The 72,089-nt window shown below is 38.9% G+C and overlaps 3 protein-coding genes across 3 annotated transcripts; all 3 read right to left on the reverse strand.

Annotated features, from left to right (window-relative positions):
- Positions 1 to 20,737: 20,737 nt before the first annotated feature.
- Tas2r104 (taste receptor, type 2, member 104) lies at positions 20,738 to 21,646 on the reverse strand. The gene has a single exon (NM_001166681.1). The coding sequence runs from the start codon at positions 21,644 to 21,646 to the stop codon at positions 20,738 to 20,740; it is 909 nt and encodes a 302-aa protein (NP_001160153.1).
- Positions 21,647 to 39,462: 17,816 nt separating this feature from the next.
- On the reverse strand, positions 39,463 to 40,392 carry Tas2r105 (taste receptor, type 2, member 105). Its single transcript, NM_023999.1, is given in 1 exon segment — positions 39,463 to 40,392. A coding segment is annotated over 1 exon segment (930 nt).
- Positions 40,393 to 42,971: 2,579 nt separating this feature from the next.
- On the reverse strand, positions 42,972 to 43,901 carry Tas2r114 (taste receptor, type 2, member 114). The gene is given in 1 exon segment (NM_023996.1): positions 42,972 to 43,901. A coding segment is annotated over 1 exon segment (930 nt).
- Positions 43,902 to 72,089: the final 28,188 nt, after the last annotated feature.

Consider the following 72,089-nt stretch of genomic DNA (forward strand, 5'->3'; position numbering starts at 1 on the left):
CTTCAGACACACTAGAAGAGGGCATCGGATCTCATTGGAGATGGTTGTGAGGTTCCATGTATTTGTTGGGATTTGAACTCAGGACATCTGGAAGAACAGTCAATGCTCTTAACCACTGAACCATCTCTCTAGCCCCCTCTATTAACCTTTTACTTAGGTTTCACAGATGGCACTTAATTTAGATTAATAGATTGAAACTTTACAAATACTTAGCAAGATAGGCATAGTAATAATTATTGCTTTTACTTAGGTTTCACAGATGGCACTTAATTTAGATTAATAGATTGAAACTTTACAAATACTTAGCAAGATAGGCATAGTAATAATTATTGCATTGCATTTAATAGGAAAAAGACCAGTCTCACAAAGACTGGTGTTTGATCTATATCCTCATCACCCTGAATGTACAGAGTACTATCTATTATTGGAAGGTAATCAGAGTTAGTGATGGCAAGTACTGTATGAGAGTAACAGTAATTTAAAGAGTAAATGACATGTAAGAACTGGAGGACTTTAGGGCTTAAGAATCTCATCTAACATTTACATATATGTTCAACATACCTACATGCATTCTGTACATGCAAATATATTTATACATATGCCTAAGCTCAAAACTACATGATGGGATATAAAGGAGTGTATAGCAGAACACACATATCCATCTGTACTGATTCAGTCATTAGCAAATTACTTTCATGCTCACCTAGTATATAAGATAATACAGGCACATGTTTGCATGACATATGTTCCTTAGCCAGGTTACTGTCCCTTTCTTTGTCCCAGTTTTCCTGACTGTTAAGTAGGACAGGCAAAAATAGTAACACTGAAATGGAATCAATGCGAAGGGTTTAACAGACAGAATAGTGCTTAGTAAGGGGCCTATACATGCTATACAATGAGCTGCTATCATATTATGCAGGTAGAATTTTCAGTTTTAATTTCCATCTATCTCTCTACTTGTCTCCCAGGAAGAAAGTCACACTGTAACCCTGAGTTTTTGATCTGGTTGGAAATATCAGATATGGATTCCATCATGTTGAGGAGTTCAAATCAGAAAACCATTGGCTATTCTCATAACATGCTTTTGACTGTTATACCAGTACATATAACTCACTTTGCAAGAATACATAGTTGAATAAAATGGTTGATAAGAACTCCTCTGTATTAGCATTATAGCACCTTGATTTTGTCCACCTTAATTTTGACAAAGGATACAAAACATACACTGGTCAGACGTTTACTCATGCTACAAATTCAGTCAAAACCAGACATCTGCCTGCAGAAGAATGAAATTAGATTTATATCTTTCACCTTGTACAAAATTCATTTGAAACAAACTAGAGACTCCAATTTAAAACCCCAAACATGGAAACTTCTAGACAAAAACACATTCTTCAAGACATCGGATGGAATTGTCTGACTGGAGCACTAACAGCATGTGGTCTATTGCCAAGTGTCAAAAGATGGGACTACATTAAATCCATGGAAAATTTAAGATACCTGGTGGCTAAATGTGCTGAAAAAAACTTCTAGATATTTATTGACAATTTGAATTTATTTTTTTGAGAACTATCTCTTTATTTCCTTAGCCTGTTTCTTGATTGGATTGTTTGTTTTTCACATTTAAAAATTTTACCTATTATAGATATTAATTCTCTTATTCTGTCTCTGCTTCTCTCTCTCTCTCTCTCTCTCTCTCTCTCTCTCGTGTGTGTGTATGTGTGTGTGTATGTGTGTGTGTGTATGTGTGTGTGTGTGTGAAAGAGAGAGAGAGAGAGAGAGAGAGAGAGAGAGAGAGAGAGAGAGAGAGAGAGAGAGAGAAACTGGATTTCTCCCATTCTTTTGGCCATTTCTTCTCTCAACTCACTCTCTGTGCAGCTTTTTAATTTCATGTAATCTTAATTGCCATTTTTAATTCTTGTGCATTATAGTACCGACCTGGTCAGAGAGTCCCTGCCTGCACCTATATTTTGAAATATTTTTCCCATTTTCCTCTATCAGATCTGGAGTTTTACATTTTACATTAATTTGAATTGATTTTCATGAACACTGAGAAGTATGAATCTACTTTCATTCTTTCAAATGTGGATATATTTTCCTAATGCCATTTGTTAGGGAGGCTGCTCCTCCACGCCCAGTGTATGTTTTGATAACACTGTCAGAAAGATTAAGTGACTGCAGCTGTGTGGCTTTATTTCCGTATTGTATATTCTATTTCATTGGTCTCACAGTATGACTTTTGAAGATCCATGTTGTTTTTGTTACAGTATTAGTATAATTATATGAATTAGTATAATTTATGATTAGGCAATGTGATTTATATGGTATTGATCTTTTGATTAGGATTTGTTTGGATATTGTATTTCCAGATAATTTTAGTATTTTAATCCAGTTCTGTGATGAAAGTCATTGTAATTCTTATGATTTTTTTCATTGAACCTACACATTATTTTCAGCAATAGAAACAGTTCCATCTATGTTAATTTATCAACACAAGAACTTATTTTATGATCTAGTGTCCTCTTTGATTTTTTAAAAAAATGTTTTGAATTCTTCATTGTAGATTCTTGGTCATTATTATCCCTTGGTAGTTTTGTAAGCATTGTCAATGAGATATTTTCCTCCACTGCTGTTTTATTTCTGAGTATGATTTTTATTGGTAATAAAGCAACTGGATTTGTCTGTTGATTTTATATCCTGCCATTTTCCTAGAAGTATTTATCAATTCTAATGTTTGTTTGCTTTTTCTTGATTCTAGGATGATGTCATCTCTAAAACATGATTTGACTTTTGTAGTTGTATTATTTACTTCTCTTATCTTGTTCTAGGCAGGACTTTACACACTGAACTAAATGTGGGGAAAATGAATCCTTTTTGTCTCATTCTTGAATGTAGAAATGATTCCAGATTTTTCTCCCTTTGTATAGTATTGGCGTGATTTTTCACATGTAATCTTAATTATGTTAAGGTATATTTCTTTTATTATTTCTTAAGGACTTTTATCATGAAAGCATGTTGTACTTTGTAAAAAGTCATTTGTACATATACTGCTATAACCATGTAATTTCTCTGTTGTATTAGTTAAATTACTTTTGCTGTGATAAAATATTATTTCCAAATAAACTTAAAGAAGAATGAATCTACTTGCGTTTTCAGTTTTTTCAGGGTAAGAGTCCATTTTGGCATAGCAGAATGTGCCAGGCATAGTGACAGGAGAAGGAAGATGAGAGATAACATTTTAATTCCAAACATGAAGAAGAGAAAGCAAATGGAAAGTAGGGTGAGTGTATATACTCTCAAAGCCATTACCTGTGATGGACTTATACCAGTAAGGATGCATCACCTATTCCCTGAGCCCTCAAGCAGAGTCACTATCTAGGGACCAAGTGTTCAAACACCTAAGCCCATATAGGACATTTATCATTCAATGGACCATGTGTGCTTTATTCTATGTGCTGTATTACTTAAACTCTTCTTCATGTGTTGATTCATCTTTCTATCCTTGGATAAAAACTGCATTTGTTTTATTGGATAGATTTCTTTATTTACATTTCAAATGTTTTTCCCTTTTCTGGTTTCCTGTCCTTAAGTTCCCTATCCCCTCCCCCTCCACCATAAGGGTGTTTCTCCTCCCCATCAATCCCCCCTTACTACCCCACCCCCCGGACATTCCCCAGCACTGGGGGTCCAATCTTGGCAGGACCAAGGGCTTCCCCTTCCACTGGTGCCCAACAAGGCTATCCTCTGCTAAATATGCAGTTGGAGTCCTGTGTCAGTCCATGTATAGTCTTTGGGTAGTGGTTTAGTCCCTGGAAGCTCTGGTTGGTTGGCATTGTTGTTCTAATGGGGTCTCAAGCCCCTTCAAGCTCTTTCAGACCTTTCTCTAATTCCTCCAATGGGTGGTTTGCTGCTAGTGTTGGCCTCTATATTTGACATGCTCTGGTTGTGTCTCTCAGGAGAGATCTACATCCCGTTCCTGTCAGCATGCACTTCTTAGCTTCATCAATCTTATCTAATTTTGGTGACTGTATATATTTGGGCCACATGTGGGGCAGGCTCTGAATTGTTGTTCTTCAGTCTCTGCTCTAAACTTTGCCTTCATATCCCCTCCTATGCTCCAACATACAACAAAGACACATATTTCACTATGTTCATAGTACCCTTATTTATAATAGCCACTTGGTAAGAACTCAGATGCCCTTCAACAGAAGAATGGATTCAGCAAATGTGGTACATCTACACAATGGAGTACTATTCAGCGATCAAAAAATGACTTCATGAAATTCATAGGCAAATGGATTGAACTAGAAAATATCATCCTGAGTGAGGTAGCTCAATCACAGAAAAACACACATGGTATGAACACATCTTTAATGTAGAGAATGAACTTTTAAAATATTCTACTGAATTTAGATTATAAATATTTTCTTGAGAATTTTAACATTCATGCTTATCAGAGGTATCAACTTTCAATTCTCTGTTGTTTTCTTGTGTTCTTGTTCTGTTTTGGCACTTGTGCAAAACTGGCTGTGTGAAATGTGGTTATTTCAATTTTTTTCTTTTATTGAAATTTTTCTTTATTTACATTTCAAATGGTATCCCCTTTTCTTGTTTCCCCTCTGGCAGGCTCTTATCCTCCACCCTCTAATTCTATGAGGGTGCTCCCCCACCAACAAGCTACTCCCTCCCTCCTATTAATTTATATTATGGAGAAGTTTAATGAGTCTTATAATTTATTTAAATGCTTTATAGACTTCTCCAGTGAAACTCTGTAGACTAGGTCTTTTGGGAGTTTTCTTCTTACTGTTGTAATCTCATTGCTTGTCAAATGCCTGTTTAAATATTTTATATTACTTTAGTCTAATATTTTGTAAGGTCATGTATTTCTAGAGACATCCATTTATTTTGGATTTTCTAGTTTATTATAGTATAGGAATTTTTTAAAGCATGTGCTATAACACTATTGATTTCATTGTTTTTTTATTGTAATGTCTTCACTTTTACCTTCTGTTGATTTGTGTCTTCTCTCTCTAATTTTGTAAGTTTGTCTTTGAAATGTTCATTTCATTAATCTTAAGTCAGTCTTTATTATTTCATTGCATTTACTGAATTGGCCTTATTTTCTTCTAATTTCAATAACACTTTGAGGTGCATCATCAAGATTTTATTTAAAATACTCGTGCTTTTAAGGTGAGACATTGTGCTTACCATAGATACATTTCCATAAGATAGTTTATTGCAGTAATTATCAGTTATTAAATATCAAGCATTTATAAGATTTTAAGAATGACAGACCCATAGAACATGCTTGGGAGCTGCAATTGTGTCTTTTAAAAATAATGAGGAATTAAAATCAAGCAACTAAGTGAGGAATTTGCTTTAACAAAAATTAAATCCAAACTAAAGTCTATCTTAAAACCTTTCACCCAGGTGATATAATGTCAATATAATGTCAATGTCAATAATGTCAGTGTCAATATATTCACTTCTCAACTTTGACCTTCCTTATAATCCTCTAAAAAAGCAATAGGATGAGCTCTTATTGAAAAGTTTAACAAAGTAATGTTACATCACCATTGGCCTTAAAACAAAATTTGATCCATTTTCTTCTAATGATGGGTGTCATTCCCATGGATGTGCCAGATGTGATTTAGTTTACTTTATCATACAATTATGTCTATTCTGTTATGGACAAACAGCTTGTATGGTTTTTATTGGTTCCAAGTTTGGCAAAAATCTAAGAGACTCAACTAATTTTTACTAATTCATAAAGAAAATAGACTTTTCAAGGTACCGGTCACTCTTTAAGCTGTCCCTTTCAACTTTCAAGGAAATGTGTAAATTAAAATCAGTATATGAGGTGCTCTAACATGCCCAGGATCACAGGTGAGGAGGCCACAGCAACTGCCAGGATCTGGGATGCAGGAAGCCCTGCCCAACCTGTGGCACAGGTTCCTTTCAGTCGAAACCTGTGCTCTAAGCAGACGTTGGGTACTGGCTCCCCATAAATTCCCAACACCCAGAGGAAGCTCAACTCCCAGGTGCTCTAACATGCTCAGGATCACCGTTTTAACCTGTACCCAGAGCAGAAATGGGGCACTGGCTCTGTACCCATTCGTACAACATTCAGAGGGAGCCTGACTCACAGGTGCTCTGAAACGCTCAGGATCACAGGACCACAGAATAACAGGATCACGTGATTACAGAGGAACCTCAACACCCAAGAGATTGGACACACCCAGGAAACCTGGAGCTCTGACACAAACAAGATGACATTTGAGGGCACAATATTTTTCCCAGCACCCAGCATAACTGGGACGCCCTTCCCCGCATCCCCCAGGAGCAAGAGGAACACAAACCTCCTTTTAGCCAGAGGCACTGACACCTTCCAGCTCACACCTGTGACTGGGCTCTGGCTCCTCCCCACTCCTGCAACACCCAGTTAAAGCTTCACTCCCAGAAGCTCTGATAAAACAGGATCTCATGAGCTTGGTCACACCAGGATTTCAGGATCCAAGAAGCAGTTTGACGCCCACTAGTTCTGACACACCCAAGATTCAAGATCACAAGATCCCAGCATCACAGGATCCCAGAGACAGCTGGACTCTGAGGAGTTCTGACAAAACCAGGATCACAGGAGAGAAAAGCTCCAGTCAGAATCAGGAAGGGCAGATAGCACTAGAGATAACCAAATGTCAAGAGGTAAGCAAAGTACATAAGCAACAGAAACCAAGCCTATGTGACATCACCAGAATTCAGTTTTCCCACTATAGTCAAGTCCCCCCATCACACTGGAAAAGCAATATTCGGATTTAAAATAATATCTCATGATGATGATAGAGGATTTTAGGAAGGACATTAATAACTCCCTTAAAGAAATAAAGGAGAACACAAATAAACAGATAGAAGCCTTTAAAGAGGAAACACAAAAATCCCCTAAAGAATTATAGAAAAATACAACCAAAAACAGGTAAAGGAATTGAACAAAACCATCCAGGGTCTAAAAATGGAAATAGAAACAATAAAGAAATCACAAAGGATTTCTTTGGAGATAGAAAACCTAGGAAAGAGGTCAGGAGTCATAGATGCAAGCATCACCAACAGAATACATGAGATAGAAGAGAGAATCTCAGGTGAAAAAAGATAGCATAGAAAACATTGACACAATAGTCAAAGAAAATGCAAAATGAAAAAAGATCCTAATTCAAAACACCCAGTAAATCCAGGACACAATGAGAAGACCAAACCCAAGGTTAAGAGGTGTAGAAGAGAGCAACGATTCCCAACTTAAAAGGCCAGTAAATATCTTTAACAAAATTATAGAAGAAACCTCTCCAAACCTAAAGAAAGAGATGCCCATATACATACAAGAAGCCTATAGAACTCCAAATAGACTGGACCAGAAAAAAATTCTTACTGTCACATAATAATTAAAACCCCAAATGCACCAAACAACGAATACCTATTAAAAGCAGTGAGAAAAAATGGTCAAATAACATGTAAAGCCATATAAAAATTACATCAGACTTCTCATCAGAGACTAGGAAAGCCAGAAGATCCTGGGCAGATGTTATACAGACACTAAGAGAACACAAATGCCAGTCCAGGCTACTATGTCCAACAAAACTCTCTTTTAACATAGATGGAGGAACCCCAATTTTCCATGAATAAACCAATTTACACAATATATTTTCACAAATTCAGCCTTACAAAGGATAATAAACGGAAAATTCCAACACAAGGAGGGAAACTACACCCTAGAAAAAGCAAGAAACATCACCTTCTTTCAACAAACCAAAAGGAAGTTAGCCACACAAACATAATTGCATCCATAACAACAAAAATAAAAGGAAACCACGATCACTTTCCTTAATATATCGTGGGGATTGTTGTTTATATGCAGGTGAAGGCAGGCAGAAGATAAGGGAAGGCCTGTGATTGGGCAGTGAATGATAAGGTGGGCACAGAGTTTTGGAGAGATGAGAGAGAGAGAGAGAGAGAGAGAGAGAGAGAGAGAGAGAGAGAGAGAGAGAGAGAGGAAGAAGAAGAAGAAGAAGAAGAAGAAGAAGAAGAAGAAGAAGAAGAAGAAGAAGAAGAAGAAGAAGAAGAAGAAGAAGAAGGAAGAAGAGGAAGAAGAAGAAGAAGAAGAGGAGGAGGAGGAGGAGGAGGAGGAGGAGGAGGAGGAGGAAGAAGAAAAGAATCAAGATGGAGGAGGAGAAGGATGACTCAGATTTGTGTGGCCTTAAAAGGTCACAGATAGTTATGGATATGTCATCAGGGATAGAATTTAATATGACCATTTGTCTTACCTAGGTGGACAGTTTATATTAATATTAATTGCTTCAGAGCTTGCTGTGTGAACGTTTTGTGGAAGGAGAACTTACTATATGAATCTGATTGATAAATTACAAGTTTATTGAGTTCGGATTTTAACTGATTACTGGGAATTATGACTATAAGCACAGAGAGCATATGATGGGACTCTGAAGAGTGTTCACAGCAAAGAGTCCTAGGAGGGTGGCTGTGGTTCAAGCCAGAGAGTAGCCATCAATAATGTGGGGCAAGCTATGGCTGGGAGATCCATGTAGGGCCCAAAGAGTAGCCAGCAGCAACATGGGATGGAAATTAGAAACTTTGTGAGTCTGGTTGTGATGCTTAGCTGATTAAGATGAAAATACCCCTCAGAAGTCATGTGATCTGACAGAGCCCACAGTAGCGTGGGCTGTTAGATTCTTTTTTTAATATTTACCTCTACAATCTCTTAACATCAAAGGGCTCTACTTCTCAATAAAAAGACATAGATAAAAGACTGAATATGTAAAGAGGATCAAACATTTGGTTGCATACAGGAAATGCACCTCCGTGTCAAACACAGACACTACCACAGAGTAAAAGGCTGGAAAATAATTTTCCAAGCAAATGGTCCCAAGAAACAAACTGGAGTAGTCATTCTATCGAATTAAATTGACTTGCAACCAAAAGTTATCAAAAAGATAAGGAAGGACACTTAATGCACATCAAAGAGAAAATCAACCAAGATAAACTCTCAATTCTGAACATCTATCCTCCAAACACAAGGGCGACCACATTCATAAAAGAAACTTTACTAAAGCTCAAATCACACAATGCACCTCACAGGATAACAGTGGGAGACTTCAACACCCTACTCTCATCAATGGACAGATCATGGAAACAGAAACTTAACAGAGACAAAATAAAACCAATGCAAGTTATGAACCAAATGGATTTAAGACATACCTATAGGTCATTTTATCCTAAAACCAAAGAACATACATTCTTCTCAGCACCTCATGGTACCCTCTAAAAAACTGGCTATATAATTGGTCACAAAACAGGCCTCAACAGATACAGGAAGATAGAAATAACCCCATGCATCCTAACAGATTACTGTGGACTAAGGCTATTCTTCAAGAACAATGAAAACAACAAAAAGCCCACAAACTCGTAGAAGCTTAATAACACTCTATGCAATGATAATTTGGGCACAGAAGAAATAAATAAAGAAATTAAAGGCTTTTTAGGATTTAATGAAAATGAAGGCACAACATACACAAACTTATGGGACACAATAAAAGCAGTGCTGACAGGAAAACTCATAGTTCTGAGTGCCTCCAAAAAGAAACTGGAGAGATTACACACTAGCTGCTTACCAGCACACCAGAAATTTCTAGAATAAAAGAAGCAAATACACCCCAGAAGAGTAGAAGGCAGGAAATAATTAAGCTCAGGGCCAAAAAAATTAAGTAGAAGCAAAAAGAATTATACAAATAATAATAATAAAAAAGCCCAGGAGTTGGTTCTTTGAAAAAACTCAACAAGATAGATAAACCCTTAGCAGGACTAACTAGAGGGCCCAAAGGCTGTATCCAAATTAACAAAATTATAAATGAAAAGAGAGACATAACATCAAAAAATGAGGAAATTTAAAAATTTATCAGAAACCACTACAAAAGCATATACCCAACAAAGCTGGAAAATCTGGATGAAATGGATAATTTCTAGACGGGTGCCTGATACTAAAGTTAAACCAGGATCACATAAACCATCTAAACAGTCCAATAACCTCTACAGAAATAGAAACAGTCATTAAAAGTATCCCAACCATAAAAAGCCCAGGACCAGATGGGTGCAGAATGCTATCTGACCTTTAAAGAAGACCTAATACCAATACTCTTCTTTTTTACTAAACTTTAATAACTTTAATAAAATTCATTCTGGAAAATAAACATTTGCAAGAGGGACTATAAGCACTCTACTTGGACCAGTTTTGATAGATGGAGGCTCTTAAGTCTGTTAAAGGACTTTGGGCTTCCCCAGCAGGGTCTAACCTTAACTCTTGATTTCTAGGTAAGGTTTTTGAGATACTCTCATAACCTGTTCAGGCAGGCCTCACATTTGCTTCAAGTTAAGACAGATCTCCCAAGTCTTTTGCCTCTACTCTCTTGGTAAAAAGTGCTCTGCTCTGTTAACCACTGAAACCTGGTTTTCATACGTGTACTTCAAGGCACTTGGCCAGTACTGACACACTGTCTCTAGACAAAACAAACAAGGCTGGGGATTCTGGTGGCTTGTACAGAACTCTGTAGGCAAATAAAAAATAGGTGCTGACTGACAGTCCACCTATCCCCATTGCCTTTAGTGTATATGCTCTTCCATTGCCAAACTGCTATGCTTTCTCCTTGTCTTCCAGTGATTGTAGTGAGTCCACAGGAACCTTTCCACTTGGGGATCCAGCCCATGTGCATACAGCTACCAAAGCCAGACGATATTGCTGTTGCCAAGAAGTGTGTGCTGACAGCATCCTGATGTAGCTGTTTCCTGAGAGGCTCTGACTGAGCCTGACAAATACAGAGGCACATGCTCACAGTCAAACATTTGACTGAGAATGGGGTCCCCAAAGGAGGAGTTAGAGAAATAATTGATGGAGCTTAAAAATAATACATAAAACAAATAAAAACAATACCAAGTGTGTTTTCTGCGATTGGGTTACCTTACTCAGGATGATATTTTCTAGTTCCATCCATTTCCCTATGAATTTCATGAAGTCATTGTTTTTAATAGCGGAGTAGTACTCCATTGTGTAAATGTCCCAAGTTTCTGTATTCATTACTCTGCTGAAGGATATCTGTTTTTCTTCCAGCTTCTGGCTCTTATAAATAAGGCTGCTATGAACATAGTGGGGCATATGTCCTTGTTATATATTGGAATATCTTCTGGGTATATGCCCAGGAGTGGTATAGTGGGTCCTCTGGTAGTGCTATGTCCAATTTTTGGAGGAACCTCTAGAATGATTTCCAGAGTGGTTGCACCAGCTCGCAATTCCACCAACAATGGAGGAGTGTTCCTTTTCCTCCACATCCTTCACAATAGTCACAAATAACATAAAATTCCTGGGTGTGACTCTAACAAAGCAAACGAAAGATCTCTATGTCAAGAACTTCAAGTCTTTGAGGAAAGAAATTGAAGAAGATCTCAGAAGATGGAAAGATCTCCCATGCTCATTGATTGACAGGATTAATATAGTAATATTAATATTGCCATTTTTAAAGCAATCTACAGATTCAATGCAATTCCCATTTAAATTCTAAATCATTTCTTCACAGGGTTAGGAAGAGCAATTTGCAAATTCATTTGGAATAACAAAAAACCCAGGATAGCAAAAACTATTCTCAACAATGAAAGAACTTCTGTGGAATCACCTCAAGCTGTATTACAGATCAATAGTGATAAAATCTGCATGGTATTGGTACAGAGATAGGCAGGTAGATCAATGGAGTAGAATTGGAGGCCCAGAAATGAATTCACACACCTATGGTCACCTGATCTGTGACAACAGAGATTTAACTATTCAGTGAAAAAATGACAGCATTTTCAACAGATGGTGCTGGTTCAACTGGAGGTCAGCATGTAGAAGAATGCAAACTGACCCATTCCTATTTCTTTGTATAAAGCTCCAGTCCAAGTAGATCAAAGACCTCCACATAAAACGAAATACACTAAAACTAATAGAAGAATAAGTGGGGAAAAGCCTTGAACACATGGGGACAGGGGAATATTTCCTGAACAGAACACCAATGGTGTATGCTCTAAGATCAAGAATTGACAAATGGGTTCTCATCAAATTTCAAAGCTTCTGTACGTCCAATGAAACTATCAATAGAGCAAAACAGCAGCCAACAGATTGGTAAAATATCAATCCTACATCCAATAGAGGACTAATATCTAATACATACAAAGAACTCATGAAGTTAGACTCCAGAGTATCAAATAACCTTATTAAAAGATGGGGCACAGTGCTAAGCAAAGAATTCTCAACTGAGGAATATCAAATTCTGAGAAGCACCTAGAGAAATGTTCAATATCCTTAGTCATCAAGGAAATGCAAATCAAAAGAACCCTGTAATTCCACCTCCCACCAGTCAGAATGGGTAAGACCAAAAACTCAAGTGACAGTAGATGATGGTTAGGATGTGAAAAAAAAGGAACACTTCTCCAATGTTGGTGGAATTGCAATCTGGTATAACTGCTCTGGAAATCAGTCTGAGGGTTTCTCAGAAAATTAGATATTGTATTACCTGAGGACCAACACACGTATGTATGCACTCCTGGGCATAACCTCAAAAGATACTCCAACATATCACAAGAATGCTTCTCTATGTATATAGCACCCTTGTTTATAATAGCCATAAGTTGGAATGAACCCAGATGTCCTTTAATGGAGCAATGGATAATGAACATGCGGTACATATACACAATGGAGTACTACTCAGCTATTAAATACCATGACTTCTTGAAATTCTTAGGTAAATGGATGGAACTAGAAAATATTATCTTGTGTGAGGTCACCCCATTATAAAAATCACATATGGTGTGCAATCACTGATAAGTATATATTTTCTCAAAAGCTTGGAATACCCAAGATACAATTTACAGGCCACATGAAGCTCAAGAGGAAGAAAGGCCAAAGTGTGGACACTTTAGTCCCTCTTAGAATGGGGAACAAAACTACTCATAGGAGGAAATTTGTAGAAAAATTGTGGAGCAGAGATTGAAGGAAAGGCCATGCAGAGACTGCTCCACATCTGGATCCATCCAATATGCAGCCACCAGAGACACTATTGTGGATGTCAAGAAGTACATGCTGACAGGAGACTGATATAGCAGCTCTGCCAGAGCCTAACAAATACAGAGTCTAATGCTCACATCCAACCATTTGACTGAGAATGGGGTTCCCAGTGGACGAGTAAGAGAAAAAAACGAGGGAGTTGAAGAGGTTTACAATCCTATAAGAAGGACAACAATATCAACCTATCAATCAGCCAAACTCCCCCCTCTCCCAGAGCTCCTAAGGATGAAACCACCATCCCAAGAGTACACAGTGATGGAACTGTGGCACTAGCTGCATATGTAGCAGTGCATGACCTTGAAGTGAATCAACGGGAGGAGAGTTCCGTGTTTGTGTCATGGCTTAATGCTGCAATGCAGGGGAACATCAGAGTGGGGAGTTGTGATGGAGTGACTGTGTGAGTGGGGGCAGCACCCTCATAGAAGCATGGGGTGATAGAGAATTTAAGGATGGGAAACTGGGAAAAGGGATAACATCTGAAATGCTATCCAATAAATGAAAACAAAAACAAAGAAAACACCACGTTGAGTTTGGCAACCCAATCACAAAAGAACACACATAGTATGTACTCACTGATAAGTGGATATTAGCCCCAAAGTTTGGAATATCCAAGAAACAACTCACAGACCACATGAAACTCAAGAAGAAGAAAGACCAAATTGTGGATGCTTCATTCCTTCTTGGTATGGGAAAAACAATACACAAGGGAGGAAATACAGACAGAATGTGTGTAGCAGAGATGGAAAGAAAGGCAATCCAGAGACTGTCTCACTGGGGCACCCATCCCATATGCAGCCATCAAACCCAGACTCTATTGTGGATGCCAAGAAGGGCACACTGACAGGAGCCTGATATAGCTTTCTTCTGAGAGGTTCTGCCAGAGACTGAAAAACACAGAGGTGGATGCTGTCAGTCAATCATTGGACTGAGAACGGGGTCCCCAGTGAAGGTGTTAGGGAAAGAACTGAAGGAGCTGAATGGGTTTGCAACCCCATAGGAAGAAAAACAATATTAACATTCCAGACCCTCCAGAGTGTCCAGTACCAACCAAAGTGTACACATGGAGCAACCCATGGCCCTAGCCATATATGTAGCAGATGGTGGTCTTGTTGAGCATCAATGTGCAGAGAGGCCCTTTATCCTGTGAACACTTGATTTCCAAGTGCAGGGGAATGCCAGTATGGGACTGGATGGTTGGATGGGGAAACACCCTCATAGAAGAAGGGGGAGGGAGATTGGGTACGGAGTTTCAGGAAGGGAAAACAGGGAAGAGGGATAACATTTGAAATGTAAATACAAAAATATTGAATAAAAGAAAATAAAAAAGTCATTACATGAGAGGGTCTTTCAATGTTGTAGGAATAGGAAACTATGAACACTTTGGAGGATTTAGCCACAATATGTTTACATAGTGACATTATATATATATATGTTTATTTTTTATAAAAAAATTTGTAAAATCTTGCAATATTTTTCCATGATGCTTGGAAAAAGTAAAAACTTACAAACTAAAATAGTATCTGTATCTGGATAGTGAATGTCTCTTGAAGAAAAAAATAAAATTAAACTCATAAAATATGCACAGAAATCTGAAATTATCAACTTGTGAAATTAACAATTGGCTAAAAGATACATAAAATATTTTAATTTAAAAATGGTAGCCTTTGTCTACTCAAAGGATAAGCAGGCTGAGAAAGAAATTAGGGAAATATCACTCTTCACAATAGCCAAAAATAATATGAAATATCTTGGTGTGACTCTAACCAAGCAAGTGTATGATCTCTATGACAAGAACTTCAAGTCTCTGAAGAAAGAAATTGAAGAAGCTCTCAGAAGATGGAAAGACCTCCCGTGCTCATGGATTGGAAGGATTGATATAGTAAAGATAGCCATTTTGCCAAAAGGAATCTACAGATTCAATGCAATTACCATCAAAATTCCAACTCAATTCTTCACAACCTTAGAAAGAGTAATTTGCAAATTCATTTAGAATAACAAATCTGAGGATAGTGAAAACCATTCTCAACAACAAAGGAACTTTTGGGGTAATCACCATCCCTGATCTCAAGCTGTATTACAGTGCAATAGTGATAAAAACTGTTTGGTATTGGTACAGAGACAGGCAGTTAGATCAGTGGAATAGAATTGAAGACCCAAAAATGAACCCATACACCTATGGTCACTTGATCTTTGACAAAGGAGCTGAACCTACCAAATGGAAAAAAGATATCATTTTCAACAAATGGTGCTGGTTCAACTGGAGGTCAGTATGTAGAACAATGCAGATTGACCCATTCTTATCTCCTTGTACAAAGCCCAAGTCTAAGTGGATCAAAGACTTCCACATAAAACGAGATACACTGAAAATAATAGAAGACAGGAACACATATGACACAGGGGAAAGTTTTCTGAATAGAACACCAATAGCTTAATCTCTAAGATAAACAACAGGCAAATGGGACCTCATAAAATTTTAAATCTTTTAGACAAGATGGATGAAGCAAAGAAGTGCAGACCGACAGGAGCCGGATGTAGATCACTCCTGAGAGACACAGCCAGAATACAGCAAATACAGAGGCGAATGCCAGCAGCAAACCACTGAACTGAGAATAGAACCCCTGTTGAAGGAATCAGAGAAAGAACTGGAAGAGCTTGAAGGGGCTCGAGACCCCATATGTACAACAATGCCAAGCAACCAGAGCTTCCAGGGACTAAGCCACTACCTAAAGACTATACATGGACTGACCCTGGACTCTGACCTCATAGGTAGCAATGAATATCCTAGTAAGAGCACCAGTGGAAGGGGAAGCCCTTGGTCCTGCTAAGACTGAACCCCCAGTGAACTAGACTGTTGGGGGGAGGGTGGCAATGGGGGGAGGGTTGGGAGGGGAACACCCATAAGGAAGGGGAGAGGGGAGGGGGATGTTTGCCCGGAAACCAAAGAATTATTATTAAGTATTAAATAAATTTTAAAAAAATTTTAAATCTTCTGTAAGGCAAAGGGCACTTTCATTAGGACAAAATGACAACCAACAGATTGGGAAAAGATCTTTGCCAATCCTACAGGTGATAGAAGTCTAATATCTAATATATACAAAGAACTCAAGAAGTTAGGTTCCAGAGAATCAAATAATGCTATTAAAAGTGGGCTATGCAGTTAAGCAAAGAATTATCAACTGAGAAATACCAAGTAGCTGAGAAGCACCGAAAGAAATGTTCAACATTTTTAGTCATCAAAAAAATGCAAATCAAAATAACCCTGAGATGCCTCTTCATAAAAGTCAGAATGGCTAAGATCAAAAACTCAGGTGACAACAGATGCTGGTGAGAATGTGGAGAAAGAGGAACACTCCTCCATTATTGGTGGGATGGCAAGCTGATACAACCAATCTGGAAATCAGTCTGAGGGTTCATCAGAAAACTGGACATAGTACTACCTGAGGACCCAGCTATACTAGTCCTGGGCATATACCCAAAAGATGTTCCAACATATAATAAGGACACATTTCCACTATGTTCATAGCGGCCTTATTTATTTATTTATTTATTTATTTATTTATTTATTTATTTATTTATTTATTTGTATTTTTTTATTAACTTGACTATTTCTTATTTACATTTCGATTGTTATTCCCTTTCCCGGTTTCCCGGCCAACATCCCACTAACCCCTCCCCCTTCCCTTCTATATGGGTGTTCCCCTCCCCATCCTCCCCCCATTACTGCCCTCCCCACAACATTCACGTTCACTGGGGTTTCAGTCTTAGCAGGACCAAGGGCTTCCCCTTCCACTGGTGCTCTTACTAGGCTATTCATTGCTACCTATGAGGTTGGAGCCCAGGGTCAGTCCATGTATAGTCTTTGGGTAGTGGCTTAGTCCTTGAAGCTCTTGTTGGTTGGCATTGTTGTTCATATGATGTCTCAAGCCCCTTCAAGCTTTTCTAGTCCTTTCTCTGATTCCTTCAACGGGGGTCCCATTCTCAGTTCAGTGGTTTGCTGCTGGCATTCGCCTATGTATTTGCTGTATTCTGGCTGTGTCTCTCAGGAGAGATCTACATCTGGTTCCTGTCAGCCTGCACTTCTTTGCTTCATCCATCTTGTATAATTGGGTGGCTGTATATGTATGGGCCACATGTGGGGCAGGCTCTGAATGGGTGTTCCTTCAGTCTCTGTTTTAATCTTTGCCTCTCCCTTCCCTGCCAAGGGTATTCTTTTTCCTCATTTAAAGAAGGAGTGAAGCATTCACATTTTGATCATCCGTCTTGAGTTTCGTTTGTTCTAGGGATCTAGGGTAATTCAAGCATTTGGGTTAATAGCCACTTATCAATGAGTGCATACCATGTATGTCTTTCTGTGATTGGGTTAGCTCACTCAGGATGATATTTTCCAGTTCCAACCATTTGCCTACGAATTTCATAAACTCGTTGTTTTTGATAGCTGAGTAATATTCCATTGTGTAGATGTACCACATTTTCTGTATCCATTCCTCTGTTGAAGGGCATCTGGGTTCTTTCCAGCTTCTGAAAAGAACCCAGATGCCCTTCAACAGAGGAATGGATGCTGCAAATATGGTACATTTATACAATGGAGGACCACTAAGCTATTAAAAACAATGAGTACATGAAATTCTTAGGCAAATGGATGGAACTAAACAATAATCATCGCAAGTGAGATAACACACGAACAAAAGAACACACATGGTATGCACTCACTGATAAGTGAATATTAGCACAAAACTCTCGGTATATCCCAGAAACAATTCATAGACGATATGAAACTCAAGAAGAAGGAAGACCAAAATCTGGATGGTTTATTCCTTCTAGGAAGGGAGAACAAAATATGTATGGGAGAAAATACATGGGCAAAGAGTGGAGCAGGTACTGAAGTAAAGGTCCTCCAGAGACTGTCCCACCCTGCGATCCGTGCCATAGGTAGCCATGAAGCCCCATCAGTGTTGTTGATACCAATAAGTGCTTGCTTACAGGAGCCTGATATGGATGTCTCCTGAGAGGCTCTAACAAAGCCATACTGGTACAGATGAGGATCGTTGCAGGTAACCATTGGACTGCGTATGGGGAGCCCAGTGGAGGAGTTAGAGAAAAGACTGAAAGACCTGGATGATTTGCAGCCCCATAGGTAGAACAACAATATCAACCAATCAGACCTCACCAGACCTCCCTGGGCTAATCCACCAACTAATGAGTACACATGGAGTAACCCTGGCCTCCAGCCAAATAAGTAGCAGAGTATGTCATTGTCCAGCATTAATAGAAGGAAAAGCCCTTGGTCCTGTGCAGTCTGGTTTCCCCAGTGTAGGGGAATGTCAGGGCCTTGAGGTGGGAGTGTGTGGGTGGGAATTTGTGAGTGGGAGTGTATGGGTGGGAGTGGGAGTATTCTCATTAAACAAGGGGAGTAGGGAGGTGGTATGGGAGAGGGGGAAAGGGCATAACATTTGAAATGTAAATACATAAAATTTCCAAGGAAAATAAAATTAAAAAATATCTGAGTTTATAAAATGCATTACCATGCCTCCCAAATATTGGACTTTCTTTACCTCTCCCCCTTGCTTTTTCTATCCTTTCTTATGTCTTCTTTTGGTTTTAATCTATAATAGCTTATCTCCAGACTCCTTTACACTCAGATCACCCAGTCCAGCAATTGTGCACTAATAAATTATTGTTTAGTCTTTATTTTTCACTATATTATCATTGTACTGATATTTGGTTTTGTTCTGTGTTTTCAACATCTAGCAATGTTATTTTTCAAAAATATTGGGTGCAATAATATTAATCATGTTTCATAATGTTTGTTTTATGTTTATTTGATGCAATTAAATCTCAAGCCAAGATAAATACAGAGAACACAATACAGATATATATTTCATGATCTATCTTCACAGGGACTTACTATACACACTCAAATGTAATCATTATACAGGAGTATATTTGCAACTTGGGAAATCAGTAAGTTTTAATGTAAAGTTTTCTACTTTTTGGTAGAAAGAGTTTTGCTGCTGAGTGCCATTACAGATGATCTTATCTGATGAATTTCATTGAAACTAGTTAGGGCATTATATTTCTTTTGTAATTTTTATTAATTTCCTAATATAACATATTTTGGTCACATTTTTCCACCCCGACTCCTCCAAGAACCTCTTAATCTCTCTACTCAGCTGACCAAGTCATTTCTGTCTCTCTCTCCAAAACAGATATTTAAAATTTTTTTGTTTCACTTTATCTCTCTATATATTATAAAACAAGATAATTAAAATATAAAATATTGCTGGAGAAACTTAAACAGCAATTTAATTCATCCTTTATATGTATAGGAATGTAAGTGACTGACCATTAGCATACAACCAATGCACTCTTATAAATTGTCAACATAATACATTCACCTAGATTAGTGTATCTACATCATCTAGGTCATCTTCTTAATGCTGCGACCCTTTACTATATTCCCTCATGTGCTAACCCCAACCATAAAATTATTTTATTACTAGTTCCTAACTGTAATTTTGTTATTGTTACAGATTGCAATGTAAATATCTGATATGTGACTCCTGTGAAAGGACTGTTCAGCCACCCAAGGAGTCGAGATTCCCAATTTGAGAACCACTGATTTAGAAAATTAGGTTGGACAGAAAAAATTCTCTCTAAAAACAGCAATAGACATATATGTCTGTGAATATTTCTATACACATGAGTGTATGTGTGTGTGTGCATGCATCTGTGTATGTGTGTGTGCATATACGTGCATGTGTACGTGTGTGTGTGCATGTGCGTTTGTGTGCGTGTGCGTTTGTGTGCGTGTATGTGTGTGTGCGTGTGCATGTGTGCGTGTGCGTGCGTGCGTGCGTGCGTGCGTGCGTGCGTGCGTGCGTGCGTGTGTGTGTGTGTGTGTGTGTGTGTGTTGAAACCCTAAGCCAAAATACTAAACTGTGTATATTTGCTCCTGGTTTATTCTTTTTCTCTGTGCAGAAGCAGAGTGAGACTGTGGCCTTTGGATCTATTCCAGCACAACCTTTCCTCAGATATCTTTACTCCACAACTTGGCTTTATCTGAAATCACTGGGTTTGATACACAGAATGACCAGTTTATTCAGTCCTCTAGTCTCTTTTCCCCAAAACCAGCCTGTTTCCTCAGCTATTTCCCACAAATCACCTACTCTAATGATTGTTGCCACCTCTCAAGCATCTACTGTAACTAAGTGGGAGAGGAAAATTAACTATGTAACAAATAAAGCTGTAGACACAGGGTGCATCTCTCTGGCTTCTCAGTCCCATGTCATAAATGTTAAGATTCATCATACATATCTGACTCCTGCTTACTGCCCCTATGGTTTTTTTTTTTTTTTTTGGTGAATGGTGTTAATGCTTTAGGAACTCAATTGTATAATGCCAGGGAGTCTTATTTCCAATGTTTGCTCTCACTATAAAAGTCTTACACTGGATTAGCTGCAATCACATCAGTTGACAAAGGTTTCAAATATGTTTAACGATTCAATTAAAAGACAGCGTGAGAGCATAGTGGAGATAGAGAAAGCTTCAGGGATTCCCTTTTTGAATGGTTCCAGAGCATCCATTTTTCTGTTAAGTCTCACAGCATTTTAATCTCTGCAGTGCCCTCATGGAGGCTTGCTTCAGCTCCCTGCTTGTTAGAATTAGGATAAAGGAATGGCAACAGGGATACGTGGATGACAAAGTGAAGCCAAAAATAAAGAGAAGTATATTTTCTGTGAGAAACAAGCATAATGTTTCTATGAGAACACCCATAAAATATAAGATAAAGAGGATGATAAATGAAATTAAAACTTTCATGGCTTTCACGTGAACTTCTGTGTTGAGATCTCTGAATTTTGATCCAGTGGATTGCATCCTCCTTCTGTGTCTCCAAAGGGAAATGGTTAACAGGAAACAAGTAAATACGGCCACCATAAAGAGGGAAATGGGCCCCATATTGGCAAAAACATAGTTTATAAGTAACTCTCTCTTCTCCAGTTGGATCAGCCAAGATGTGTTGTTATGATGCACTTTAATATTTTTAATCACTGTCACAGCTAGTGGAAAGGAAGCTAGCCATGTTATAATTAAGTATCCAATTAGAAAGACAAAAACTTTATCAGCTCTTCTCTTCAACCAGAGAAATATGTAGTGGGAAAAGTTTGCTATCTTCAGGAAATAAAAGATGCTGAGGCTTGTGGCAAACCAGACACTCAGGTGGTTAATAATTACCCATATGTAACTAATGCATTCATGTAGATTGCTAGGCATAAGCGTAGTCAGAAAGAAAACCTTTGTATATGCATCTAAAGTTATTATCCATATGGTAAAAACCCTGGAAATTGCCAAGCCAGTGAGAATAAAGTTAATCTTGGAGAGTTTCTTATTCCTGACCCAGTTTGTACAGTTTACAAGTACAATAAATATATTCCCTAAAATACCCAGCATAGCTTCACTAGTGGCAACAGAAAGGAGGATGCTTTCCAGCATACTTAGCATCCCTGCCAATTTCTAAGGTAGCTTTGGCTAGACCTGGTGTGGGTTACCTGCTGCAGAATTGTTGGAAGTTGTGGCTACTTGAGGTAGATATTTATCTTCTCCCTTTAAATATTGACTCCAGAGGACATCAAGAATGTGTGGTGTTGAAATGAGAAATATTGTCATAATGTTCACTCCTGTGGCTTCTGTAAGATCCAGCTACTCTACAGAATGTGTGTGGGCTGAATGTCTTCTTGCAATTTGTTAATATGCAAATTGAAGTTTCTGTTTCATGGATTTTACTTGTCCCTCTGAGACTCTTTGCATATAATAAGCTGAATTATGTAGTAAAAACATCATATATATATAATATAAAATACAAAAATCACCATTGTTTTTCATTTTTTAAGTATGGAAATGAGAAAGGAAATAGCTTTCTGTGATGTTAGGGAGAGTCTATTGTAATTAGGAGATAGTACCTTAATGCATGAAAGAGAAAGAACAGCTGATCAGTAGGCTGCTAAATGAGTAGAAGATTTTGAGCAAGAGACTGAAAAAACTGACCACTTTCTTGACTGGAGAAGCAATACATAATCACCTCTCCGACTTGACTGAGGATGCTTATAAATGAAATTTGGAATGCTCACAGATTTGACTCTCAAAGAATGTCCTCAAAGGATGATACATCTAATAAAGATGGCATTAGTCTCCACCCAGTTCCTTCCTTAAGTTTCATACGTGGCAACTGGGCAGGACAGCAAAGTTGTATCCTTCTTTTGGGCCAACCTCTTACCATCAATCATTTTCCTAACAAATTTGCTTTGTTCTTCTCAATCCTTTACTATCTTTTCTATTCTTGGTGTGAGCCAGCAAACCCAGAAGTCAATGGCCCAGGACTGGTTTGGTAGAGTTTGACCATTCAGTAATCCTTGTTCCCTGATTTAAGCTCATGAGGGCAAAGGGAGCCTCTATCACACTCAAAGAGCACATATGAGTTCCAGGAATTACATAGATTTGAAGGGGATTGGCGCAGACCTAGAAAGGATCCTTTCTAAATGTCTTTCAACCATGTCCCTCCCCTCTGGATATTTTGGTAGCAAATATGCAAAACTGCCCATTTTAATATTCTTTATCAATGTAAACTATGAAAACTTCTTTACCCATTTGCTAAAGACACATGCTGTAAGTACTATTCCATGTACAATTCTCCTTGAAGCTAAAATCATCTCAGACAATGGGACATGGCCCTCTTCAGTTGCACTGGTCCAGACATCACCATGGACCTCAGTGGCAGTGTAGGCTACCCAGATCAACATGGTCCTTGGAAGCAGCATGTCCCACAACATCAGCATGGTTTCAGGCTGCAGCACAGATCACAGATATCTGTATTGCCTTTGATGATAGACAGGCCATGGGCCTCAACACAACCTGGCCAAAATAACACCATGGACCCAAACATGGCCAAGGGGCACTGACATAACCCTGGCCTCAGGTGGCACTCATGCTGGCCAGTATGGTCCCCAGGGGCAGCATGGCCCATGGACAACAACATGGACTTAGGTTTCAGCACAACACCATGGATATACACATGTAGTCAGGTGTCAACATGACCCTTCAACATCAACCCAAACCTTGGCCACATCAGGGTCATTGACCCACACATAGCACTCAGTGACATCATGGATCACAGTGTTTCTTCAAGGAAGTTCAATCTAAAAAGCTGACTGTTCCTCATCTCAGCAAACTGCACATTTAAAAAGTGTATTTTAGCCCTATTTTACTGTAAATGCAAGAGCAGTAAGTAATAACTATGCCACATTCTGAATATTTTGCTATCTTTAAATTTAGTCTTTCAAATTAGAATGTCAGTCATATCACTGAATTAACCCTCAGTAAAATGTTTGAAGGACATAGTTAGAAAACAGCTAGAACTTTGGCCTGAGCAATGGATTCAACTGTAATAATATCTAAAACATGTAATTTGTAATTATCTTATTATTACATGGGAGTGTGTGTATGTGCACATTGTGTAGTATGTGTGTTCAGAGGTCAAAGGACTACTTGCATGAGTTGGTTGTATCCTTCCACCCTGTGGGTCCTTGGGATTGAACTCATGTTGCCAGGTTTGGAGGCAAGTGTCCATATCCTCGAAGTTATTATGTGCACTCCTAATATATTCCAATATAAGTGAAATAGTACTTATGTGAGAATTTTTTGTAATTAATTTAAACTTATATTTTTATTCATTTTCCTCTAGTATAAATATTATTGCTATTCTAGAAAGACTTATTAAAATTAATTCTCTGTCATACTCTTGAATACTGACAAAGGTACATATTTTTAAAATACCTATTTCTACAATGTACTAGGTTAAATTTTTATGCTTATTATTGTCAGATAGCCTTAATAAGAATTTAAAAGACAAGTAACAGTTTTTTGCAGATTTTATTTGAAATACAAAATAATCTTGAGCAAATGTTAAGACCAATTTCTTGGACAAATTGCTACAAAATAAAATTAGATTAATTTAGAAAAAGCTAATGTTCACAGAGCTTAGGAAGTGAAAATATTGTGTTTAATTTTAAAATAATTTGCTTTAATCATTCATAGCTCCAGGGACTAAACAACCAATCAAAGAGTATACATCTAGGGACACATGGCTCCAGCCACATATGTAGCAGAGGATGACATTGTCTAGCATCAATAGAAGGAGAGGCCCTTGGTCCAGAGAAAGCTTGATTCTGTAGTGTAGGAGAATGCCAGTATGGTGTGGTGGGAGTGGGTAAGTGGGAGGGGAAATGCCATCATAGAAACATGGTGAGGAGGATGTGATGGGGGTTTCCAGAGGGGAAACTGGGAAAGGAGCCAATATTTCAAATGCAAACACATATAATATCCAATAAAGAAGTTGGAAAGAAGGAAAAAATACATTGCTGTGATTAAGGCAGTTTATAAGTGACCCAGAATGTCCATATTGACTTAGAAAGAATCAGTGTCTTCACAAGATTGTAAATATATTTAGTGTGTAGTATGTAGTTTTGGCTAACTCCATTTAAGCTCTGGGATGACTACACTCCAAGCCTGTAATATCTTTTGGGTATATGCCCAGGACTGGTATAGCTAGATGCTCAGGTAGTGCTATGTCCAATTTTCTGAAGAACCTCTAGACTGATTTCCAGATTGGTTATAACAGCTTGTAATCCCACCCACAAGGGAGGAGTGTTCCTCTTTCTCCACATCCTCACCAGTGTCTATTGTCACCTTAGTTTTTATTTTAGCCAATGTGATTGGTGTGAGGTGGAATCTCAGGTTTGTTTTGATTTTCATTTCCCTGATGACTAAGGATGTTGTACATTTCTTTAGGTACTTCTAAGCCATTCAATATTCCTCAGATGAGAATTCTTTGTTTAGCTCTGTACCCCATTTTTAATAGGGTTATTTGATTTTCTGGAATCTAACTTCTTGAGTTCTTTCTATATATTGGGTATTAGCCCTATATAAGATGTATGACTGGTAAAGATCTTTTCCCAATCTGTTGGTTTCCATTTTGTCCTAATGATAGTGTCTTTTGCCTTACAGAGGTTTTGCAATTTTATGATGTCCCATTTGTTTAAATGTATCTGGTTTTAGATGAAGGTCCTTGATCCACTTGGACTTACAGAATGATTAGCATGAATCAATTTGTGTTCTTCTACATACTGATCTCCAGTTGAATGAGCACCATTTGTTGAAAATGCTATCTTTATTCCACTACATGGTTTTAGCTCCTTTGTCAAAGATCAAATGTTCATAGGTGTATGGGTCCATTTCTGGATCTTTAATTCTATTCCACTTATCAATGTGACTGTCTCTGTACCAAGACCATGCCTCTATTATCACTATTGCTCTGTAATACAGCTTGAGGTCAGGGATGGTGGTTTCCCCAGTTCTTTTATTGTTGAGGATAATTTTTGCTATCCTGGGTTTTTTGTTATTCCAAATGAATTTACAAATTTCTCTTTTTAAGAATATGAAGAATTGACTTGGAATTTTGCTGGCTACTGCATTGAATCTGTAGATTGCTTTTGGGACGATGGCCATTTTTACAATATTAATCCTGTCAATCCATGAAAATGGGAAATCTTTCCATCTTCTGAGGTCTCCTTCAATTTCTTTCTTCAGAGCCTTAAAGTTCTTTTCATATGGATCTTTCACTTGCTGGATTAGAGTCACACAAGCATTTTATGTTATTTGTGACTATTGTGAAGGGTGTCATGCTAATTTCTTTCTCAGACTGTTTATCTTTGTGTGGAGGAAGGCTACTGATTTGATTGAGTTAATTTTATATTCAGCCACTTTGCTGAAGTTGTTTATCAGGTTTAATAGTTCTCTGGTGGAACTTTTGGGGTCACTATCAAATCATCTGCAAATAGAGATATTTTGACTTCTCTTACTGGTTGTATCCCTTCGACCTCCTTTTGTTGTCCAATTCCTCTAGCTAGGACTTCAAGTACTATATTGAATAAGTAGGGAGAAAGCAAGCAGCCATATCTAGTTCCTGATTTTAGTGGGATTGATTCATGTTTCTCTTCATTTAGTTCAATGTTGGCTACTGCTTTGCTGGATATTCCTTTTACTATGTGTAGGTATGGACCTTGAATTCTTGATCTTTTCAAGACTTTTAACATGAAGGGGTGTTGAATTTTGTCAAATATTTTCTCAACATTTTATGAGATGATCATGCAGGTTTTTTTTAGGTTGGTTTATATAGTTGATTACATTGATGGATTTTCATATATTGGACCATCCCTGCATCCGTGGGAAGATGCCTACTTGATCATGATGAATGATCATTTTAATGTGTTCTTGGATTCTGTTTTTGAGAATTTTATTGAGTATTTTGTGTCAATTTCATAAGGGAAATTGGTCTAAAGTTCTCTTTCTTTGTGGGGTCTTTGTGTGGTTTAGCTGTATGTGTAATTGTGGCTTCATATAAGGAATTGGGTAGTGTTCCTTCTATTTATATTTTGTGGATTAGTGTGGACATTATTGGTATTAGGTCTTCTATGAAGGTCTCATAGAATTTTCCACTAAACCTATTTGGTCCTGGGCTTTTTTTCCTTTTGGTTGGGAGATGTTTAAGAACTGTTTCTATTTCTTTAGGAGTTATTGCACTGTTTAGATGGTTTTTCTGATCTTGATTTAATTTTCAAATCTGGTGTCTGTCTAGAAAATTGTCCCTTTCCTCCAGATTTCCCAGTTTTGATGAATATGGGCTTTTGTACTAGGATCTGATGACTTATTAAAAAGTTCCTCAGATTCTGCTGTTATGTCTCCCTTTTTATTTCTGGTTTTGTTAGTTTAGATACTCTTACTGTGCCTTCTGTTTCATCTGGCTAGTTGTTTATCTACCTTGTTGATTTTCTCAAAGAATCAGCTCCTGGTTTTGTTGATTCTTTATATAGTCCTTTTTGTTTTTACTTGGTTGATTTCTTCCCTCAGTTTGATTATTTCCTGCCATCTCTTTCTCTTGGGTGTATTTACTTCTTTTTGTTCTAGAGCTTTTAGGTGTGCTGTCAAGCTGCTACTATATGCTCCCTCCAGTTGCTTTTTGGATCCACTCAGAGCTATGAGTCTTCCTCTTAGTATTGCTTTTGTTGTGTTACTTAAATTTGAGTATGTTGTGCTTTCATTGTCATTAAATTCCAAAAAGTCTTTAATTTCTTTTTTTATATCTTCCTTGACCAAATTATCATTGAGCATACAGTTGTTCAATTTCCATGTTTATGTGTGCTTTCTGTTGTTTTTGTTGTTATTGAAGACCAGTCTTAATCCATGGTGATCTGATAGAATTCATGGGATTATTTCAACCTTCTTGTATCTGTTGAGGCCTGTTTTGTGACTGATTATATGGTCAAATTTGGAGAAGGTACCATGAGGTTCTGAGAAGGCATATTCTTTTATTTTAGGATTAAATGTTCTATATATATATATATATATATATATATATTTGTTAAATCCATTTGGTTCATAATTTCTGTTAGTTTCTCTTTGTCTCTGTTTAGTTTCTGTTTCCTGGATCTGTTCATTGATGAGATTCTCTCTTCTATATCTTGTATTCTGTTGATGATATGTGTGATCTCTTTCCTAGGTTTTCTATCTCCAGGGTTGTTGCCCTTTGTGATTTCTCTAATGTTTCTATTTCCATTTTTAAATCCTGGATGGTTTTGTTCAATTTCTTCACCTGTTTGTTTGTGTTTTTCTGTCATTCTTTAAGCGATTTCTGTGTTTCCTCTTTATGGATTTCTTATTTACCTGTGTTATCCTGTATTTCTTTAAGGTACTTATTTATGTCCTTCTTGAAGTCCTCTATCATCATTATGAGATATGATTTTAATTCCAATGCTTGCTTTTCCAGTATGTTGGGATATCTAGTATTTGCTTTGATGGGAGAGCTGGACTCTGATGATGCCAAGTAGTCTTGCTTTCTGTTACCTAGGTTCCTGTGCTTGCTTCTCACTATCTGCTTGTCTCTGGTGTTAGCTGATCTTGCTGTCTCTGACAGTGGCTTGACCCTCCTGTAAGCCTGTGTGCCAGCATTCCTGGAGACTGACTTTCTCCCAGCAGAATTTGCACACAGAGAGCTGTGTCATAGGGTTAGTTCTGGGTGCATGTAAAAATCAGAAGCGTCCTGTCCCAGACTTCTCCTGGGTGCCTGTGTCCTGAGAGCTCTAGGCAGGTCCCTCAGAGCACAAATGTTGGTCTTACGTCTGGCCTCAGTTAGAGCACCTGGAGACTGGCTTTCAGCTCTTTGAGCAGGCAAAGACCAGAATGATACTGTCCCTGACTGCTCCTAGTTTCTTGTGTCCAGAGTGTTCTAGGCAGTTTCCTCTGGCCAGGAATGTGAGCAAAATTGGAAGTATTCCCTGAGCAGTCAGTTTTGTCCACACTTCTGAGAGTCCAGCTCTCTCCTCTATGGGATATGTGTACAGAGAGCTGTCAACCCTGTCAGCTCCTGGCTCTGGCAGAAACTGGAAGGGTCCTGTCCCAGACTGCTCCTTAGTTCCTGTTTCCAGAGGGCTCTAGGTGGGTTCCTCTTGGGACAGGAATATGAGTAGAAGTGGTGGTCTCCCATGAGCATTCAGGATTGTCTGCACTTCTGACAGTTCAGCTCTCTCCCTCACTGGATTTGCATACAGAGAGTTGTAGGACAGGGTAAGCTCTGGGTGCAGGCATAAACTGTAAGGGTCTTGTCTGAGACATCTCCTTAGTTCCTGTGCCAGAATGCTGTAGGCAGGTTCCTCTTGGGCCAGGCATGTGAGTAGAAATGGTGGTCTCCCCTGAGCTTTCAGGATTGTCTGCATTTCTGAGAGTTCAGTTTTCTTTCCCACAGGATTGGGTACAGAAAACTGTGGGACATGGTCAGCTCCAGGTGCAAGTAGAAACCAGAAGTGATGCAGGATAATCCTAGCCCAGCCTTTGAGTTATCTTGTCATTTATTTATTTATTTATTCATTCATTCATTCATTCATTCATTCATTCATTTATTCATTTATTTTTACATCCCAGATTCCCCTCCTGGTCCACTCTCCAACTGTCCCACATCCCATTCCTCCTCCCCACAACTCCTGCATCCCAGAGAATGTCCCCACCCCACTAGACCTCTAAACTTCCTGGGGTCTCTAGTCTCTTTAGGGTTAGGTGCATCTTCTCTGACTGAACCCAGACCCAGGAGTCTTCTGGTGTTTCTGTGTTGGGACCCTCATCTCAGCTGGAGTATGCTGCCTGGTTGGTGGTCCTGTCTCTAATATGTCTCCAGAGTCTAGGTTAATTGAGACCGCTGGTCCTCCTACAGGGTTGCCTTCCTCCTCAGTTTCCTCTAGCTTTTCCCTAATTCAACCACAGGAATCAATAGCTTCTGTTTATTGTTTGGGTGCAAATATCTGCATCTGACTCTTTCAGCTGCTGTTGGGTCTTTTGGAGGGCAGTCATGATAGCTTCCTTTTTGCAGACACACCGTAGCCTCAGTAGTGGTCACCTTGAGCTGGATCCCTTTTTGGGGCTGTTGCTGGAGCTTTTTTACTCAGGCTCTTATCCATTTCCATTCCTGCATTTATTTCAGACAGGAAGAATTATAGTTCAGAGTTTTGACTGTCGGATAGCAACCTCATTCTTCACTTGATGCCCTGTCTTTCTGCTAGAGATTGCCTCAACAAGTTCCATTTCCCCACTGTAGGGCATTTTATCTAGGGTACCCTCTTTGATTCCTGAGAGTCTCTTACTTCCTCTGGTACATTCTTGAGGGTCATCCAAAATTCCTTCCTCCCGATGTTGCCTGTTCCATTCTTTCTGCTGGCCCTCAGGGCTTCAGTCCTTCACCCAATATCAGATCATGTTCCCCTCTCCCCCACACCTATCCCAGTTTTAAAATATGAAAGTCTTTAGTGTTTTCCTTTCATGGAGCTAAAGGAAGCTGGGTGACCCTCAAGTTATTGCAGCACTGGGCAAGCAGCAAGAGGACAGCTAGCATGGTTGCTGAGTAAGACCTGGGTGGTAAGTGGAAGTCAGTAGTACCAGCTGCAGGGTTAGCCAGTCAGTTGAGCATGAGCATTGGTTCTGGGCATTTACAGGAGGGACAGCACTGAATAGCTTGTTATGGCCAATCAGAAGAATAGGTAATGGTCTCGAGAGAGCCACAGCCAGCAACATGGTGGCTGCTGGTCCCAGAGCCTAGGTGGACCTATTGTGGGTTTCCTATGTGTAGCCAGTGTTGGTGTAATCTCAGAGCTAAGTCATAAAGAGCCACAGCACTGGAATAGGAGACCAAGCAAGGGGAACCATGAGATAATAAAATTACACGCAACACCTTGGGCCATAAACCATTCAAGATGCAGCATGGGGAAGTTTAGAAATAGGTAAGAAAATTTTCAAATTTAATTTTAAAGAAGACCAAGACTGGAAGCATTTACAACTTTCCTTTATTAGCCAAGATGAGAGGATACATTGTCAAGACATAAAGTTCTAATGTAACCTGGTTTAATGTGTAACTACAAAATAAATGAGAGCCAACCCAACAGAATCAAAGGCAAATATGAAAAACCGAGTAGTCAAACCTGTGGAGGTATTAGACATTACAACCATGGCTTATGTTTGAAAACACTGTTATGCTTTTTCACTCACTAAGAGCCACACAAGTCTCCCCAAATATCTCAGCTTTGATTTAGTTATAATTTTTAAGTATAAGAATTATTGCATAGGAATTAAAAGATTATATATATATACATATACATATATATATATATATATATATATATATATATATATATATATGCATTGTCATTGTCTTCAGACACACTCAACGGGCACATCAGACCCCATTACAGATGATTATGAGCCACCATGTTGTTGCTGGGAATTGAACTCAAGACCTCTGGAAGAGCAGTCGGTGCTCTTAAGCACTGAGCCATCTCTCCAGCCCCGAATTTCAAAATGTACGAAGCATTAAATAGAAAACCCAGAGCACTTGTACTCACTATACAGAGATAAAGACCTATTTATTCAGTTTATGCATGAATGAAAGAAAATGTTTTTAAGTATGTCTATCACCGACCATCTACAAATTTGTCACTGCACATCATGCTTCTATCTTAAAATTTACACAGAAACACTAAACATGGAGACTTAAATATTGCCAGTGTTTGTAATCAAGTGCTTTTCAATTTTTTTTTTTTTTTTTGGTTTCCAACAATCCATTTCTAACCTTCTTCTAATGGAAACTGCCTTATTTTACAATAAAAACCAAATTAATGATATAGATGGAAACACTACCAATAAAACATTTTTTAAAGTTATTTTTTTGTATGTGAGTCCATACATAATGGATAGTGAGTTAGACTATCATGCCTGAGGTTTATTAGCTGGTCTGTTAAGAACTAAACTAACCTGACCCAAGGAGCGACTTCAGGCCAGAGATCAGAGGGAAGACCAAATTTTCTGCTCCAAGTGACATGCCTGGTGGACTCAGGACACACAAAGGCAAAATTCTCCTGGGACCAGACACTTCTAGTTTCTAGCTGGCACCCGGGACTTCGCTGATCCTGGCCCACAGCTCCCTGCTCCCATACACTGTGGGAGAGATAGCAGATCTCCTAGAAGTGTGGGCAATCTGGAGACTGCAGGGCAGGAGAGACCACCACTTTGGTCAACCTTTGCCCACATCCTTGGCCCAAGAGGAAACTGTATAGGGCCTCTGGGCACAGGAAGATAGGGGCAATCAAGCTGCAGGAGCCCTGTGGTTCAGACTGCACCCAGATCTTAAAGGACCCGATCAATCAGCTCCCTGCACCCAAATCCCATTGGAGGGAGAGCTAGAACTTCAGAGGGGCAGACATGCCTGGGAAACCAGAGGGGACTACTCTCTGCCCACATTTCTGACTCTAGAGGAAAACACCTAGTGCCATCTGGGCCCCTTGCACACAGAGACCCAGTAGAAGTAGAGACAGGCCCTTCTGGTTCCTGCCCACGGGGACAGCTGAAAGCCAGTGGACAAGAATGACTACACATCTGAGAGCAGAATACTCTATTCCTATAACTGGATGAAAGAAAACAGGAAAACAGGTCTTCAGCACTTCTGACAGACAGGCCTATAGGAAGATCAAGCCACTGTATGAAATAGCCAAACAAGTAACACCAGAGACAACCTGAGGGTGAGAGGCAAGGTCAGGAACCAAAGAAACAGAAACCCAGACTACATGGCATCATCAGAGCCCAATTCTCCCATCAAAGCAAATACTGAATATCCAAACACACCAAAATAGCAAGATCTAGATTTTGAATCACATTTGATCATAATGATGGAGGATTTTAAGAAAGACATAAAGAACTCCTTTAGAGAAATTCAGGAAAACACAAGCAAACAAGTACAAGCCCTTAGAGAGGAAACACAAATATCCCTGAAAGAATTACAGGAAAACACAATTGAAAAGGTGAAGGAATTGAAAATGGAAATAGAAATGAAGAAAGCACAAAGGGAGACAACCCTGGATACAGAAAACCAAAGGAAGAGACAAGGAGTTGTAGATACAAGCAACCAAGAGAATACAAGAGAAAGAAGAGAGAATCTCAGGAGCAGAAGATTCCATAGAAATCATTGATACAACTGTCAAAGATAATATAAAATGGAAAAAGCTACAGGCCCAAAACATACAGGAAATATAGGACACAATGAGAAGATCAAACCTAATGATAATAGGTATAGAAGAGAGTGAAGACTCCCACTCAAAGGACCAGTAAATATCTTCAACAAAATCATAGAGGAAAACTTCTCTAACCTAAAGAAAGTGATGCCCATAAACATACAAGAAGCCTACAGAATTCCAAATAGATTGGACCAGAAAAGAAACTCCTCCCATCACATAATAGTCAAAACACTAAATGCACAAAATAAAAAAAGAATATTAAAAGCAGTAAAGGAAAAAGGTAACAATAAAGTAACATATGAAGGCAGACTTATCAGAATTACACCAGACTTCTCACCAGAGACTATGAAAGCCAGAAGATCCTGGACAGATATCATACAGACCCTAAGAAAACACAAATGCCAGCCCATATTACTGTATCCAACAAAACTCTCAATTAACATAGATCGAGAAACGAAGATATTCCACGACAATACCAAATTTACATAATATCTTTCTACAAATCCAGCCCTACAAAGGATAATAAATGGTAAAGCCCAATACAAGGAGGCAAGCTACACCCTAGAAAAACCAAGAAAATAATTGTTTTGCAACAAAACAAAGAGAAGATAAACACACAAACATAATCTCACCTCCAAACATGAAGATAACAGGAAACAACAATCACTATTCCTTAATATCTCTCAACATCAATGAACTCAATTCCCCAATAAAAGGACACAGATTAACAAACTGGATATGCAATGAGGACCAAGCATTTTGCTGATTACAGGAAACATACCTTAGAGAAAAAGACAGACACTACCTCAGAATAAAAGGCTGGAAAACAGCTTTCCAAGCAAATGGTCGGAAGAAGCAAGCTGGAGTAGCCATTCTAATATTGAATAAAATCGATTTTTCAACTAAAAGTCTACAAAAAAGATAAGGAAGGACACTTCATATTCATCAAAGGAAAAATCCACCAAGATGAACTCTCAATCCTTAATATCTATGTTTCAAACACAAGGGCATCTACATACATAAAGGAAACCTTACTAAAGTTCAAAGCACACATTACACCTCACAGAATAATAGTAGGAGAATTCAACACCCCACTCTCATCAATGGACAGATCATGGAAACAAAAATTAAACAGAGACATAGACAGACTAAGAGAAGTCATGAATCAAACGGACTTAGCATATATTTATAGAACACACTATCCTAAAAAAAGGATATACCCTCTTCTCACCACCTCATTGTACTTTCTCCAAAGTTGACCATATAATCGATCAAAAACAGGCCTCAACAGAGACAGAAAGACAGAAATAATCCCATGTGTCCTATCAGACCACCACTGGCTAAAGCTGGTCTTCAATAACAATAAGGAAAGAACACCCACATATAAATGGAACTTGAACAATGCTCTACTCGATGATAACCTGGTCAAGGAAGAAATAAATAAATAAATTAAAGACTTCTTAGAATTTAATGAAAATGAAGGCACAACATATCCAAACGTATGGGACACAAGGAAAGCTGTGGTAAGAGAAAAACTCATAGCTCTGAGTGTCTGCAGAATGAAACAAGAGAGAGCATATATCAGCAGCTTTACAGCACACATAAGAGCTCTAGAACAAAAAGAAGCAATCACACCCAGGAGGAGTAGAAGGTAGGAAATAATCAAACTCAGGGCTGAAATCAACCAACTAGAAACAAAAAGGCCTATACTAAGAATCAACAGAACCAAAAGCTCGTTCTTTGAGAAAATCAACAAGATAGATAAACCCTTAGCTGGACTAACCAGAGGATACAGAGAGTGTGCCCAAATTAACAAAATCAGATATGAAAAGGGAGACATAACAACAGAGTCAGAGGAATTTAAAAAAAAATCATCAGATCCTACTACAAAAGCTTATATTCAACAAAACTAAAAAAAAAGTAGGAAATGGACAATTTCCTAGATAGATACCCGGTACCAAAATTAAATCAGGAACAGATAAGCCATTTAAACAACCACATAACACCTAAAGAAATAGAAGCAGTCATTAAAAGTCTCGCAACCAAAAAGAGTCCAGGTTCAGATGGGCTCAGTGCAGAATTCTATCAGTCCTTCATAGAAGACCTCATACCAATACTCTCCAAACTATTCCACAAACTTGAAACAGATGGAGTGCTATGGAAGTACTTCTAGGAAGTCACATTACACTTATACCTAAACCACACAAAGACCCAAGAAAGAAAGAGAACTTCAGACCAATTTGTCTTATGAATATCGATGCAAAAATCATCAATAAAATTCTTGCAAACTGAATCCATAAACACATCAAAACAATTATCCATCATGATCAAGTAGGCTTCATCCCAGGTATGCAGGGATGGTTTAATATATGGAAAACCATCAACATAATCCACTATATAAACAAACTGAAAGATAAAAACCACATGATCATTTAATTAGATGTTGAGAAAGCATTTGCCAAAATTCAATACCCCTCCATGATAAAAGTCCTGGAAAGATTAGTAATTCAAGGCCCATACCTAAACATAGTAAAACCCATAAACAGCAAACCAGTAGCTAACATTAAACTAAATGGAAAGAAACTTGAAGTAATCCCACTAAAATCAGGGACTAGGCAAGGCTGCCCACTCGCTTCCTACTTATTCAATATAGTTCTCAAAGTCCTAGCCAGAACAATCAGACAACAAAAGGAGATCAAAGGGATACAGATTGGAAAGGAAGAAGTCAAAATATCACTATTTGCAGACGATATGATTGTATACTTAAGTGATCTCACAAGTTCCACCGGAGAACTACTAAACCTGATAAACACCTTCAGCAAAGTGGCTGGGTATAAAATTAACTCAAATAAACCAGTAGCCTTCCTCTACATAAAAGAGAAACAAGCTGAGAAAAAAATTAGGGAAACGTCACCCTTCATAATAGTCTCAAATAATGTAAAATTCCTTGGCGTGACTGTAATCAAGCAAGTGAAAGTTCTGTATGATAAGAACTTCAAGTTTCTGAAGAAAGAAATTGCAGAAGATCTCAGAAGATGGAAAGATCATCCATGCTCATGGTTTGGCAGGATTAATATAGTAAAAATGGCCATTTTACCAAAAGCGGTCTACAGATTCAATCCAATCCCCATCAAAATTCCAATCCAATTCTTCATAGTGTTCAACAGAACAATTTGCAAATTCATCTGGAATAACAAAAACCAAGGATATATAAACATATCTTCAAAAATAAAAGGACTTTCGGAGGGAATCACTATCTCTGAACTCAAGCAGCATTACAGAGAAATAGTGATAAAAACTGTATGGTATTGGTACAGAGACAGACAGATAGACCAGTGGAATAGAATTGAAGACCCAGAAATGAACCTACACACCTATGGTCACTTGATTTTTGACAAAGGAGCCAAAACCATCCAATGCAAAAAAGATAGCATTTTCAGCAAATGGTGCTGGTTCAACTGGAGGTCAGCATGTAGAAGAATGCAGATTAATCCATTCTTATCACTGTGTACAAAGCTTAAGTCCAAAAGGATCAAAGACCTCCACATCAAACCAGATACTCTGAAACTAATAGAAGAAAAAGTGGGGAAGAATCTCAAACACATGGGCACTGGAGAAAATTTCCTGAAAAAAACACCAATGGGTTATGCTCTTAGATCAAGAATTGACAAATGGGATCTCATAAAACTGCAAAGCTTCTGTAAGGCAAAGGACACTGCTGTTAGGGACAAAACAGCAACCAACAGATTGGGAAAAGATCTTTATCAATCCTACAACTGATAGAGGGCTTATATCTAAAATATACAAAGAACTCACGAAGTTAGACTACAGGGAGACAAATAACCCTATTAAAAATGGGGTTCAGAGCTAAACAAATTTGCTACTGAGGAATGTTGAGTGGGTGAGAAGCACCTAGAGACATGTTCAACTCCTTTAGTCATAAGGGAAATGCAAACCAAAACAACCCTGAGATTCTACCTCACACCAGTCAGAATGACTAAGTTCAAAAACCCCGGCGACTGCAGATGCTGGCGAGGATGTGGAGAAAGAGGAACACTCCTCCATTTTTGGTGGGATTGCAGACTGGTACAACCATTCTGGAAATCAGTCTGGAGGTTCCACAGAACATTGGACATTGCACTACCTGAGGACCAAGCTATACCTCTCTTGGGCATAGATGGTCCAACACATAACAAAGACACATGATCCACTATGTTCATAGCAGCCTTATTTATAATAGCCAGAACCTGGAAAGAACCCAGCTGTGCTTCAAAAGAGGAATGGATAAAATATGTAGTACATAAAAACAATGGAATACTACTTCACTATCCAAAACAATGACTTTATGAAGTTCATAGGCAAATGGATAGAACTGGAAAATATCATCCTGAATGAGGTAACCCAATCACACATGGTATGCACTCATTGATAAGTGGATATGAGCCCAACTGTTTGAATTACCCTAGATGCACAGAACACATGAAACTCAAAAATCATGATCAAAATGTGGATGTTTTAATCCTACTTTAAAAGGGGAACAATAATATCCTTAGGAGGGAGTTGGGAGGCAAATTTTAGAGCAGAGCCTGAAGGAATTGCCATTCAGAGCCTGTCCCACATGCGGCCCATACATATACAGACCCCAAACTAGGCAAGATGGATGAAGCTAAAAAGTGCAGGCTGACAGGAAACAGATGTAGATCTCTCCTGAGAGAGACAGCCAGAATATGGCAAATACATAGGCAAATGCCAGCAGCAAACCACTGAAATGAGAACAGGACTCCAGTTGAAGGAATCAGAAAAAGGACTTAAAGACCTGAAGTGATTTAATACCCCATATGAACAACAATGCCAACCAACCAGAGCTTTCAGGGTCTAAGCCACTACCCAGACTATACATGTACTTACCTTGGGCTCCGAAATCATAGGTAGCAATGAATAGCTTAATAGTGGCACCAGTGGAAGGGGAAGCCCTTGGCACAGCCAAGGCTGGACCCCCAGTGAAAGTGATTGTTATGGGGAGGGCGGTAATGGGGGGAGGTTGGAGACGGGAATACCCACATAGAAGGGGAGAGGTTAGGGGGATATTGGCCTGGAAACCAGGAAAGGGAATCACATTTGAAATGTAAATAAGAAATACCCAATTTAATAAAGATGTAAAAAAAAAGAACTTAACTAATGTGGAATTTTGTATTGTTATATATGACTTTAGGGGTTGATAGAGCAGGAAGACACTCCCCCCTCCAGATACTCTTAGTGTGTCTCTTAGCCCCTGCAGACTCTGCTGAGAGATCATGAATGATGATAAAAAAATCCATTCTAAAAAAGATTTAAGAATTGATTACTGAGAAACAAGGGTTCAAACACGCCTGTAGGTTTTTGTATATGAATGACCATATCTATATATTTGTTCCAACCCTTAACAGGACATTGTCTACCTCATTCAGGTCCTGGACTGAATTGTCCACTATTTTCTGCTTTGGCTGGCACCATGTGTTTAGATATTTTCTTCAGGAGAACCTCTTCTCAGCTCTCTTTGATCTGTGGCTGCTTGATTTCAAAACTCCCTGGGGTCAAAGACCATGAAGAATCCTTTCATCAGGGCTTTCATCCATCTTTCACAAATAGTCTGCTTCTCTAGATCTTTGTCATAGATCCACATCCACTCTTATAACCATTGTTGCTTCATCAAATATCTACTATTAATAAGCACTTTGGGATTTAATGGATGAAATAAAGTAACTGTAAGTAGTAAAACTGAACAGAAAGGAAACACTGTTCTTCAGTTTCAACTGGTAAATATCAAGAGTGACCACAACTGTTTGCCTCAGTTCCTTTGTGAGTCTTTCTGGGGAAAGGGAACCAGTGCTCTGGGGAAATTAGGATAATCACAATGACATCTTGATTAAGATACTTATTCTATCTGTATTAGTCTTTACACAAAATAGTCTACAGTTGATGGTTTTTTTCTGCCAAGTGTAAGAGAATGATTTGGCAGAGTAGGAAACTAACTGAACAAACAAATTTTCACATGGCATTAAAATTCCACCATATCATGTGATTTCAAGAGACATAGTCAGACTGGTTGCAGAAGATTTCAGTAAAGTTTAATACTACAGTTTAAAGTCAATAGGAATGGGCCGGCAAGAGAGATCGGTGGGTAAGAGTGACAGCTGTGCATTCCGTTTGACATGAATTCCGTCTATGGGAACCTTGTTAAAAAGCTGTATGTGACAGCATGATTCTGTAATCAGAACACTGCTACCATGAGAAGGGAGGTTTAGACAAGTGAACTGGCTAAAAGCTCTTAGTTCAACTAGTGTAGACTGTCAGAGTGACAGCCACAAAGGACACTACCCTAAGGTAAAAGGAGAGAACAAGTTCCTTGGCCTGTGAATATCCATGTTAAAAACACCAACATACCTCTATTCCCTCTTCCCTCTTAAACCTCCTAAAACACACATAGACATATATACACACACACATAAACACACACACACACACACACACACACACACACACACTTATTCACATAGGATAAAAAATAAAAATAAAAAAGTTTACATCTCCTCAAAAACAAGGTAAGAGCACTGTACAAATGAAAAAGACCTTCTACGACTTCCTTACAATTATTCCAGACTACCCATTTCTGTTCCAGACTCATGTGGCCCTGAGATCTTTTCCGTTCTCAGAGAACTTTAATCCCTCCAGTACCTTTACAAAGGCTTGCTTCAGCTGGCTGTTTGTTAGAATTAGAATGACTGAGTGACAGCAGGGATAGACGGATGCAGTTGTCAAACCAAAAATAAATAGCAGTTTGTTTTCTGGGATAAACATGCAGATGATTTCTACTGCAACACCTATAAAGTACAAGATGAAAAGGATGATAAATGAAATTAAAAATTTTATGGCTTTCACATGAGCTTCAGTGTTGAGATCTCTGAATCCTGAAACATTAGACTGCATCTGCCTGCTGTGTTTCCAAAGTGAAATAATTAACAAGAAACATGCAGTTAAGGTCATGATCAAGAGAGAAATGACTCCAATATTGATTAAAACATAGTTACTTGTGAATTCTCTCTTTTCCCAATGTGTCCCACTGGTCCTGTTTCCATGATTCTTTGGATTGCTCTTCATCACTTTCACAGTGAATGAGAAGGAGATTGCCCATGAAATTAATAAACACCACAAGAGAAAGGCAAATACTTTATCAGTTCTCCTCTTTAACCAGAGAAATATATAGTGGGAAAAATTTGCTATTTTTAGGAAATAGAAGATGCTGAGGCTGGTGGCAAACCAGACAGTCATGTGATTCACAGTCATCCATATACAAGAGATGATTTCAGTCAGACTCTTAGACAAATACTTCCCCGGAAAGAATAGCTTTGCATATGCGTCTAAAATTAATATCCATACAATAAAAATTCTGGAAGTTGCTAAGCCAAAGAGAAGGAAACCAATCTTAGAGAGCTTCTTGTTCTTGGCCCAATCCATGCAGTTAACCAGGGCGATAAATGTGTTCCCTAAAACTCCCAGCCCAGCTTCAACAGTTGCAATGGAAAGAAGGATGCCTTCTGCTGCACTGAGCATCTCTGCAGGTTGCTATGTTTGTATCTGTTTATTCTATAGCAGATCTGCTGCAGTGTCCTCTATATTGAGCACTTGATAGATTTTTTTCTTCTTTCCTTAAATAAAGGATTTAAAAATACATCAAGCTTACGTTGTGTGAGAATCTAACATGTTTTCACAGAGTTCTGTCCACTTGCCTTGTAAGACTTGTCCACAAAACGCACGCAAAATAAATGTCTCTAATTTTCTTATAAGCAAATTATGATTTTCACTTCTCGTATTATGATTTCTCCTCTGACACTATTTTGCATGTAATAAGGCTAGTAGTTGAGTAGGATTGGCAGATATAAATGGGAAGAAATTAAGCAACTGGAAAGTTTAATTTTTATGTTTTATATATGAAATCATCATCATGAGTTGTGCAAGGTAATACATGCCTATAGTAACAGCTTTCTGAGAGATGAAATATTGTACCACTTTATCCTGTGAATTAGAGATCAGCTAGCCACACTACGGCCATCTTCTGAAGAAAAAATTCCATAACGGTAAAACTAAAGAACAAAGAATCCAAACCAGGAGAAAAAGAGAGAGAAACCACCATAATTTATTATGTATACACACAACCTGATTGTACAAATACAAACTGATTAGATATAGATGAAATATATTTGCCTTAGTCTAGAATATTGATTTAGTGTTTAATTAGCATATATGCTCCTTTGTAGTATGGTAAGCTTCAGAATAACAAAAAAGTTGTATTTATGAATAATTCTACTTACTGATTGGTTTCATAAAGATTTTTAAAATCAAGCACATCATGATGTTAACAGTTTCAAACTTCTACTGCAACACTCTTCTGTTTCCTTTCCTTTTCCTTTTTTGTACAATTTTCTATGTACTTTTATGTTGTGTGTGTGTGTGTGTGTGTGTGTGTGTGTGTGTGCGTGTGTGTGTGTGTGTGCACATGCATGTGTCTATGTGTCTATTTGTGTATTTACACATAAATTTTTATCCATGTATAATTTAGTTGGCAAAATTGGTTTGGCAGTATTTAAAATTTTGAACTTGTCAAAATAAGATACCAATCTTATTAGGGAGAAAATGATCAATGTTTATCTTTCTGAGTCTGACCTATTTTACTCCATTTGCAGAAGGTATACTTTTTCACTAACATTTATGGCAGAATCAATTTTCATTTTAAAAAATCTATTCATGGAGAGGAAGGCAGATTTTTTAACTTGCCTGGATGAACTGTATTACAATAAACAGTGTGCAAGCATCTTTGTGGTATGTAGATTTGGAATCCCTGGGATGTGAAGTAAGAATTGTTGTAGTTAGGTCATATGGTAGTTCTTTTTCATGTTTCTGAAAATCATCTATACTGATTCTTGTAATGGCCAGACTAAGCTACATTACCATCAGCAATATAGAAGAATCTCTTTCCCCAATACCTTGTCAGCGTTTGTTGTAATTTATGTTCTTGATTATAGTCATTCTGACTAGGGTGAGAGGGAATTCCAAAATAGTTTTAATTTGTGTTTCCTAATAGCTGAGGGTGTTGAACAGTTTTTGAAATATTGAAGGCCATTTGTGTCTTTTTGAAAACTATTTGTTCATACCATTAGCCTATGTACTGATTGGTTTGTTGGTATTTAATATTTTGAGCTTGTCATATATAATAAATACTAATTATGTATTGAATAAATGATTAGACAATGACTATTTCCTCTCATCCTGTCTCTTCATTCAACCAGCTTTGCAGATTTACATAGTTACTGGCTTAATTTTATAATATTATCAGCAATAAATAATTTTTCTTTCTCATACAGGCCAGTATAAGTTTTATTCTCCATGTTCTATGTCCTAAGATTGTCCTCTTTTAATCAGTAGGGTCTTAAAAAACTCTAGTGAGTAAGCAAAAATAATGGCGACAGGCTGTTTATTTGAGGGGATCTCCTCGTCTGATTTATTGTCACTGGAATTGATCAGTACGAGGAATCATTTCATCATTCTTATGATCTATTTTTCTATTACTATTTTTCTAACTATTAGTGATAAATTCATGATTATGACTGTAGTACTAAATCAAATACATAATGTACCATGAAATTTGTGGTTTAATGGGTAAAAATAGAGAGCACTTAGTAAAAAGTAAAAATATACACAAAAGTTTCCTTTTTCAAATGTCCAGACTGATTGTAATGTTCTCTTTTGGTTTCTTTTCCTTTGAGTCTTCCGAGGAAAGTATATCAGTGGCACAGGAAAGCCCAGAGAATCACAATGAAGTGTTGTTTGTTGATTGACACATCATGAAGTCTTCCTTCACCTGGGATGGTCTATGGTTGATGTTCTTCCTTTAGCAAATGTACAGGAAAGGATTCAAGAATCAGGAGAATGACTGAACGATAAACCTGTACACATGGGATTAAAACACACCTCGGAGTGTGATTCCTGGAGAGGCAGTAGACTTTGAACAAGAGTTCAAAAGAACAGTGTTTGATAATGGTGCCAAATCAATAAAAGAACATAGTTCAAGTGAAAAGATCTTCAGGGATTTTTTTTTTCTACTCACTATTTCGGATTGTTTGTCTTCCGGACTGTCATGTGTTTCTGAATTCTTTTCCTTCCTCAGAGCACTTTAATTGTTGCAGTATCCTTACAAAGCATTGTCTCAGCCGGCTGTTTGCTAGAATTAGGATAAGTGAGTGGCAGCAGGGATAGAGGAATGCAATAGTCAAACCAAACACGAATAACAAGTTATTTTCTGGGACTAACAGACAAATGACATTGATGGTAATACCAATTAAATGCAATATAAAAAGGATAATAAAAGATAATAAAACTTTTATTGTTTTCACATGAACTTCTGTGTTGAGATCTCTGAGTCCTGATTCATTTGATTGCATCCACTTGCTGTGTCTCCAAAGGGAAATAATTAAGAGAAAACATACAATTAACATTATTATAAAAAGTAAAAACACTCCCCCATTGGTGAAAACATAGTTAGTGATTAACTCACTTTTCTTCATGTGGATTTGCCAAGATGAGTTTATATACAGCATTTTTTTATCTTTAACCATCTTTACAACTACTGGGAAAGAAAATAGCCATGACATAAGTAAGCACCCTATCAGGAAGGCAAAAACTATATTAATTCTTCTTTTTAACCAGAGAAATATGTGGTGGGAAAAATTTGCTATCTTGAGGAAATAAAAGATACTGAGGCTGGTAGCAAACCAAACATTCAATTGACTGGTAATTATCCATAGATAACTGATGAGTTCAATTATGTTGATAGGAGACAGCAACTGTGGAGAGAATATTTTTATGTATGCCTCTGTGATTAAGATCCACACGAGGCAGATTCTGGAAATTGCCAAGCCAGTGAGAATGAAGCCAATATTATAGAGATTCTTGTTCCTGGTACAGTCCATGCAGTTCACAAGTGCAATGAATGTGTTCCCTACAATGCCCAGCAAAGCCTCACTAGTTGCAACTGAAAGAAGGACACCTTCCATTGCACCCAGCATCTTCGCAGATCTTTAAAATAGCTTCTGCCACAGAATTTTAAGATGGCAATCTATTGGCTGCTCAATAAAGGAGTGGCTTTCCCTTCTTTCTTTCAAGACTTACATATATTTAAAAGAAATGTTTGTGGTAGTATCTGAAATCTCTTGATGCAGTTCCCTCCATTGCTTGTCTAGAGGATGCTGCAGACTGAATGTCTTCTTGCCATTTGTTAATAGGCAAATGAAAGTTTTTTTTGTTTTGTATATTTTATTCATCCCTGTGAGACTATTTTGCATTTGAAGAAGTGTCAGTTTGTGAGGTCTATGGTCTGACTGCAGGAAAGGAGGAAGGTCACAGGAGGGTGGGAAATTGATGAGAGTATGAGGAATGGTAGACATACTCTGTTCACTTTGAGTGAAGGCTTTCAGGCAGGTATCTCCCAAACCAAAGCATGTTCTGGTCCTCAAGAACCCCTCATAAGTGGACAGCATACAGGCTCTATAGAGGTAGGCACACAAGCCCTATAGATACACACCTACAGCCAACAGAGCAAAGGGAAGGTGAAGATGATGTTTTCTGGTGTCATATCCACCTTAACCCAGAAACATACGAAAGTGGCACTCAGCTAAAAATAAGTATATAGCAGATTATTGTTCTTTTGGGTTTTCCCAAACATTTGATGTCAGCTGTTTTTGTGCTGACTAATAGCTATATTAATGCCACATTATCTAAGCATAAACTTGCCTTTACATAGTCTGTTTTCTAAAGAGATATATGCAGAAATGAGCAAAACACAAAATACAACTCTGATTTTTATATTTTAATAATCAAAATCAGCATCACTGCTGGTCACAGTGACACTTTTTTTTTCCATGGGAAGGGGAAAAATGTTGTATTTCACTTACAGTTTCTTATAAGAGTTTATCATCAAAAACAGTTAGGGTGGAACAGTTAGACAGGATAGGAGGCTGGAGGCAAGAGCTGATCCAGAGGTCAGAGAGGAATACTTCTTACTGGTTTGCTCATCATGGCTTTCTTACAGAACTCACGACAAGTGACCAGGGACAGCTCCTACAATGTGCCCTCCCACATTGATTACTAATTAAGAAAATGCCCTATATCTGGATCTTCTGGAGTTATTTTCTCAGTTGGAACCCCTTCCTTCTGATGACTCTAGCTTGTGTCTAGATGTCATAAAACTAACCAGTTCAGTCACCTTGAGGGACAGCACATGCAAGATAACTATTATTTGTCTCTCTATTTCTTGAGTCATTTTTGGACAGATATTCAACATTCCCCACTAGGCAAGATAATACATCTCCATGTCATGAGACCCAGGGAATAACCCAGCCTCCCCACTCAGAAGAAAGATCTTTCCATTGCACAGCCTTTGCAGCAGGAACAGGAGGTCTGGCAAGTCTTATATCCATTGGATCTTTTGGCAAACTCAACATGCAATTTACTTTATGGCGTTTGTGTTCATTCCAAGGGGAACAAATGTTACTTCGTCCTGGGGGTACCTGCCAGACATGCATAGCAATCAGTCTTTTGCACATGTATGTAATTTTAATCTATTCCACCCAAGTATTTAACTCTCCATATCCAGTTTCTATTTCTAACATCTCTAACAAGTTCCCACACTGTGAAACTTGGCATGCATCAAATTATATCTTAAGGGTTTGATGAGGTTCACTTATATAAATCACTAAGCTAATAGGAAAAGAATATTGAAGAACTTCCCGGCCAGTATTACTTAAAGTCTCCACCTTACTTAAAGTCTCTATATTTTTTTAAATTTTATTGCATATTTTATGTGCTTACATATAAAATGTTATCACCCTTTCCCCCTCTCCTATTCACCCCCCCTTTGCCTACTTTTATGAAGATGATTCCACTCCCACCCAACCACTACTTCCTCAATGCCCAGGTATTCCCTTTCACTGGGGAAGCCAGTGTTCACAGGACCAAAGGCTTCTCCAATTAATGCCAGACAATGCCATTCTCTGCTACATATGCAGCTGGGGACATGGGTCTCCCACCCTGATGTGTACTCTCTGGTTGGTAGTTTTGTCCCTGGAAGCTCTGGAGGGTCTAGTTGGTTGATATTGTTGCTCTTCCTATGGTGTTGCAAACCCCTTCAGCACCTTCAATCCTTTCTCTAACTCCTCCTTTGAGGTCCCTGTGCTCAGTCCTGTAGTTATCTGTAAGCATCCTCATCTGTATCAGTAAGGCTCTGGCTGAACCCCTCAGGAGACATCCATATCAGGATCCTGTCAGCAAGAACTTCTTGACATCAGCAATAGTGACTGGATTGGTGGCTACATATGGGATGGATTCCCACATGCGGAAGTCTCTGGATGACCTTTTCTTCAGGCCCTGCTCCACTCTTTATCCCTGTATTCCCTACCATGAATATTTTGTTCTCCCTTCTAAAGACTTAAATATCTACATTTTGGTCTTCCCTCTTCTTGAGCTTCACATGGTTTGTGAATTGTTTCTTGGGTATTCCAAGTTTTGGGCTAATATCCACTTAACAGCGAGTGCATATCATGTGTGTTCTCTTGTGACTGGGTTATCTCACTCTGGATGATATTTCCTAATTTCATCCATTTGCCCATGAATTTTATGAAGTAGTTACTTTTAATAGGTGAGTAGTACTGAATTGTGTAAATGTACCACATTTTTTTTGTGTCCATTCTTCTGTTGAAGGACATATGTGTTCTTTCCAGCTTCTAGTAATTGTAAATAAGACTGCTATGAACATAGTGGAGCATGTGTCCTTGTTATACGTTGGAGCATCTCTTGGAGATATGTCCAGGAGAGGTACACTTGGGTCCTCAGTTAGTACATTGCCCAGTTTTCTGAGAAACCTCCAGACTGATTTCCAGAGTGGTTGTAACATCTTGCAATCCCACCAAAAATGGAGGAGTGTTCCTCTTTCTCCAAATCCGCACCAACATCTGCTTTCACCTGAATTTTTGACCTTAGTCATTCTGACTGGCATAAAGTGGAATCTCCAGGTTGTTTTATTTGCATTTCCCTGATGACTAAGGATGTTGAATATTTCTTTAGGTGCTTTTCAGTCATTTGGTATTTCTCAGTTGAGAATTCTTTGTTTAACTCTGTACCACATTTTTTATTAGGATTTTTTAATTCTCTGAAGTCTAACTTCTTGAGTTCTCTATATATATTGGATATTAGCCCTCTCTTTGATGTAGGATTGGTAAAGGCTTTTCCCAATCCGTTGGTTGACAGTTTGGACTAATGACAGTATCCTTTGCCTTACAAATGCTGTGCAATTTTATGAGGTCCCATTTGTCAATTTTTGATCTTAGAGCATAACCCATTGGTGTTCTGTTAGGCAAATTTCCCCAGTGCCCATGTGTTCGAGGCTCTTCCCCACTTTTTCTACTATTAGTTTGAGTGTATGTGATTGTATGTGGAGTTCTTTGATCCATTTGGACTTAGGCTTTGTACAAGGAGATAAGAATGGATCGATTTGCATTCTTCTACATGCTGACCTCCAGTTGAACCAGCACCAATTGTTGAAAATGCTGTCGTTTTTCCACTGGATGGTTTTAGCTACTTTGTCAAAGATCAAATGACCATAGGAATGTGGATCCATTTTTGAGTCTTCAATTCTATACCATTTTTCAGGTTCCATGTATATGTGGGTTTCTGTTGTTTTTCTTGTTATTGAAGACTAGCCTTAGTCCATGGTGGTCCTATAGGATGCATGAGATTATTTCAATCTTCTAGTATCTGTTGAGGCCTGTTTTTTTCTTTCTTTTTGGAGCTGGGGACCAAACCCAGGGCCTTTCACTTGCTAGGCAACCGCTCTACCACTGAGCTAAATCCCCAACCCCAGAGAAGGTACCATTAGGTGCTGAGACGGTAAATACATACATACATACATACATACATATATATATATATATATATATATATATAGTTTCAGAATTCTAATTGTTTCTTATAATTAGAACTAAGGAGTTATAACAAGGATACATAAGTATAAATCCTTTTGTTTTATTCATGCATACATGAGTATTCTTTTGGTTCTGAGTTACCTCTCAGAATTACATTTTTAGTTTCATCCTTTTGCCTGCAAAACTCATGTTATCTTCCTTCTTTATAGCTGAATAATTTTCCATTATGTAAATGAACCACATTTTCTGTATCCACTCTTTACTTTTAGAACATCTGGGTTGTTTTCAGTTTCTGGTCATCATAGATAAGGCTGCTATGAACACAGTACAGCATGTATCCTGCGGTATGGTGGGGAATATTTTGGTATATGCCAAAGGTGATAAAGTTGGGTCTTCATGTAGGTCTATTTACAATATTCTGAGAAACCTCCAGATTGAGTTCCAGAGTAGTTGTACTAGTTTGCAACCACACAAGCAATTGTGGAGTGTTCCTCTTTCTCCACATCCTTGCCAACATGTGCTGTCACCTGAGTTTTTGATTTTAGACACTCTGGTGTAAGATGGGATCTCAGGGTCACTTTTGACTTATATTTTCCTTATGACAAAGGACTTTGAACATTTCTTTAAGTGTTTCTTGGCCATTCAAGAGCCCTCTGTTATGAATTATTTGTTTAGCTCTATACTCCATTTTTTGTTTGGGTTTTTAGGTTTTTTGGAAGTTAGCATCTTCAATTCTTCATATATTTTGGATATTAGTCTTCTGTCAGATGTGAAGTTAGTGAAGAATTTTTGCCGGTTGATGATTTGTTCTATTTACTATGTTCTTCGTCTTATAGAAGCTTTTCAGTTTCATGAGGTCCCATTTATCAGTTCTTAATCTTAGATCTTGAGCCATTGGAGTTTTGTTTAGGAAAATTTCCCCCATGCTTATAAGTTTGAGCTTGTTTTCTACTTTTCTACTATTAGACATAATGCTTCTTGTTTTATGTTGAGGCAGTTGATTTTCTTGCACTTGAACTTTGTTCAAGGGGACAAATATGGATCTATTTTCATTTTTCTACATACCAATTGCCAGTTAGACCAGAACCATTTACTGAACATGCTTCCTCACCCCCTGTATACATTTGACTTCTTTGACAAAGATCAAGTGTCCAGAAGTGTGTAGGCTTATTTCTGGGTCTTCAATTATATTCCATTGATCTATCTGTCTGTCTCTACAATAATATCATGCTGTTTTTATCACTATTCTCTGTAGTATACCTTGAGGGCAGTCACAATGATTCCCATGGAGATCTTTTACTGTTGCAAATTATTTTGGCTACCCTGAATTGTTTGATTTTTCATATGAAATTCAGAAAATGCCAAGAGTCAGATGGATTTATTGCAGAATTCTCCAGATCTTCAAAGAAGAGCTAATATAAACAGTCCTACACTATTCCATAAAATAAAAACAGAAGGAGCATTACTTAGTTCATTCTATAAATCCACAATTACTCTGACAATGAAACCATACCAAGATCCAACAAAGAAAGAGAACTTCAGACTTATTTTGCTTATGAATATAGATGCAAAAATACTTGATAAAATCTAGTAAACCAAATCCAAGAACATCATAACCATCATTCACCATGATCAAGTAAGGTTCATCCCAGGGATACAAGGTTCATTCAATATATGAAAGTCCATCAATGTAATCCACCATATAAACAAACTCAAAGGAAAACAATCCAATCACATGCCATCCATTAGATGTTGAAAGAGCAGTTGACACAATATAACACCTTGGAGAGATCATGAATTCAAGGCCCATACCTAAACATAATACAAGTTGTATACAACAAAACAGCAGCCAATATCAAATTAAATGGAGAGATACTTGAAGCATTCCCACTAAAATCAGGGACAAGATAAGGCCACCAACTCTCACCGAATCTATTCAACTTGGTACCTGGATTTGTAGCTAGAGTGATAAGACAACAAAAGAAGATCAAAGGGATACAAATTTGTAAAGAAGTAAATGCTTTTGCAGATGACATGATAGTAAATGCAAGTGACCCCAAAAATTCTACCAGAGAATTTCTCCAGGTAATACACAACTTCAGCAAAATGGCTGAATATAAAATTAACTCAAATAAATCAGTAACCTTCCTCTACTCAAATTCTAAACAGGCAGATAAAGGAAATAGGGATACAATACCCTTCTCAATATTCACAAATAATATAAAATATCTTGGGGTAATTCAAAGAAGTAAAAGGTCCATATGAGAAAAACTTCAAATCCCTGAGGAATGAAATTGAAGACCTCAGAAGATGGAAAGATCTCCCGTGCTCAAGGATTGGTAGAATTAAGAGTAAAAATGACTATTTTACCAAAAGTAACTTACAGATTCCATGTAATCCCCTTCAAAATTCCATCACAATTCTTCAAAGACATGCAAAGAGTAATTCTCCATTTCATATGGAAGAACAAAAAATTTAGGATAGTGAAAACAATTCTTAACAATAAAAGAATGTTTGATACAACCACTCAGGAAATCAGTCTGGGGGTTCCTCAGAAAATTGGAAATAGATCTACCTAAAGACTCAGCTGTACCACTCTTGGGCATATACCTAACAGTGCCCCACTATTCCACAGGGTCATGTGCTGCACTGTTTATAACAGCCTTATCTGTGATATCCAAAATCTGGAAACAATGCAGATGCCCCACAATGCAAGAGAGGATACAGAAAATGTGGTTCATTTGTACAACGGAATACTATTCAGCTATTAAGAAGGAAGACAGCATAAATTTTGCAAATAAATGGAACTAGATTATATCACCCTGAGTGAGATATGTCTGACTCAAAAGGACATGCATGGTATGTACTTCCTAATAAGTGAATATTAGCCAACATTACAAATACCTAGATTACAAACCACAGAACTCAAGGAGGTTAACAAGCTTCAGGGCCCAAGTGAGGATGGATGGTTCAATCCTACTTTGGAAGGAGGAGAAACAATCATGGGAGGCAGAGGGATAGAGGGACCTGGGTGGGAGTTGGGAGGGGGAGGGGTAAAAAGGAAGAAGATCAGGTATTGGGTGAGGGGTGGGGGGAGGAAACAGGAGAGAGTACCCAAAGGCCTGCAGAAAGAAGGGAAATATGCACACTCGTGGGGTGAGTGGTGGGAGGACACTTTAGAATGTACAGAGACCTGGAAGGTGAGAGACTCACAATACTCAAAGGGAGGGGCTTTAGATGAAATGCCCAACAGCGGGGAGAGGTAACTTGTAGAGTCCACCTCCAGTAGAAGACAGGGTATAAAGTGGAGGGATGGCGTTGCCACCCCATAGTCTAAAACACTTTCCCAGAATTGTTCCTTTATAAACAAATTGCAGTGATAGAAATGGAGGAAACACTGAGAAAAAGGAGGTACAGTGATAGGTATGACTTGGAATCTATAGCAAAGGGAGGCTCCAAAGCCTGACATATTTCTAATACAGTGGTATGATTACAGACAGGAGCCTAGTATGGCTGTCCTCTGAGAGATCCGACAAGCTAAGACAGAGGCAGAAACTTTCACCAAACCAATGGACTGAAGTAGGTGACCCCTGTCATTAAAATAGAGAAAGGTTGGAAGAAGCTGAGGGGGAGGGCAACCCCGTAGGAAGACCAGCAGTTACAAATATCTGGGACCCCTGAGATCTCTCAGACACTGAGCCACCAACCAGGCAGCATAAACTAGTGGGTCTGAGGCCCCAGACACATGTATCATAGAGGACTGCCTGGTCTGGCTTCAATGAGAGAAGAGTCACCTAACCATTGAGAATCTTGAGTCCCAGGGAGTGGGGAGACCTGGTGGGGGTGTGGCATAGGTTGTAGAGACATTCTTTTGGAGATGGGGGGAGGAGGAGGAATGGGATGTGGAATTGTTAGAGGGCAGACTGGGAGGAGGACTAACAACTAGATTATAAAAAATAATAGTAATAAAAAAAGAAAGAAAAAAAAGAAATCAACGAAGACCTCAGAAAAAAGAGATCTTCCATGCTCATGAATTAGTATTCAAAGTAAAAATGGCCATCCCACCAAATGCAATCTTCAGATTCAATGGGATCCCCATCAAAATTCCAACACAATTCTTCACAGACATATTTTGAGTTTTCTAAAATATTTCCATAATTACAGAAGTAATTTTAAACCACCAGAAATGTGTAAGGGGCCCCATTTCACTAGTCTGTTGCCTAGTACAGCCAGTGTAAGAGATGTAAGCCTCACTGAGGTTTTGAGTTTAATTTCCCTGATAATTACAGTTATGAAGTTTGCTTATGTAATTGTCATATGTTTCTCAGGGGTTTTCAAACCGAGGTTACTAAGGATTCTTTTATTATTCTGAATATTAATGCCATATATATATATAATCATTTAGGAAGTCATCTCCTTACTGTTCAGTTATTTCTTTGACAGTTCAAAAGGATATTTGTATTGTGCTTAGTATACATATTGCCCTTATATACCTTGGGATTTTTTTAAAATTTTCTAAATCTTTTTATATTTCATAGTTTCCCTTATAATCTTAGTTTTTATTTAATTTTTATTAACTTTTTTTGTGACTTTTGTATACTGCACTCCAATCCCACAAATTTCCCTGTTCTTTCATATCTATGTTTTGCCCTTGCAACTATCCTCAATAGAATTTTTTATTTTTTGGTGTGGAAGTTGCAGTGTGTGTAATACTGTGTATCACACAGTATATTGTCATGCTTATACATCTTTTCCTGAAAGTTATCATTTCAATGAGTCACAAGTCTAGTTTTAGGCCTCTGCCTCCTTCCCCTCCCCCTCCCCCTCCTCTTCCTGCTTCTGCTTCTGCTTCTGCTTCTTCTCCTGCTTCTCCTGTTTCTTCTGCTTCTGCTTCTGCCTCTGCTTTTTCTTCTCTTTAAATTTGGAGTCAACTTGTTTATTGGAAATCTTGTTTATTGTATGTACTATGAAATTTTGAGGAAGTTTACATTATGCATTTGAACTAGTTTCTTTTGTGAAATTAGAATGAATCAAGCAATGATTGTGAGATATTTAGTAAATGGTCTTCAATAGTTATGGTGCAAGTGACTGTGAATAATTTACATTTCAAAAAGAAATTTGCCAAAGTTGTCACAGATGATGCTGTCTTTGAAGTTATGTTCATTCACCTCCTCCTTCGACCTGTTGGCTTAGGCCATGCATGAAATTCATTCTCCCTTTAGACAACAACAATAATTGTAACATTTCATTCATTGTAAGTACTATGAACTCTAGTTACCTCAGTAGCTAAACACATAGATTAAACAATAGATTACCTACTTATTTTTTCTAATACATACCTTCTAAAATTCCTGTAGTTAAAATTCAAATACATTTTCCACACTTTTCACAGACAAAGTAGTTTTTAAAATTTGATAGCCCATTTATTTTACCATGCTTAGTGAAGTGTTTTCTAGCTTGAGGTCCTGTGACATGTTGTAACAATGTGAAGCAAATGTCTGCTTTTAATACCTTTCTATGTCTATATATGTTTAAAAATGTCCTCTGAATAAGGCATGTCAGCAATTCAAGTTTCAAAATTATTATTGAATAATTTTAGCATTCTTTTTTTATCAGCAGTATGCCCAGACAGTGTTTTAACATTTAATCTGTGGAAAGTCCAGGTGTGATGTTTCTCTTCTGTTAGGTGAGCATTGTGAACTCAGATATTAAAGTTTGCTTAAGTTTTAGTTTAAATTCATTGAAATCAGAAAGAAGAAACATGCCATTGATAATACTGAAGTAGTTTGTTTTCACGGATCAACAGAGACTGGAAGTCACCAGTTAGCTTGCTGCCAGAGAGGTCTAGAAGGAAAGGAAAAGGTTTACCTGGGCCCACCAAATGTTTTACCCTACCATCCTAAAATTGATTGCTAATTGTCATCTCAGCATTTTCCTCTCTTAAGTCAGACTCTATTATAAAGGTGCTATGATGTCTCTGCTCATTTTTGTTTAAGAGAGTAATCAGGAGTTCAAGGTTTGGGAATATGTAACTAGAGAATCTATATTGTTTATTAAGGGAAAGCCTAAGACTGGTGGGGGTGGAGTTAGCCATGTGAACAGGATAAACAGTGTTCTGAGCACAGGAAACAGATTTTTTCTTTATTAACTTGAGTATTTATTATTTACATTTCAATTGTTATTCCCTTTCCCGGTTTCCTGGCCAACATCCCCCTAACCCCTCTGCCTCCCCTTCTATATGGGTGTTCCCCTCTCCATCCTTCCCCCATTACCGCCCTCCCCCCAACAATCACGTTCACTGGGGGTTCAGTCTTAGCAGGACCAAGGGCTTCCCCTTCCACTGGTGCTCTTACTAGGTTATTCATTGCTACCTATGAGGTCAGAATCAGGATCAGTCCATGTATAGTCTTTAGGTAGTGGCTTAGTCCCTGGAAGCTCTGGTTGCTTGGCATTGTTGTTCATATGGGATCTTGAGGCCCTTCAAGCTCTTCCAGTTCTTTCTCTGATTCCTTCAACGGGGGTCCCGTTCTCAGTTCAGTGGTTTGCTGCTGGCATTCGCCTCTGTATTTGCTGTATTCTGGCTGTGTCTCTCAGGAGCGATTTACATCCGGCTCCTGTCGGCCTGCACTTCTTTGCTTCATCCATCTTGTCTAATTGGGTGACTGTATATGTATGGGCCACATGTGGGGCAGGCTTTGAATGGGTGAGGAAACAAATTTTTACAAACTTCATGTAGGGAGTTGGTTTAGAGTGTTTATGATTGAAAGAATGTCAGAGGGATTCACACTCAGTAATTGAAACAGGAAAGCTGAGGGAGGAAGCAAAAAGAGATGGGGCCTCAAGTTGATTTAAATGAAACCATCTGAGGGTTGACAAGGCCACAAGGAGGAGGAAGAAGAAGAAAGGAAGAGGAGGAGGGGAGGAGTTGAGGGGAGAAGAGAAGATATGGAAGATGAGGGAAGGAGAGAGGAAAGAAAGAGAGGAGAGGGAAGAGGAGGGGAGAGAAGGGGAGAGAAGGGGAAAGGAGGGGAGAGAAAGGGAGAAGAGAGGAGAGAAGAGAGAAGAGGAAGAAGGGGAGGAATATGAGGTAGAGAAGGAGATGAGGAAGAAAAGGGGAATGAGGGTATCAAGAATAAAAACAGGAGAAGATGAAGAACTTAGGTGGGAGAGAAGATGGGAGGCAAATAATAGAGACAGGGAGAGGGAGGTGGGAAAAATGGAGGAGGAAGGAGGAAATAAATGTGGCAAATAGAGACTGACTTCAGCCATGTCTAGTGTGTGTTCCAAAAAACCATTCTGATTGCTTGAGGAACAAGGTCACTCCCTATACTACATGAAGAATTTGTACTTACAGAACTTGGTAACCTGTGGCTACTGACATAATATCAGTACAGGGTTGTCACAGGGACTCCTCTTGAATGTCTTGGAGATCCTTCAGCTTTTGATCTGTAAGAATGCCCCCTTCATATGCTCCAACAGTTCACAGATGCTGAAGATATTAAGGTGGGACAACTCAAAACCCTGGAGCTGGGTCTGGGTAGAAGCTGAGATGGTCAGACTGGCAGCTATTCTGCATCCACACCACTAGTGTGAGTTCCTGATTACTGGTCTATCTAGATCACCCAATGCTGTAGTTGGCAAGAGGCAGTACCAGCCTTTTCACTGTCATGTCCTCTGAGACAGCTAACTTACTTTCATGCCTGCTGAAACTACATTTTGTGCTGTCCAGTTGACATGTAGGGCCTGTCCTTCAGAATGCTGTCCACAGTGAGGATCACAGCCAGATCCCCTGCCTTCTGTAAGTGGTAAAGGACACCAAGAAAGGAAGGGTATTTATTGCTTATGCCACTGCACTGCTGGTAAGTAGTAGGGCTGGCTGTCCCATACTCACATCCTCAGTTCTGGCTCAACTGCCCCCTGCCCCCACTGTCTTATCTACTGTTCTGTCCAAGGGAGACTGATGGCCTTTGCTTTAGAGTATTGCAACTGGTAAGAGGACAGAGACAACTCTCCTGGACTCAGGCCTTTGGGCCAGCTTTCCTGTGATGCTTAGTTGAGAAATAGGACCCTTTCAACATAGTCCTCAGACATTATCATGTCCTCAGGTGGCATTCCAGATCAGCAAGACAACCCCTGTGCTACAGGGCCTCAGACCCAGACATAATTCTTGGCTGAAGCCTGAGCCAGGACCTCATCATTAGGTTGCATTGCAGGATATTTATGTCAGGTTGCTCTTCACTACCATCAAGTCTCCAGTCCTGTCTCTCTTCTTTGTGCACAAATCCTTCTGCTTCTCTCTATCTTCCATTTCTCCAACACTTTCTTGCTTATCCCAGTTGACACTTGGAGCCTCTGGGTGTCTGGGGCCTCAGGAGTGCTATGTCCCACTTGTGTCATGTACTGGGTAGGGGTTTTCTCTGGCGTAGTTTACTGCCTAGGCTTCATGTCCCTGGACTGGTGGCAGGGGTGTGGGAGTATCTCATGCTTGCTCTGCCTGTCTGGGCCACATATTCGGATGTGGCTCATCTTGGGTATGGTCTGCCACCCTGAGACCAATGACACTAGGTAGGGGTTATTTTGGAGTGTTCTGCCTATGCAGGCTGAGTTACTTGTGGGAATTTATTTAAAGAATTTCTTTTAAAAATGTGTTTTATTATAGAAGCTTCCAGAAAATTAATTACGTAGCTCGCCCTTCCCCTTGTGCTGATTGAGTACTTATTAGCTCAGTCGTCTACTACTCATTCCTAAGATTCTGTACACTCAATTGTCAATGGTCAACCCACACTACATGTGAAAGAATAAGGTGGGCTAACTGTTGTCTACTTCCCATCTGCTCTTCATTAAGGTCTCCAAAGACCCCTGACTCTTTGCCAGTGACTGCCAGATCTTTGTATGTCTCCCTCGTTTTGAACTTCCTGTTACAAGCCTGCTCTTTATTAGAACCCTCAATCCATCACACATAACCGGAAGAACAACTATTCCACCAGTTTCCTAAATGGGACCCTTCATTTGCTCTATGTGGCCTTAAAAATCTAAGATCAATCCTCACTTCTAGGACAGACATGTTTCATGAATCATCAGATGAACAGGGGAAATTCCAGATTCTTAAACTACTATGAATCAGTTCCCCCTACACACCCACCACACATTATAAACACCTCCATGGAATAAAGAAAGGTGACTTGAACAATAGAAAAGAAAATCATTACCAATGAACTCTAAATGTTCAATTTCCTGTTTAGAAAAACAATAACAAAAACCAACTGAACAAGGAAACAAAGCACTTTCTCCCCAAATAATCGAAATGTCTTGTCTACTCCAAAAATTACAAATTCCACAGGAGTGGCTCCTCCTGAAAGAACATCCATAATAAGAATTTGAGAGACCTGGGCAGGGACTCACAAGCCTGGTGGGCAGGTAGGCACCACCAAGATGAGCAAGTATGTGCTCGAGAAATGGGAGAGAAAGTGAAGTGAAACTAGAGACAGGACAGCAGTGAGAAATAGCCTAATGTTGTAGAACCCTGTTATTAAGCTTCATTTCCGGAGAGCTCTCTGAACTTGGTGCAAAATGGAGGACTCCCTTTCTCAGGGGACTCGCCTTTCTCCCTCTAACTTGGAGATAGTCTCTGAGTACGGATGACTGACATTATTTGGAGTATGACCCTGAGCAGAGCTCTTTGCAAATGGTGTAGGCTCAGTTCACAAGTCCAAGTTTAGCTTCCCACTTGTGTGATAATTAGGTATTGAGTTATGACCAATCAGCCCTTTCAACCTGGCCCCAAAAGTCCTTATATACCCTACCTTCCCAACAATAAAATGAGCTGTCTCATTGAAGCTATCTCTGGAAGTTCTTCTGTCACACTAACAGTTCTCCAAACCTTGCTTGCTGCTTCTGCTCCCTCCATATTTCTAGGCCTGGCTGCTGGCCAACAATGCCATTCTGCCTCCCAGGAGAAGGGAGACTCCCACATGTCCCCAGGACAGGGACCCCAGGAATGCACAGAATTTGAATGAAACCCCTGAAGTTAGCAGCATTTTCCCCTAACGATCCCACATGAGGATATGTCAATTCTGTACCTTTCCTTGTTTTAATTTCAGTTTGTGCCTTGGTTCAGGGTCTGCATACAGTTTGCAGAAAAACTGAATACTTTCAATTTGAGTGACTCCTGGCATTGGCCTGAGACCTCTACCCTCTTTGCAGGCCCTGACAACTTGATTGAATATAGGCTATAAGTCTCTTAAATCTGCAGGCAGGCTTGTAATCCTTGGATTGTAATCAATTCCCCAGGGGTGAATTTGCCTCCGCAACAGTGAACTCTACTGGTCATACTTCCTCTCAATTCTATTGACTTGGGGAACTCAATATCACATCAGAGGAATTTCAAAATTTGTTCCATTAGGTCCTTATTTAAGTCAAGAGGACATAAAATCTCCCAAAGGAAGGCCTAGAATTCTGATTCTGTAAGTAAGTGCTTCAATTCACACCATAGGTTCTGTCAGTAGATATTTCTGATCCTCACCCCTGACCTGTGTTGCCTATACAAATTTCTGGAAGGCTACCTTTTCTCCTCTTTATCTTCTATATGATATCTGCCATCAGTCAATGTATAGGGAAAACAGGCAAGCCTAAGGATCCCTTGTTAAAGGGAAAAAACACAGGAGGATAAAATTGAAGACTCAAATGAAGAAGAAGATCCTAAGAATTGTCCAGTGGTTGATTTAGACATTCTAGAAAAGGCAATTGCCTTAATTAGATTTGCTTTGCAACCCACAACATCCCTTCCCCCTTACTCCTTCCACTCTATGAGTCCTCATTTGGCTACAGAGGACAAAGACCTTGAAGTTAAGACCAAGGCTCCTAGAAGCACGCAGATGAGCTCCCCTCCACCCTCAGTAGCACTATCCGTAGTGCCATCCTCCATGGCTATTGAGCAGCTCTATGATATCAGAGATGCTGGAAATAGCCCAAGCCTCCTCAGCACAATGGCCCAGGGATCCAGAACCTTCATTCATTGGAACTTTTCCCTTTAACCTATATGCATTTAGACACTATCTGCTGGTTTTCTCTCCCTTCTTGGCAGCACAACTAAAAGAATTATGCCTGCCTGTGTTTCAGGGTCATTTTTCTGAATGAGATTATTTAGAAGCATTTGGCTGCACTGTCTGTGATTTTTCTGTCTAAACTAGCTTGTACTCTTTGTATGAAATTCAGGATAGTCTCATTTGGATTTGTTTCTCGAAAAACAATTAAGAGGCTTCCCCAGGGCCTGTGGACAAGAGTGTTAAATAGATCTTGGTCTGGAGTGTACATAAGCATACCTGTTTAAAGCATCCAGCAGGTACTAAGGCCTGCTGAATCCCTGTGGAGAAATTACCCTGCCAATGCAGTTGGTCCCAGTTTCAATGAATTTTCCCTGTTGTGGTCCTATTTCTTGATTATGTGTTTTATTTATTCTACCCTACATTTGACATTCATTTCTAAACAGGTATTTCCATTATACAAGCAAAAAACTAAGGAGAGTAGATTAGCATATATCTCTCCAGTCATGGAGGGTTAAAAGGTATTATTGAAATTTTAAAATACATTTGTCCCGTGGACCATTCTCTGCTACATATGCAGTTGGAGCTCTGGGTCAGTCCATCTATAGTCTTTCAGTAGTGGTTTAGTCCCTGGAAGCTCTAGTTGGTTGGCATTGTTGTTCTTATGGGGTTGCAAGCACCTACAACTCTTTTAATACTTCCTCTAATTCCCCACATGGGGTTCCTGTTCTCAGTTCACTGATTTGCTGCTAACATTGACCTCTGTATTGGACATGGTCTGGATGTGTCTCTCAGGATGGATATATATATATATATATATATATATATATATATATATATATATATATATACCCTTTTAGCATGCATAATTTAGCTTCGTTCATCTTATCTAGTTTTATATGGGCTACATGTGTGGCTCCGAATGGCCATTCCTTCAGATGTTGCTGTAAACTTTGCTTCCATATCCCCTCCTATGGATATTTGTTCCGCTTTTCAGAAGGAGTGGAAGCATCAACATTTTGGTCATCCTTCTTCTTGAGCTTCCTGTGGTCTGTGGATTGCATCTTGGTTAATTCGAGCTTTTTGGCCAATATCGACTTATCAATGATTAAATACCAAGTGTCTTTTTCTGTAATTGAGTTACCTCACTCAGGATGATATTTTCTAATTCATTCCATTTGCCTATGAATTTCATGAAATCATTGTTTTTGGTAGCTGAGTAGTACTCCACTGTGTAGATGTACCACATTTTTTGAATCCATTCCTCTGTTGAAGGGCATCTGGGTTCTTTCCAGCTTCTGGATATTATAAATAAGGATGCTATGAACATAGTGGAGTATGTGTCTTTGTTGTATGTTGGAGCATCTTTTGGGTATATGCCCAGGAGAGGTATAACTGGGTCCTCAGGTAATGGAATGTCCAATTCTCTGAGGAACCTCCAGACTGATTTCCAGAATCTTTGTACCAGTCTGCAATCCCACCAACAATGGAGGAGTGTTCCTCTTTCTCCACATCCTCACCAGCATCTGCTGTCAACTGAGTTTTTTATCTTAGCCATTCTGACTGGTGTGAGGTGAAATCTCATGGTTGTTTTGATTTGCATTTCCCCGATGTCTAAGGATGTTGAACATTTCTTTAGGTACCCTTTGGCCATTCAATAATCCTCAGGTGACAATGTTTTGTTTAGCTCTGTACCCAAATTTCTAATATGGTTATTTGGCTCTCTGGAGTCTAACTTCTTGAGTTCTATGTATATTTTGGATATTAGCCGTATAACAAATGTAGGATTGCTAAAGATCTTCTCCCAATCAGTTGGTTACCATTTTATCCTAATGACAGTGTCTTTTGCTTTATGGAAGCTTTGCAGTTTTACGAGGTCCCTTTTGACGATTCCTGATTTTAGAGCATAAGCCATTGGTGTTTTGTTTAGGAAAATTTCCCCAGTGCCCATGTGTTTGAGACTCTTCCCAACTATTTCTTCTATTAGTTTGAGTGTATCTGATTGGATGTGGGCGTCCTTGATCCACTTGGACTCAAGATTTATACATGGTGATAAGAATGGATCTATTTGCATTCTTCTACATGCTGACCTCCAGTTGAACCAGCACCATTTGTTGAAAATGCTATCTTTCTTCCATTGGATGGTTTTAGCTCCTTTGTTAAAATCAAGTGACCATAGGTTTGTGGGTTCATTTCTGGGTCTTCAATTCTGTTCCACTGATCTATCTGCCTGTCTCTGTACCAATCCAATATAGTTTTTATGACTAATGTACTGTAATACTGCTTGAAATCAGGAATGGTGATTCCCCCAGAAGTTCTTTTATTGTTGAGTATAGTTTTCGCTGTCCTGGGTTTTTTGTTATTCCAAATGAATTTGCAAATTGTTTTTTTCTATCTCTACAAGAATTGAGTAGGAATTTCAATGGGGATTGCATTGAATCTGTAGATTGCTTTTGGCAAAATGGCCATCTTTACTATATTAATCCTGCCAATCCATGAGCATGGAAGATCTTCCCACCTTCTGAAATCTTCCTCAATTTCTTTCTTCAGAGACTTGAAGTTCTTGTCATACAGATCTATCACTTGCTTTGTTAAAGTCACACCAAGATATTTTACATTATTTGGGACTATTGTGAACGGTGTCATTTCCTTAATTTCTTTCTCAGCCTGTTTATCCTTTGAGTAGAGGAAGGCTACTGATTTGTTTGAGTTAATCTTATACCCGGATACTTTGCTGAAATTGTTTACCAGGTTAAGAAGTTCTCTGGTGGAACTTTTGGGGTCACTTAAGTACACTATCACATCATCTGCAAATAGTGATATTTTTACTTCTTCCTTTCTAACTATATCCATTTGATATCCTTTCCCTGTCTGATTGCTCTGGCTAGGACTTCGATTACTATATTGAACAAGTATGCAGAGAGGGGGCAGCCTTTTCTAGTTCCTGATTTTAGTGGGCTTGTGTCAAATTTCTCTCCATTTAGTTTGATGTTAGCTACTGGTTTGCTGTATATTGCTTTTACTATGTTTAAGTATGGGCCTTGAATTCCTTTTCTTTCCAGGACTTTTATCATGAAGGGGTGTTGAATTTTGTCAAATGCTTTCTCAGCATCAAATGAAATCATCATGTGTTTCTTATCTTTGAGTTTGTTTATATAGTGGATTACATTGAAGGATTTTCATATATTAAGCCATCCCTGCATCCGTGGGATGAAGGCTACTTGATCATGATGGATGATCGTTTTGATGTGTTCTTGGATTTGGTTTGCAAGAATTTTATTGAGTATTTTTGTGTTAATATTCATAGGGGAAATGGATCTGAAGTTCTCTTTCATTGTTGCGTCTTTGTGTGGTTTTGGTATAAGAGTAATTGTGGCTCCATAAAAAGTTTGGTAGTGCTCCGTCTGTTTCTATTTTGTGGAATAGTTTGGACAGTATTGGTATGAGGTCTTTTATGAAGGTCTGATAGGATTCTGCCCTAAACCCATCTGGTCCTGGGCTCCTTTTCTTGGGAGACTTTTCACAACTGCTTCTATTTCTTTAGGAGTTATGGGGTTGCTTAGATGTTTATTTGTTCCTGATTTAACATAGGTACCTGTTATCTGTCTAGAAAATTGTCCATTTCCTCCAGATTTTCAGGTTTTGTTGAATATAGGCTTTTGTAGTAAGATCTGATGATTATTTTAATTTCTTCAGTTTCTGTTTTTATGTCTCCCTTTTCATTTCTGATTTTGTTAATTTGGATACACTCTTTGTGACCTCTGATTAGTCTGAGTAAGCATTCATCTATCTTGTTGATTTTCTTAAAAAAAAAAAACAGCTACTGGTTTTGTTGATTACTTTTTTTTTTTGACCAAAGTGTTTTTTTTTTTTTTCTTTTCTTTTTTTTTCTGGAGCTGGGGATTGAACCTAGGGCCTTGCGCTTGCTAGGCAAGTGCTCTACCGCTGAGCTAAATCCCCAACCCCTTTGTTGATTACTTTTATAGCCTTTTCGTTTCTACTTGGTTGATTTCAGCCCTGAGTTTGATTATTTTCTGCCTTCTACTCCTCTTGGGTTTATTTATTTCTTTTTGTTACAGAGCTTTTATGGTGTGCTGTCAAGCTGCTGACATATACTCTCTCCTATTTCTTTTTGCAGGCATTCAGAGGTATGAATTTTCCTTTTAATACTGCTTTCATTGTGTCCCATAAGTTTGGGAGTGTTATACCTTCGTTTTCATTAAATTCTAAGAAGTCTTTAATTTTTTTCTTTATTTCTTCCTTGACCAAGTTGTGATTGAGTAGAGCATTGTTCAACTTCCATGTATACATGGGATTTCTGTCATTATTGTTGTTTTTGAAGACCAGTCTTAGTGCGTGGTGATCTGATAGGATGCATGGGATTATTTCTTTTTTCCTTTATCTGTTGATGCCTGTTTTGTGACCGATTATATGGTCAATTTTGGAGAAGTTCCACGGGGTACTAAGAAGAAGGTATATCATTTTGATTTAGGATGGAATGTTCTATAAATACCTGTTAAATCCATTTGGTTCATAACTTCTGTTAATTTCTCTATGTCTCTTTTTAATTTCTGTTTCCATGATCTGTCCATTGATGAGAGTAGGGTGCTGAAATCTCCTACTATTATTTTGTGAGGTGTAATGTGTGCTCTAAGTTTTAGTAAGGTTTCCTTTATGATTGTAAGTGCCCTTGCATTTGGAGTATAGATATTTTGGAATGAGAGTTTATCTTGGGGATTTTTCCTTTGATGAATATGAAGTGTCCTTCCTTATCTTTTTATTGACTTTTGGTTGAAAGTCCATTTTTTTTTTTTAAATTTTCGAATGGCATTCTCACTTTCTTTCTTTGGGCCATTTGCCTTGAAAGTTGTTTTCCAGCCATTTACTCTGAGGTAATGCCTGTCTTTTTCTCTGAGGTGTGTTTCCTGTATGCAGCAAAACGTTGGATCCTTTTTACATATCCAGTCTGTTATTCTGTATTTGTATTGGGGAATTGAGTTCGTTGATTTTGAGAGATATTAAGGAATAATGATTGTTGCTTCCTGTTATTTTCATTGTTAGAGGTGGAATTATGTTTATTTTTCTGTCTTTTGGTTTCATTGCAAGAAAATTATATTCTTGCTTTCTGTACATTATCGTTTCTCTCCTTGTATTGGAGTTTTTCATCTATTATCCTTTGTGAGACTGTATTTGTAGAAAGATATTGTGTACATTTGGTTTTGTCATGGAATATCTTGGTTTCTTCATCTATGTCAATTGATATTTTTCTGGATACAGTCCTCCATCATTATCAAAAAACATGATTTTAAATTTAAATCTGGCTTTTCTGGTGTGTTTGAATATCCACTATTTTCTTTGGTGGGAGAACTGGACTCTGATGATGCCAAGTGATCTTGGTTTCTGTTGCTTAGGTTCTTGTGCTTGCCTCTAGCCATTAGGTTATCTCTGGTGTTTGCTTGTCTTGCTGTTTCTGAGAGTGCCTTGACCCTGATGTAGGCTTCTATGTCAGCACTCTTGTAAAACTGTTTTCCTGTTTTCTTTCAGCCTTTTCTGTGAACAGGTGCTCTGATTTCAGGAGTCTTGGTGTCCCTGGAGATTGTCTTTCAGCTCTAGGAGCAGGCAAGAATCAAGGGGTCCAAAAAAAGGTGTCCTGCCCCTAACTCCGCCTAGGTCCTTGCACCTAGCAGGCACAGTTGGCATTATGTGATTCTTTCTTGGGTCTGGACTGTGGACAAAGGATAGTCACCTCTGACTTCTCAGGAGTAGCCAGACTTCTGATGTCCAGCTCTGTCTCCCATGGGCTTTGGGTGCAGTGAGCTGTTTGGCTGGTTCAGTTTGGTCCAGGGAGCAGACCAGAAATGCAGGTACCAGCGGCTGTCTCTTTCTATATCCCTGTGTCGTGAGGCAGTGTGCAGTTTCCTCTTGGACTGGATGTGGTCAGAGGTGTGCAGAGTTAGCAGTCTGTCCTGCGGTCTAAGGATGTCTGCACTCCTGGGTGGACAGTTCTCTTCTCCACAGGATTTGGGTGGAGGGAACTGTGGGATGTTATTAGTTCCCATGCTTTCTTTCTTTTTTTTTTTTTTAATAAACATTCTTTTTTTTATTTTTTATTATCTTGAGTATTTCTTATATACATTTCAAGTGTTATTCCCTTTCCCGGTTTCCGGACAGACATCACCCTCCCCCCTCCCCTTCCTTGTGGGTGTTCCCCTCCCAAACCTACCCCCATTGCCACCCTCCCCGCATAGTCTAGTTCACTGGGGGTTCAGTCTTAGCAGGACCCAGGGCTTCCCCTTCCACTGGTGCTCTTACTAGGATATTCATTGCTACCTATGGGGACAGAGTCCAGGGTCAGTCCATGTATAGTCTTTAGGTAGTGGCTTAGTCCCTGGAAGCTCTGGTTGCTTGACATTGTTGTACTTTTGGGGTCTCGAGCACCTTCAAGCTCTTCCAGTTCTTTCTCTGATTCCTTCAACGGGGGACCTATTCTCAGTTCAGTGGTTTGCTGCTGGCATTCGCCTCTGTATTTGCTGTATTCTGGCTGTGTCTCTCAGGAGCGATCTACATCCGGCTCCTGTCGGTCTGCACTTCTTTGCTTCATCCATCTTGTCTAATTGGGTGGCTGTATATGTATGGGCCACCTGTGGGGCAGGCTCTGAATGGGTGTTCCTTCAGTCTCTGTTTTAATCTTTGCCTCTCCCTTCCCTGCCAAGGGTATTCTTTTTCCTCATTTAAAGAAGGAGTGAAGCATTCACATTTTGATCATCCGTCTTGAGTTTCCTTTGTTCTAGGGATCTAGGGTAATTCAAGCATTTGGGCTAATAGTCACTTATCAATGAGTGCATACCATGTATGTCTTTCTGTGAGTGGGTTAGCTCACTCAGGATGATATTTTCCAGTTCCAACCATTTGCCTACGAATTTCATAAACTCGTTGTTTTTGATAGCTGAGTAATATTCCATTGTGTAGATGTACCACATTTTCTGTATCCATTCCTCTGTTGAAGGGCATCTGGGTTCTTTCCAGTTTCTGGCTATTATAAATAAGGCTGCGATGAACATAGTGGAGCACGTGTCTCTTTTATATGTTGAGGCATCTTTTGGGTATATGCCCAAGAGAGGTATGGCTGGATCCTCAGGCAGTTCAATGTCCAATTTTCTGAGGAACCTCCAGACTGATTTCCAGAATGGTTGTACCAGTCTGCAATCCCACCAACAATGGAGGAGTGTTCCTCTTTCTCCACATCCTCGCCAGCATCTGCTGTCACCTGAGTTTTTGATCTTAGCCATTCTCACTGGTGTGAGGTGAAATCTCAGGGTTGTTTTGATTTGCATTTCCCTTATGACTAAAGATGTTGAACATTTCTTTAGGTGTTTCTCAGCCATTCGGCATTCCTCAGCTGTGAATTCTTTGTTCAGCTCTGAACCCCATTTTTTAATAGGGTTATTTGTTTCCCTGCGGTCTAACTTCTTGAGTTCTTTGTATATTTTGGATATAAGGCCTCTATCTGTTATAGGATTGGTAAAGATCTTTTCCCAATCTGTTGGTTGCCGTTTTGTCCTAACCACAGTGTCCTTTGCCTTACAGAAGCTTTGCAGTTTTATGAGATCCCATTTGTCGATTCTTGATCTTAGAGCATAAGACATTGGTGTTTTGTTCAGGAAATTTTTTCCAGTGCCCATGTGTTCCAGATGCTTCCCTAGTTTTTCTTCTATTAGTTTGAGTGTGTCTGGTTTGATGTGGAGGTCCTTGATCCACTTGGACTTAAGCTTTGTACAGGGTGATAAGCATGGATCGATCTGCATTATGCTACATGTTGCCCTCCAGTTGAACCAGCACCATTTGCTGAAAATGCTATCTTTTTTCCATTGGATGGTTTTGGCTCCTTTGTCAAAAATCAAGTGACCATAGGTGTGTGGGTTCATTTCTGGGTCTTCAATTCTATTCCATTGGTCTATCTGTCTGTCTCTGTACCAATACCATGCAGTTTTTATCACTATTGCTCTGTAATACTGCTTGAGTTCAGGGATAGTGATTCCCCCTGAAGTCCTCTTATTGTTGAGGATAGCTTTAGCTATCCTGGGTTTTTTGTTATTCCAGATGAATTTGCAAATTGTTCTGTCTAACTCTTTGAAGAATTGGATTGGTATTTTGATGGGGATTGCATTGAATCTGTAGATTGCTTTTGGTAAAATGGCCATTTTTACTATATTAATCCTGCCAATCCATGAGCATGGGAGATCTTTCCATCTTCTGAGGTCTTCTTCAATTTCTTTCCTCAGTGTCTTGAAGTTCTTATTGTACAGATCTTTTACTTGCTTGGTTAAAGTCACACCGAGGTACTTTATATTATTTGGGTCTATTATGAAGGGTGTCGTTTCCCTAATTTCTTTCTCGGCTTGTTTCTCTTTTGTATAGAGGAAGGCAACTGATTTATTTGAGTTAATTTTATACCCAGCCACTTTGCTGAAGTTGTTTATCAGCTTTAGTAGTTCTCTGGTGGAACTTTTGGGATCACTTAAATATACTATCATGTCGTCTGCAAATAGTGATATTTTGACCTCTTCTTTTCCGATCTGTATCCCCTTGATCTCCTTTTGTTGTCTGATTGCTCTGGCTAGAACTTCAAGAACTATATTGAATAAGTAGGGAGAGAGTGGGCAGCCTTGTCTAGTCCCTGATTTTAGTGGGATTGCTTCAAGTTTCTCTCCATTTAGTTTAATGTTAGCAACTGGTTTGCTGTATATGGCTTTTACTATGTTTAGGTATGGGCCTTGAATACCTATTCTTTCCAGGACTTTTATCATGAAGGGGTGTTGAATTTTGTCAAATGCTTTCTCAGCCTCTAATGAAATGATCATGTGGTTCTGTTCTTTCAGTTTGTTTATATGATGGATCACGTTGATGGTTTTCCTTATATTAAACCATCCCTGCATGCCTGGGTTGAAGCCTACTTGATCATGGTGGATGATTGTTTTGATTTGCTCTTGAATTCGGTTTGCCAGAATTTTATTGAGTATTTTTGCGTTGATATTCATAAGGGAAATTGGTCTGAAGTTCTCTTTCTTTGTTGGGTCTTTGTGTGGTTTAGGTATAAGAGTAATTGTGGCTTCATAGAAGGAATTCGGTAGGGCTCCATCTGTTTCAATTTTGTGGAATAGTTTGGATAATATTGGTATAAGGTCTTCTATGAAGGTTTGATAGAATTCTGCACTAAACCCGTCTGGACCTGGGCTCTTTTTGGTTGGGAGACCTTTAATGACTGCTTCTATTTCCTTAGGAGTTATGGGGTTGTTTAACTGGTTTATCTGTTCCTGCTTTAACTTCGATACCTGGTATCTGTCTAGGAAATTGTCCATTTCCTGAAGATTTTCAAGTTTTGTTGAATATAGGTTTTTATAGTAAGATCTGATGATTTTTTGAATTTCCTCTGAATCTGTAGTTATGTCTCCCTTTTCATTTCTGATTTTGTTAATTTGGACGCACTCTCTGTGTCCTCTCGTTAGTCTGGCTAAGGGTTTATCTATCTTGTTGATTTTCTCAAAGAACCAACTTTTGGTTCTGTTGATTCTTTCTATGGCCCTTTTTGTTTCTACTTGGTTGATTTCAGCTCTGAGTTTGATTATTTCTTGCCTTCTACTCCTCCTGGGTGTATTTGCTTCTTTTTGTTCTAGAGCTTTTAGGTGTGCTGTCAAGCTGCTGACATATGCTCTTTCCTGTTTCTTTCTGCAGGCACTCAGCGCTATGAGTTTTCCTCTTAGCACAGCTTTCATTGTGTCCCATAAGTTTGGGTATGTTGTACCTTCATTTTCATTAAATTCTAAAAAGTTTTTAATTTCTTTCTTTATTTCTTCCTTGACCAGGTTATCATTGAGTAGAGCATTGTTCAATTTCCACGTATATGTGGGCATTCTTCCCTTATTGTTATTGAAGACCAGTTTTAGGCCGTGGTGGTCCGATAGCACGCATGGGATTATTTCTATCTTTCTGTACCTGTTGAGGCCCGTTTTTTGACCAATTATATGGTCAATTTTGGAGAAAGTACCATGAGGAGCTGAGAAGAAGGTATATCCTTTTGCTTTAGGATAGAATGTTCTATAAATATCCGTTAAGTCCATTTGGCTCATGACTTCTCTTAGTCTGTCTACATCTCTGTTTAATTTCTGTTTCCATGATCTGTCCATTGATGAGAGTGGGGTGTTGAAATCTCCCACTATTATTGTGTGAGGTGCAATGTGTGTTTTGAGCTTTAGTAAGGTTTCTTTTACATATGTAGGTGCCCTTTTATTTGGGGCATAGATATTTAGGATTGAGAGTTCATCTTGGTGGATTTTTCCTTTGATGAATATGAAGTGTCCTTCCTTATCTTTTTTGATGACTTTTAGTTGAAAATTGATTTTATTTGATATTAGAATGGCTACTCCAGCTTGCTTCTTCTGACCATTTGCTTGGAAAATTGTTTTCCAGCCTTTCACTCTGAGGTAATGTCTGTCTTTGTCTCTGAGGTGTGTTTCCTGTAGGCAGCAGAATGCAGGGTCCTCGTTGCGTATCCAGTTTGTTAATCTATGTCTTTTTATTGGGGAGTTGAGGCCATTGATATTGAGAGATATTAAGGAATAGTGATTATTGCTTCCCGTTATATTCATATTTGGAAGTGAGGTTATGTTTGTGTGCTTTCATTCTCTTTGTTTTGTTGCCAAGATGATTAGTTTCTTGCTTCTAGGGTATAGCTTGCCTCCTTATGTTGGGCTTTACCCTTTATTATCCTTTGTAGTGCTGGACTTGTAGAAAGATATTGTGTAAATTTGGTTTTGTCATGGAATATCTTGGTTTCTCTATCTATGTTAATTGAGAGTTTTGCAGGATACAGTAACCTGGGCTGGCATTTGTGTTCTCTTAGGGTCTGTATGACATCTGTCCAGGATCTTCTGGCCTTCATATTTTCTGGCGAAAAGTCTGGTGTGATTCTGATAGGTCTGCCTTTATATGTTACTTGACCTTTTTCCCTTACTGCTTTTAATATTCTTTCTTTATTTTGTGCGTTTGGTGTTTTGACAATTATGTGACGGGAGGTGTTTCTTTTCTGGTCCAATCTATTTGGAGTTCTGTAGGCTTCTTGTATGCCTATGGGTATCTCTTTTTTTAGGTTAGGGAAGTTTTCTTCTATAATTTTGTTGAAGATATTTACTGGTCCTTTGAGCTGGGAGTCTTCACTCTCTTCTATACCTATTATCCTTAGGTTTGATCTTCTCATTGAGTCCTGGATTTCCTGTATGTTTTGGACCAGTAGCTTTTTCTGCTTTACATTATCTTTGACAGTTGAGTCAATGATTTCTACGGAATCTTCTGCTCCTGAGATTCTCTCTTCCATCTCTTGAATTCTGTTGGTGAAGCTTGTATCTACAGCTCCTTGTCTTTTCTTTTGATTTTCTATGTCCAGGGTTGTTTCCATGTGTTCTTTCTTGATTGCTTCTATTTCCATTTTTAATTCCTTCAACTGTTTGATTGTGTTTTCCTGGAATTCTTTCAGGGATTTTTGCGATTCCTCTCTGTAGGCTTCTACTTGTTCTCTAAGGGAGTTCTTTATGTCTTTCTTGAAGTCCTCCAGCATCATGATCAAATATGATTTTGAAACTAGGTCTTGCTTTTCTGGTGTGTTTGGATATTCCGTGTTTGCTTTGGTGGGAGAATTGGGCTCCGATGATGCCATGTAGTCTTGGTTTCTGTTGCTTGGGTTCCTGCGCTTGCCTCTTGCCATCAGATTATCTCTAGTGTTACTTTGTTCTGCTATTTCTGACAGTGGCTAGACTGTCCTATAACCTGTGTGTCAGGAGTGCTGTAGACCTGTTTTCCTGTTTTCTTTCAGCCAGTTATGGGGACAGAGTGTTCTGCTTTCGGGCGTGTAGTTTTTCCTCTCTACAGGTCTTCAGCTGTTCCTGTGGGCCTGTGTCTTGAGTTCACCAGGCAGGTTTCTTGCAGGGGAAAAATTGGTCCTACCTGTGGTTCCAAGGCTCAAGTTTGCTCGTGGGGTACTGCCTAAGTCCTCTCCGCTGTGGCAGCAACCGGGAAAATCTGTGCCGCTCCTTCCGGGAGCCTCCGTGCACCAGGGTTTCAGATGACGTTTGGTGTTTTCCTCTGGCGCCTGGATGTGCACAGAGTGCAGTCTCTTCTGGTTTCCCAGGCGTGTCCGCCTGTCTGAAGGTTCAGCTCTCCCTCCCACGGGATTTGGGTGCAGAGAACTGTTTATCCGGTCTGTTTCCTTCAGGTTCCGGCAGTGTCTCAGGCGCAGGGGTCCTGCCGCTCCCGGGCCCTCCCCTATGGGAACCCAGAGGCCTTATACAGTTGCCTCTTGGGCCAGGGATGTGGGCAGGGGTGGGCAGTGTTGGTGGTCTCCTCCGCTCTGCAGCCTCAGGAGTGCCCACTTGATCAGGCGGTGAGGTCTCTCTCCCACGGGGTTTGGGAGCAGAGAGCTGCTGCGGTCCGGGATCCGCCGGTGTGGGACTTCCCCCCATGCTTTCTTTAAGGAACATGATGTACTAAATTTCGGAAGCTGTAAACAAGCCCCTATAAGGTGTTTTATTGTACAAGATTTGCTGTCATTATTGTGTCTTTTACAGCAATGAAAATCATTAGATAGCAGTTAGTATTATCATGGTGGGTTATTACTTTGACAGACCTAGACATTGTGTGGGGGGGATTATGGGAGGACTTTGGAACTTTGTGCTAGAAAAACATTGTGTGTTGATACTTCAGTGGGATGTTCTTTAGTTCTTTGAAAGATAAGAATGTTGACAGTAGTGCAGAAGTTTGAGGCTATGGATTTTCAGAGACAAATTTGAAGACTCAATTGGGTACATTTGTGATTTTCTATTGAGATTTTTGTTATTTTGTCATCTGGAGCTGAAAAATCAGCCACGATTAACAAGAGACCAGAACCATTAATGTGTAACCTTTATGTTACTTGGACTATTGATGCTTGTTAGCTGGAGCTAAGAAATTATGTGGGATTAAGAAGAAAACAGTATCACTGAAGAAAATTCTTCTGGGAAGTGTTTCCTGAGAGAACAGAAAAGGTATGTTCCAGAGGTGGCCAAGGATGTATCTCGTGACAGCACCCTTACTTGGTAGTGTGGAAAAGTCACCCAGGTAGTATTGGTGTTAAAGAAATGAAGGGATGATGGAGAAGAGTTGAGGCTTGGCAGAGACCAATGGTGAAGATGCAACTAATGTGGCAGTT

Source organism: Rattus norvegicus, chromosome 4, assembly GCF_036323735.1.
Source record: "Rattus norvegicus strain BN/NHsdMcwi chromosome 4, GRCr8, whole genome shotgun sequence".
NCBI lineage: Eukaryota > Metazoa > Chordata > Mammalia > Rodentia > Muridae > Rattus > Rattus norvegicus.

What these genes read in the sequence shown, in the direction of transcription:
- Tas2r104 (NM_001166681.1), bottom strand. Translation starts at nt 21,646, where the DNA reads ATGCTAAGTATGCTGGAAAGCATCCTCCTTTCTGTTGCCACTAGTGAA.